General features: G+C 40.2%; 3 protein-coding genes across 3 annotated transcripts; 1 reads left to right on the forward strand and 2 right to left on the reverse strand.

The window, feature by feature from the left end:
* Positions 1-5531: 5531 nt before the first annotated feature.
* Positions 5532-35985, reverse strand: LOC124286098. The gene is made up of 5 exons (XM_046722429.1): positions 35889-35985; positions 32805-33041; positions 10433-10669; positions 8049-8288; positions 5532-6297 (listed from the first exon to the last, which is right to left on the reverse strand). The coding sequence occupies exons 1-5, from the start codon at positions 35983-35985 to the stop codon at positions 6062-6064; spliced, it is 1047 nt and encodes a 348-aa protein (XP_046578385.1). The 3' UTR covers positions 5532-6061.
* Positions 35986-37887: 1902 nt separating this feature from the next.
* LOC124286133 lies at positions 37888-45404 on the forward strand. Its single transcript, XM_046722476.1, has 3 exons — positions 37888-38155; positions 39597-39744; positions 43886-45404. The coding sequence occupies exons 1-3, from the start codon at positions 37907-37909 to the stop codon at positions 45349-45351; spliced, it is 1863 nt and encodes a 620-aa protein (XP_046578432.1). The 5' UTR covers positions 37888-37906; the 3' UTR covers positions 45352-45404.
* Positions 45405-66260: 20856 nt separating this feature from the next.
* LOC124286099 (fucolectin-like) lies at positions 66261-72051 on the reverse strand. Its single transcript, XM_046722430.1, has 4 exons — positions 71946-72051; positions 69428-69664; positions 67293-67440; positions 66261-66336 (listed from the first exon to the last, which is right to left on the reverse strand). Exons 1-4 carry the CDS (start codon positions 72049-72051, stop codon positions 66261-66263), a joined length of 567 nt encoding a protein of 188 aa, XP_046578386.1.
* Positions 72052-72089: the final 38 nt, after the last annotated feature.

Genomic DNA, 72089 nt, shown 5'->3' on the forward strand with positions numbered 1-72089 from the left:
ATGTAAACAACACAATGTGGCACGAAAGTAGTTTCACCTTCATTTGTGTGCAATCCACATGACACACGGCATCACTTAACGATATGAGCCCGTGGTTCACATCAGCGTCACAACCAACCCACCAACTCACTCACTCACATCGGATATCAGGTTCGATTCCAACATGGCTACAATGTAAAAGAAAAATATTGTGTCGCTCCGTCATGATGCCAGACAATGAATCGTAAAACCACGCGCCTAAATATGTAGGTTGATATCATAATGTCTCGTTATTAAGACATTTTACAGTGAAGGGTGGGACATGAATCATTGTGTTAAAGAATAACAGAGTGAGTGAGTGAGTGAGTTAAAATTTAACGTCACCTCGTCAATATTTCAGCCATATAGTGACGAGATAAAGAAAAACAGAACATATAGTATAAACGAAATGACCATTAATCATGGCATCGAGGTTTATCAATTATAATCGTTGTTTAATCATGTCATAAGGGTCGGTGGGGTAGCCTAGTAGTTAAAGCGTCCGCTCCTCACGCTGAAGACCCGGGTTCGATTCCCCACATGGGTATGATGTGTGAAGCCCATTTCTGGTGTCCCCCAAGGTGATATTGATGGAATATTGCTAAAAGGGCGTAAAACTAGACTCACTCACTCACTCATACACATAAAGCTAACATGTGTTGGGTCGTGTTCGCTATGTGAAGGACACCACTTCACCGTTTTTAAAACGGATCGGGCTTATTGTCAAGTGCGGCATACCTGCGTTCCCATGACAACGGTGTCACTGTTTCATGCACGTAATTATTTAGTATAACTACATGTACAATATTCATAATTCACATGTAGTATATGCTTCTGTGATCAGAATATTTCGTTTTGAATTCAAATGGTTCAAAGTAGACCTCAAAAATATGAAATACTCTCAAGGTGTTGTTTTTAACAAAATAGCTTAATTACTTGTGACATCACGATTGAGTACTAAAATATTACATCTAATCTAAAATCTAAAACTTCTAAGAATTTAAGGAATGACATCATGTCTAATGGATTATTTAACTGGACTTCATTACCGACACCTTGAAATAACCAAACATAACCAAATTCATATTAAAACAATAAACTAGGCACAGATAAAACAGAGTTATCATGACCACAATTATTATAATGCATTAACATATGATAAACCTTTGTGCGTTTATAATGTACAGTGGGTAACGTCCTCGTTCACCATAAACAGTTACATTTGGTATTTGAGGACCCACATTCAAAACTGTCTTACATGCAGTTATATGTACATTTCATTATTAAATTTTTTTTATTACTGTACACTTCGGTACTATACTACAGAATTGGTTTCTATTTTTTTCAATCAAAACAAGGTCACTTTTTTCATTTTCCATTCCTTCGTTCTAATAATGATAATGATTGGTGTGGATGAACATTTATTTTGTACAGTATCTATACGGTTTTATTTATTTACTAAACTAAGCAACCATAAGACCTATTTCATCTTGTCCATAATTTTTGTAATGTTTCGTGTCTCTGTGATTAAACACTTACTAGCTGTTACCCTTTAGTCTGAGGTGTACACGTTTTGTTGATGTAGTAATGAGTACATGAATTTGTGAATTCTCATATGTTTCTCCAACTTTTCTTTCTTCCTTCCATCTCAGTTTTACATGTTATTGTAGAACTGGATCACTCGCGGGCTCATTCGTTTGCAGTTGTTAAAAAGGTCATTTGTAGTTTGGTCTTTAACATGAGCTTGGACACCCTCGATCTAAAGGGTAAGCTGGAGCAGTGGATTTGCAGTTATACCTGTTGTTAAATAACTCCACAAGGAAGGCCGTGAGAATGTTAGAGAAACCTGAATCACATCATCAAATATAAATTGCTGTTCAACAAAAATAGCCTGGTCATTAAAACGATATTTCATATCCTCAGTTACATGGGACACATAAACTTGCATACGGATGTGTCTCTTAGAAAGATGTGTGAGCTCTTGGAACGTAGGAGCTCTTATGGATTTTATATGTAACACTAGTGCTTTGCCTATTTGTGGACCTGAAATTTCACTGGAGCGACGGAGAAGTCTGTTCAGGTCACAGCTTCTCACTATTATTGTTTCTATTTATGAATATCGTGGTTTCGTAAAAAAACAATCTGTGCAAGTACCAAAATGTGAGGGCAATACGTGATACAGCTTATATGCATCTCTCCTAGGAGTGAAACCCGTATGCAGTTTGTATGCAACCCTAAATACAACGTGTTAAATGCACCCCGTCACCCATGATCCGTGGATATTGGAGGGAACATACTATTTATTATAAGATGCCTAGCGGTTAGAACAATCGAAAGAAACAAACATTATCAGACAATAAAGGTATAGGTTTTTGATGACGTAACAATTGAATGACGTTATCCCGTCACTGCGCCATTCTAGTGTGCCCCCTCGTAATCGAACCATTTTACATTACGTCACAATGTAAGCGACGTCACGATGCATGTCAGTTGTCATCGCCTCGTACGGTCTCCTACAGTAAACTACTCCGTTGCATCCCGTTTCTTGGTTTGCAGTTGCTTCACGCAGCTAACATCACTGGTGGAAACATTACGTTTATGTTTTACGACGGTTAAAATGTGTCAATTCGAATCACAAGTTTTCAAGGACACGGTAACGTCCGCAATGTTTACGGATAATAGGGTTCCGTTTGCGAGAACTACATATCTCACAATTTTATGAATAAATACGAAAACTAGACTGTTACCTTCAGCTATCTGTCTGCACAGATGGTTAATAGGGTTCCGTTTCCGAGAACTACATATCTCACAAGTTTATAAACAATAACGAAAACTAGACTGTTACCTTCAGCTGTCTGCACAGACGGTTAATAGGGTTCCGTTTGCGAGAACTACATATCTCACAGGTTTATAAACAATAACGAAAACTAGAAAGCCAACTGATTAAATATGAAATCATTTTAATTGAAATGCTTAACAACAATTAAATATTTATCTGTGTATATTTGGATTTTCAGGTTAAAGGTAACATTCGTTGACAAAAAACACCTTCAAGGTAATATAAAAATAGTCATTAGTTAGTTATAACCCCAATATTGTATATTAAATACACAATGCCATTTTAGAAAGTGGTAAAATGTAACATATGTTGTATTTGGGATTACGCTTTCTTAGTAAAGTACAGATTCTAGAACTTTTGGGGTTTAGTCCAATCCGGGATTCGAACCCCCACCCTCAGAGTCGGGCACCTAATCTCTCAGCCACCTGAAACATACTTCCACAAGCTTAGTGGAAGCCGCGGTGGCTGAGCGGTCTAGACGTCTGACTTTGTGTGCTGGCGATTAGGTGCCTGACTCTGAGGGTGGGGGTTCGAATCCCGGATGGGACTCAACCCAAAAAGTACTAGAATCTGTACTTTACTAAGAAAGTGTAATCCTAAATATAACATATGTTATACATGTACTGCATATTGTTTACTAAAGTCTGTTCAGCCAACATATTTCATTCCATCAGTATGACGGCAGTGTGGTCCACTTCAGCAGACGGCATACATGTATGTACAATTCAGTTATGGACAAATACAACCTGAAGCAAAACAAGAAACATACATACTGAGAAATATAAACTTATAGTATCATGATTTGTAAACAGGTGTGAGTGTAATGAATACCTCTTATTCCAGACGTTACATAAATAATTCAGATACTTGGTTCACTAATAACCATGACATCACATAAATATATGCGATACAACTCGTCAAAAGAAATTTCTGCTACAAGTCCATTGTACGTTTCCGATTAAGATGACATATTTAGAAATCATTTTCCAATGGTCATGGTACCATGTGTTCGCGAAAAGGTGAGCATATCATGCCCTCCAGTGGTATCCATCAGAAATACATGCAAGGGCAAGGCAACTGTTCACAAGATAAAAAGTACATCTGGTGCAAGTCTTAACAGAATAGCTTACCTTTGACATAACGGGAACGTTGAACTTTGTAAAGTTGAAGCCTCCTCTCTACCCATAGTGTCTCCAAGAGAAAGTTGGGGATATTGAATACACTTATCTTAATGCCTGAATTCGTGCACCCGTTGACATAACAGAACTGAATTCATATACGCGACTATACTGACAGCTCGAAACACACAAACGATATTCCGATCCGCTGTGACCGATCCGTTAACAACGCCGCACTGTTTAGAAATATATGTTATTTGTTTATTTACATAGAAGATGTTTTCTGAAACAATATCTAATCAAGATTTTTTCTGGGTTACGTCATCTTTTTATTCTTTTTATTTAGAATAAATAGAAGATATAACTCAGAAAAAATCTCTATGTTCATCAAATAGCATCTTCTAAAATGACAATCAACCATATATCAAATCAATTCGGAATGAAGTTACATTATTCAGACTCTATTCTCTCTAATTGAAATGATTTTGTTTTATACACACCTTGCTGTCCTATCGTCAACCCATGTGTGTACAAATACAAGTTTAAAGGAGAATACGAACGAAAACAAAACTTTTGATATATTGTAAATGATATTGTAAAAGTCACATTCCGTGAGTAAAATTGAACAAAAAGTTAGTAAAATAGCAATAAAACACAAAAACGTACTCTTATTTCCGCCTATTACGGAAACACCCGACAGTTAATGAGCAGAGTTGGTATCACGTGACATGACGTCATATGTGCCTGTTGCTGATGGCTTCCTCTTTGATTTTACCTCACAACTTAACAGTGTCCGTGGATTCTGAAGCAGTAAAAGATGTTCCTAATGTCATTTCTGAAATGGATGTTAGACCGTATCAGTACGATCCGATTTTACATCTTGCAAGACAATCTTGCAGTGAAGATGAAGAAGAAGAATCAAGCGAAACGGAGGCACCGCTTGAGGTCAAAATAAATTTAAAAATAGACCATAATATTATTAAGATTACTATTTGTCATCAAAATGTCATACAGGTTCCAGCCAGCAAACTCACCCCTATAGATATATGACTGGGATTTAAAAACAAAATAATTATGCTTCAGACGAGGGAAAATAAAAATTATCAGCTTCAAAAATTACACTGGAACTATTTTGTTGAACTATCCGTCAACCCATGTGTGTACAAATACAAGTTTAATGAGGCACAGTCATTCAATGGTGTGCATGGTTTTACCGCGACAAGAAAGATTAAAATCATCCACAGTTATCAGTCTACCAATGGAGTCGTTTAAAACTTTTGACAGACTGCCCTGTAGAACACTGTCATCCTGATTGAAAAGATCAGGCAAGGTGGAACCCACTCAACTGGAAATTTGTCTGTTGTACAAAATAATGTGATATATAATGAGGCAAAAGGCTTCACAAATCCAAATCGTGTTAATGATGTAAGATGCTGTGCTTCTAGATAGTATCGTAGGCTTTATCAAGATCGAAAATATTTTTTTACTACTTGTTGTCTATTTACAACAGCAGTTCTTGCAAAGAATTCCAGACATACTAAATGATGAATTGCACGTCTATTTTGCCAGAAAATACATTGAGATATTGAGTTATAAATAGTGGAATCTGTATGAGGAATCACGCGTATGTGACCCTGGCACCGTTCGATGCTCCAGATACGGGTTTGGATGGTAGCCAAGAAAAGGTCATTAAAGTCAGGAGGCCCAAGTCATTCCTGCTGTGACGAAAACTCGAGACAAACTAGACGATTATTTTATTTCCAGTCCAAAATCAGTCCGTAATAATTCAAATCACCAAAATAGATACTCAAACTACTACTTATATCAAATCGACTTTCGGTGTAATGTGAATAGGTATAACATATACTATGTATTGAAGTATATTGTACATTTACTCAGAATGTTCTTCTAGATTGTTTAACTCTGTGTGTGTGTGTGTGTGTGTGTGTGTGTGTGTGTGTGTGTGTGTGTGTGTGTGTGTGTGTGTGTGTCTGTGTCTGTGTCTGTGTCTGTGTTTAAAGAATGTAATTCTGCTCAAGTCAGCTGTCGCAGTTTGTCGCTGTCGCCCGCATTTGCAGTAGGGGAGTTACACATCCAGTTGGCTGAACGTTGGGACAAAGAAATTCGAAAGTGTCAGTGCAGTTTCCCTGGCACGGTGGACACTCCTGTAGACGAGCTGACATGCGGGTGTCCCATCGCTGACCACCTTGACCGCCATGCAGAGAGGGTTGGTTGTACAGATGACGCTACAGTGCAGGATCCCGAGGGGCAACGTCGTCACGATGACGTCAGTCAGTGACAGATTTGTCTTACGGAAGTATGCTGTTGATAACAAAGTTACAAATATCTTGTTAGACACTTACCATCCTCAGTACTGTATGGCTTGTATACACCACGCTGTTGCATGTATACACCACGCTTGGTGTCTCTTTCTAACCAAGCAACCAAGACAACGCCTGGTGGGACAGAAACTATGAGTGCTAACCTGACGTTAAAATATGACAATATCTCACAGAACATAAATTGCTTTTGTTTCCTGTTATTACGTGGCAACAAACAGACACAACGTGCTCGATGTATATTGATTTTCTTTCCTGTCATTACTTGGCAACAAACAGACACAACGTGCTCGATGTATATTGATTTTCTTTCCTGTCATTACTTGGCAACAAACAGACACAACGTGCTAGATGTATATTGATTTTCTTTCCTGTCATTACTTGGCAACAAACAGACACAACGTGCTCGATGTATATTGATTTTCTTTCCTGTCATTACTTGGCAACAAACAGACACAACATGCTCGATGTATATTGTTTTTCTTTCCTGTCATTACTTGAAAACCAACAGACACAACGTGTTCGATGTATATTAATTTGCTTTTCTGTCATTACTAGGCAACAAACAGACACAACGTGCTCGATGTATATTGATTTTCTTTCCTGTCATTACTTGGCAATAAACAGACACAACGTGTTCGATGTATATTGATTTTATTTCCTGTCATTACTTGGCAACAAACAGACACACACCAGTATCACACAGCTGATTTAAAGTATGCTGTCTGGAATAATGGCAGAACCCGGTGTTTGTACAACATGAGAACTATTGAATACATGACACGTTTTATGGATACAACTTCTTATTTTATTCTTTACACGACGTTTCAGAGCTAATTCTTGCTCCTTCATCAGGTGAATACTGAGTCAGTACACAGAGTGAATATATATTATATATATACTACCCATCAAAAGTTTAGACTCACTAGTGTAAATGTAGCCACTTACTTGTCCACTGTTCTAAACTAGCTTTTGCAAAATATTCCATACTGTGTAAAGGTACTGTTTAGTTATGAACTGGTGTATTGTAAAACATATTCGTAACATTGAAAAGATTATTGTCATGAGTTCAGTAAATGATTAAAATCTGTGAAAATTGGCGAATTCTTAACAAAACTTTACACCAAAACGAATCTGTTCACATGCACGACATTTGCTCATGCCTTTCGCAATTTGAAGCATCATCCTTGTGCAATTCATCTGCATAAGGTTTTCAGTTGGTTCCCCAAGTTGGTGGAGAAATTCATCTTCGATGTAACCACATACATATACATAACATATAGTGAGTGCTTTAAGTGAGTCTAAACTTTGATGGGTAGTATATATAGATAGATTAAACATGTTTACACAATGCTAGGAGGGAGAATGAGAACTATTACAGTGAGATATGTGTGTATGAGTGCGCAAGCGCGTGTGTCATTGTGTGTGCCTGTGTGTGTGCGCACAAACCAGTATGTATGTTTTCATTCTTCGTTTGAATAAAGAAATTCATTACCTTCGCATAAGAACGTAGAGTAGAACAATATTTGGGATGAAGAACTCCATAGATATTTCCTGGAAGGACTATTTCATAGTTACAAATATCAGAAGCCCACAGGCGCAAACACATACAGATACACGCACATATACACACGTGCACTCGCGCGCGCGCACACACACACACACACATTCGCAAACACAAAATCACACGCCAACACACATACATATATGATGTCCTAAGCGGATCTAACTTACCGTACGTCTCTGGCCCGTACACTGATACCTCGCACAACTGAAGGGTCTTTTCAGGATCTCGTGTGTTGTTCCTTGACAGCCTCACGAATCTCCCAGCAACCACAGAGTCACACTTGATGTCTTGAGTTGTGGGTTTGAAGACGCCCTTGTAGAAGTGACACAACCAGGGCTGGATACTCACACTGACGGCAGGGTCCTCGACGTACATCTCGATGGAGAAGTCGTGCAGCCACTCAGTTGCTGGAATTATCAGACACGATTGTTTTGTACAGTAAATGGGTTATGAGGACTGATACGTTGTATGTTATGCTTTATGTCGTGGCTGGATGCTCGTAATATACTTTATATAGCTCGTAATATAGTTTGATTCTACAGTTGTGACTATGGTATGAGTATTTATTTGTTTTAGCAATATTACAGCTATACGATGTTGTTCTTAAACAATCGAGTCTGTACAATCAGACAATCCAGTGATTGCAAAACCATGACAGAGCATGTGTTTATGAATCACTATCGAATAATGATACCAGGTGTTCGCGAAAAGGTGAGCGTATCCTGCCCCACCGGTGACACCCATCATAAACATAGCTAAGTTTAGTCGACTAAAATAATAAGGGAATTTATTACCCATACGGGTGAGGAGATCCCGTGTAATATATTTTTGATATTTACACAGAGTGCAATGTTGTGATTCTCGACGTTGATTGGTCGATCGTATATTTGTACATTTCCATTGGATGTCGGAACTACTTTCACACCACGACGTTCATTCATAATATTTCATCGATCCATTGACGAATATTGGCCGTGCTGTAATCACACTGATTCGAGATTTTAAAATAAACAGTTTAGAACAAACAAACATTACATGGTTGTGATTTGGATGCTTCTTGAATGCCCCATTTTATACTTCATTAACAATATGGCGTCGTTTACTTAACAACATGTTTTGTAATCAAAAATTGTCTAATCATATTCTGTAAACAAGCATGGCTACCCAGGCAACTGCAATCAACGTCAATGACCTGGTCAAAGTGGACGGATACATTACTGGACGTGTAACGAGAATAATACCACCACTAAATTCCTTTCGCGTGTATGGTAAAAACACTGAACATGGTGAAATGGAAGTCGCAAGCTATACGTATTGACTGAAAGTTTTGCCGGAAACGATAGCGAGCGAGTCGGCATCCCGCCAAAGCCTCCTCTTTTCGTAGAGTGTTATAAATAGCTTAAAGCAAGATGATTTTTTGACCCCTTAATCGACAAAAAACCCAACTTTTGGCAGGTTTATTCCTGTTTTTGACAATGACATTGAAAAGGTTTAGGCTGCGAACGAAAACTGTTGTCGACTCGGACTTTAGAGTTATCGTTCCTGACTAGAACACTGACGCGAGCCAAAACTAGATCACAGTCCGATTCAGCAAAATGTTGACAAACGTTCATACAGTTTTTTACAGTACTATGTTGTGGTTCGTTTGCGATTCCATTAGCTTGAGCAGTTTGGTTTCATCCCCGCATTAATACATATCAGCTGATTTAGTTGCAAACACTTACATTAGAAGATGAGGGTTTTTCGGTTTAATTACAGAATGGGTAATAAATAGAATAACCCAAGAAGTACGAGTGATTACGGGAAATATGTCCCTCGTGAAATTAACGTTAAAGTCTGTCGCTAAAGCTCGGGACAGTGAACATTAATTTCAATCGGGACATATTTCCCGTAATCACTCGTACCTCGAGGGTTATTCTCTTAGTATGGTACAGATCAAAATAATGAATTGTATCGGACATCATTTTTGTTACTGAAGCATAAAATTTGGAAATGGCCTCACATGTCAACCATGACAAGTTTTGAAAGCTTTACTGAGGACCTGGTAGAAAGAGCACGCTCGATTGTACCTCAAAAGTTGTGAAATGTAAACACCAAAGGCTGGAGCAAGTGCTCGACATGAAAGGAACGTTGACTATTGAAACGTTGAAATCATTCCTTCGTCATACAGTTAAACTGTTTTAGGTTAATTACTAGTTTTACATTTATGTCTGTGATAGTCATGTTGTTTTACTGTCCTTCGTTGACAGATGTTTTGATTTACTTTTAATTATCATCAATCTATAACTTGATTTAGTCACGATATGGCTGAAATATTGCTGATGTGACTTAAATTCTTACCTCACTCACTCACTAATGTATGGACACACTCCCCAGCACAGGGACACAACCATCAACATAAATGTTACAACAAACCATTCAAAGGCTCAAACACCACCACAATAAACAAACAAGCACACAGGGAACCATCCACCCAAACATGTCCCTACACAGGATTTTACAATGTAGGGCTTAAAACACAAATATCACAGCAAATCATTTGGGCGCTTACCACAGCAATCTGAACGACCAACGATCTGAACCCTTGATATCCTGTAGACGGCCTGTAGGTCCACCTGCCACCAGGGATTCAGATCACCATTTTCCCCGCTGTGACATGTGAGGTCGTTAAAATTTCCTGAAGGTGACCCGTCAACAACATTTGACGCCCATATTTGATAGGAAGCTGTGTAAGTGGAACTGGCTTTAGCCGGTTTCCTCAAAGCCAAGTTTCGTCCAGTGTCAACTGCTGAAACAAGAGCTCTCTTGTGATTAAGTGTGTTTGGGTGACGGTAAGTTGAAGTGTGTGATTGTGTTGGGATCACCGTGGTCTAAATGAGTAAATCTGCACGGATTACGTAGGCCTGAAGTATGTAAATGTCTTGGGGTTACTTATGTCTGAAGTGTGTAAATGTGTGGGAATTTCGGTTGTCTGAAAGTCGGCCATTTTGTTCACCTAAATAAACACCAGGCTGACCTCATTTCAGCAGGGGTCAATGACCTTGTACTGAGGTGAGGTGAGGTGAAATTGGATTTAACGTTGTGCTTGAGAATATTTCGCTCATATGACGACGTGCATGCATGTGTATGTGTAGGTGCTGCTGATTGTACTAGCCCAGACTGAAGCTGGTTTTATAGTGCTAGCCCACTGAGATACCATGCCGCAGTGAAGCATGAATACCCCACTCAGACACATTATACTGACTCCGAGACGACCAGTTGTTGCCGAGAGCCAGGCAGGGACCAACAAGTTGGTATGACGCGATCGGGGATCGAACCCGCGACCTACCGCTCTCCGGGCGGACGCTCTAACCACTACACCAAGGAGGCGGTCCCTTGTACTGAGCTGACCTAAGAAATGGTGGTCATGGGTGTCCACCGTTGGTCTCGGGGGGCAATGACCTTCGCATAGGAGAAATGTGCATCTCAGCCTGATATCACGCGATCGTTTTGGACCAATCGGCATATACCTAGGTACGTCTTTGCACACCAAACGAGATTCATTCCTGTGTGACGTCATCAAATCAAAAGCATACAATACCACAGGTTGATACACGCTGGATTACTAATTATATCAACCTTGTCAATTGTATATTCTCACTATGCAGCTATTTATATATTCTCCTTGTTACAACTCTTTGTATCACATGCTTGATAACGGTGTTAGTACCTACACCGAAACGTCGCACTCATTGCAATAAAGAAGTTGACTATCCATAGTCCAAAAACTTGGTTTTCCTTCACCTATACAACTTATAAAATGTCTCTTAAAGAAGTTCATATATGTAATACTGAGTGCTGGCTAAGTCGAAGTTACCCTGTCTTCAAGGATAAGGACAAACTTTGTAATTTCTGTGTACATCCAAGACTAACTTTGTCCCCATTGACGATTTTCAGGAAGATGAGGAAAATGAACATCTATATTCTTATGGATTTAAAGCACTGTTTCCTGAACATGATTTGGATGTTGTGTGTTACTACAATTATGAGCAAACACAGAAGAGGGCGTTCAACCAGCGAAGGTACAAAAGAAACACTTTGAATACAGTATTTTATATGAACAGACTGAATTTGAAATTTTATATTCATCAGACATTCAGGTATCCGCCTAAAAACACTATTGACTACACCATCAGGTCCTCACTGGCAAATATCTGTGTGGCTTCCATGAAAAGTATAATGATCTTGGGGCTTGTTTTTGAGTGTGTTATTCATGAGTGAGTCAACATGTTTGTCTGAGGGTATTTAAATGAACTGAGGAGTGCCAACGAAGGAAGAATAAAACAATTACTAGTTTGGTGGTCAAAGAAGAAACAATCATACATTACTCATATTGCCGTGTTTAACCGCACCAATATTGTGAAGAATCTTCCTGTGAACTGGAACCATATTTCAACTCAGGAATCTTTACAAGATGTGACATGTGAAGATGAGGCAGTTCAACGTATCTTTGGGGATACCTACATGATGTATGACTTTGCAATCATTTCCCATGGGGGAATTAAAATTCTACTGATGAGACGATTTGACGGACTTACCTTTGTTGGAAGATTGTTTTGGTGGAAAGAGTCACTCTTGTGCACTGGTGGTCATTCTAAATCATACAGTTGAGCCTTGGCTTTGGGGGCATTTAAGTATTTCACTGGATATTGCATGTATTTAAACACAGCACAACATGGAACGTTATTTAATTATTTAAAGCGTGTGTGAGAACACTGTTTATAACTGGTATAATATATGCTGTGATTGGTGGAGTTGGTCATGTGGTGGAAATGGATGAGAGTAAATGGGGGGAGGAAGAGAAAATACAGCATGGGTTCTGGTCAGGGTATTAAAAACTTTTCGATCTTTGGTCTGATTGACAGACAAAGTAAACAGGTTCTTCTGCTTAATCATTGCCCATATAGAAGTTGGCACAAACATTATTACCGATGAATTCAAATCATATATCTGTCTACAAAATGCAGGGTATGAACATGACACTGTTAAACACAAGGATGGTTATGTGAACCCCAAAACTGGGGCAATGCTAAAGCAAAGTTCAAGACAATGCATGGTGTCACAACCGAGCAATAAGCGGAGATACAGTTCGGCGCAGACTCAGAGCAGTCCACCTCCGTTGTTGTCGTCCAGCTCGACGTCCTATCCTCACACCGGGACATCGTCAGAATCGTCTGCAGTGTTCTAGGTTGCATCGAAACTGGCGTCATCAACAGTGGAGACTGGTATTGTTCTCTGATGATAGTCGGTTTTGCATTTCTCATGCTGACGTCCGAGTTCGAATATGGTGAAGACGAGGTGAACGCTTTGCTGACGAATGTGTAATGGAAATTGATGCATGGGGAGGTCCGAGCGTTATGGTATGAGCAGCGATTGGCCTGAATCAGAGATTAGGGCCAGTATTCTTCCAGAATGTTGGGCCAGGTGGGGGAACTGGAGTCACTGCCCAACGTTATATCGACCAGATCCTCCGACCCCAGGTTGTGCCATCTTTCGTCCGACACCAGCAACATATTTTCCATCGAGATAATGCCAGGCCCCACACTGCTAGAGTCACTCAGGCATTTTTCCAGCAGCACAACATCCAACTACTGCCATGGCCTGCTGTCAGGCCCAATTTAAACCCGATCGCACATTTTTGGGACGAGCTGCAGAGACGACTGAATGAAGTCCGACCACGTCCGACAACTGCAGCAGAACTCCAGGCAGCCATCATCCGGACATGTGCGGCTGCTGACTTGTTGGATCAATTTCGATTTTGTCTTCAATGCAAAGTAAACCAACAATGTTTCCATGCATTGACTGACATGTCCCAATAACCATGCAATAAGTGTTGATTGTTGTTATGTACCTGTTTTCATGCAGTATCTGTCAAAAGTAAAGTTTTTATAAATCTGAATTTTGACTTGCGTTTCTTTTGCGGTTCAGCATACATATTAAATAGGCCGTGAATATAGTACATGTTACTATTAATAATAGTTGCACATATTCATATAGCCACACTATTAAAGTATGTGAAGCATGTGCATTTAATACATCTAATTTTTTGTAGATGTCTGGGATTTCTTGGCAATAACTTTCTCGATGTTGAAAATGTCTTTAATGATTTTCAAAAGTAGCTCTATCTTGTTTAATACTTTTGTACATTTTCTAAAGTTATTAAAAAACATTTTCCAGTCAATATCAGAAGATATTAGACTCTGCCATTTTAGACATACTCGCAAGGTTTTTTGTGTGGTGATCAACTTGTCGTAGTAAAATCTCGAACCTTTTATGTCTACTGGTAAGCTAGAACGCTGTGCGTTAATAGTAAGGTTTTCTTTTGTTTAACTCATTTGTTTGATGATGTCTCTCTGTGTCTTTGGTATGGTTATAATCATTCTGTTGTATTCAAGAATTATTCGATCGCGTTCAAAAGCATGTTTTTAATTCCTCGAAATTCATGAAGCCATCATCATTACAAATATTGTTGATTGAATGAAAACCTTTCCTGAACCAGCTATCGATGCAGAGATAAGAGTCATGAAATTGGTGGTAAAACCTTGGTGGTAAACCCATAGTGGTTCACAAAGTCCCCCATATCAAAATGTGTTTTATGTATTTTATCATATTGTGACCTGATATTAAGAACATCTTCCAGAAAGGGTGTTTTTAAGTGAGTGTGCCCGGCAAAGTTTGCACCCAATATATAAATGTTTTGGAAGGGATGCCGTTTAGGCCCATACAAGTGTTTTTCTTGATATATTTATTCAAATGTGAAAGCTTTAAAGCATTGTAATATCAATCATTCTATTATAGTTTGTAATATCAGTCATTCCTCAATGTTCATGTATCCTCACTGAGTTTTCTCTCTTTTTTTATGCTTCTTGCCATCCCAAATGAAATTGAAAAATATCTTTTTCAGACTATTTATAAATGATCTGGGAAGATGAGGGAGGGCAATAAGAATATGTACTTAAGTAGATAAAGCAAGTGTTTTAAAGACAGTAATTTTACCAATAAGAGTTAATCTTCTTTTGCGCCATGCGGCAATAATTCCTGTTAATGTTTTCCAGTCCTTTCCATCTGTTGATAACCCTAAGGTTTTCTAAATGAGCATTCAGTTCTATTCCTCACATTTCAAAGTCACCTACATACCAGTCAAGTCTAATATCTGTACAAAGTCTAACATTACAAGCTCTCCAATGTAGTCCAGATTGATGAGAGGCGTGCTTATTCAACATGTATCCTTTGGGGTATGCGGATATGGTTCGTGGTAACTGCTCAGCAGCAAGCACTTTGATTTTCATCCCTTAGTAACACTGTCTTTGTTCAAGAGGCATTGCAGTTGTCTTGTATTCATTATATACCTAACAATAGATAATGTTTCCTTGAACAATCAACTGATCCTCACTGTAAATGAGACAGTTGATACATACCAGAAGCGCTGACTTAAAATGTAACTCCAAAGGAAGGTTGCCTTGTATTAAGGTATTCAAACAGTCCTCTTCTATGCGTCTGGGTTCCAGCATATTTTATTATTTATTTTTTTTTTTTTTTATTTTTTATTTTTTATAATTGAATAAAAGCATATAAAGTAAAGCAATGTCTTTGAGTAGAAAAGATTATATGATTTAGCAATCGCTTATCACCCAAAATTGCAAACCAAACCAAAGTCTTTGTTATTTCAAATTTCTGTATGTTTTGGATTATCCAATTTTCAAGTTCTTTCAAGAAGGTTTGGTTTACATTACATTCCTGTGCAAAAAATTTAATTAAAAATCTGAAAGTTTTACATCTTTCAAATTCTTTTTGCAAAATATCAAAAATCATTGGCCAATCAAAATCAATATCATAAAATAAGTTTTCCCATTTTAGGCAAATATGAGGTTTAATATTGGCAGATAAGAGTTTATCATAAAATAATCTTGAACCTTTTTTAAAATCCATAAAATCTTTATGAAGAAAGTTATCATCCAGATCACTGTAATGTATATTCCTTTATTGTTTCATCTCCTTTTCCATGATTCAGGTATGATTATACAAAACATACCAATACCTCTAATATCAAATTTGAGCTTCTGTAATTCAAAAGACATAAAACCATCTTCATGCAAAGGTCCTTAATTGATAAAATTCCATTTTTAGCCCAATGTCTAATAAGTGATTTGGGTTTTTGAAATTATCATTCAACCATATGGGTAGTGATGAGATTCCTTTAATGTCTGCTTCTGTGGTATTTTTATTGCAGTATTATTTCCATGCCAATAAAACATCTTTCCAAAAAGGATTATCAATTTCAACAATATTCTGAAAATTTGCTCCATATTTTAATATATCATTTAATGGAAAATTGCATGAATTACTCAGATTGGTGTTTCTCAGATAGAGTTTGAGCGTAGATAATTCCATGGCATTAATAAAGGTTTTAATATCTGTCATGCGTAAACCCCCTTCTGTATAATCTTTTTTCTAAGTGCTCCGTTTAATTTTGTCATTTTTGTCATTCCAAATGAATCTGTTAAATAGTCTCCCATGGAAAGTGATAAATTCATCAGGTGGTTCAGGTCAAGAATTGAAAATGTGAACCAATTTTGAAATGGTTTTTTCTCCCTGAGCCAGTAATCTATTAATTTCTTCAAGTCTTTGTCTTGTGTTGATTACCCATACGTCATTCAAATCAGGTGTGAATTTAATACCCAAAACTTCAAATTCCTTTCTTCGCCATTCTATATTCACATCTTGACAAATTATATTTCTGCTACCTGCATTTGAGCCTATCCAGATAGCTTTAGTGTAATCTATATTTATCCTTAACCCTGACATATTTTTAGAAAGTATTAATGGTATTAATAGCAGCATACAAACTTTCATCGGAGCCATCCAAACATAATTCAGTATCATCAGCATATAGTCCTAATTTATAGACCGCCTCCGTGGTGTAGTGGTTAGAGCGGAAGGTCGCGGGTTCGATCCCCGGCCGCGACATACCAAAAGACGGTCCCTGCCTGGTGCTCGGCATTAATGGGTACAACAAGGACTGGTCGGCTCGGAGTCAGTATAATGTGTCTGAGTGGGGTATTCATGCTTCACTGCGGAATGGTATCTCAGTGGGCTAGCACTATAAAACCAGCTTAAGTATGGGCTAGTACAAGCAGCCGCACATACACATACACACGCATGCACGTGGTCATATGAGCGAAATATTCTCCAGCACGACGTTAAACCCAATTTCACCTCACCTCACCTAATTTATATTCCTGAACATCAATTACAATACCCTTTATATCATCATTTTGTCTGATCATACATCCACGGATTTCAGACCCATGAAGATCCGGGGTAGAATAGGTCTTCAGCAACCCATGCTTGCCACAAAAGGCGATTATGCTTGTTGTAAGAGGCGACTAACGGGATCGGGTGGTCAGGCTCGCCGACTTGGTTGACACATGTCATCGGTTCCCAATTGCTCAGATCGATGCTCATGCTGTTGATCACTGGATCGTCTGGTCCAGACTCGATTATCTACAGACCGCCGCCACATAGCTGGAATATTGCTGAGTGCGGCGTAAAACTAAACTCACCCACTCACTCCAAGGATTTCAGCTACAAAAAGAAACAAATATGGACCACCCTGCCTGCAACCCCGCTCATTAGGGAAGAAATCAGAGAGGTGTCCATTCTGAATAACACATGACGTTGTATCATAAGTTAATAGATTAATCCAGCAAATAATCAGTGGCCCAAAACCAAGTTTTAGTAAATCAGAGTTGATAAAATCTTTAGAAACTGTCTCCAAAGCTTTTTAGAAGTCAATTAAAATCAACAGACCAGGGATATCTCTTTTCTTTGTTTCAAACATAAGATCATGTTATGACCTTGTATTTTCATTAAGTGTTCTACCTGGTATAAATCAGCCTAGTTATTGGGTATCAAAGAATCTAAGGTGATTTTTAACAGGTTAGAGATACATGTACTAATTCTGTTATACAAAGCATTTAATAAAGTAATTGGTCTCAGTTCATTAATAGGGTCTTATTTGTATTAGCTTTATGTATGCAAGTGATAACTCCTCTCTTTATGGTAAGAGACATCTTGTTTCTTCTTGAAACATCACTGATAAATCTAAAAAATCCAAATCTCAGTCTCTTTCCAGAAGTACTTGATGAATCTATAGGAAATCCATCAATTCCAGGGCTTTTGTTATTCTTCATGCTTTTACTGCCAATGATATTTCATTATATCTATTTCCTTTTCCAATCTGTCTCTAAATTGGTCACTCAAGATTGGAGTTATTAAATTGTCTAGGTGGTCATCATTTCCATAGTTCTTGTCTGAGGAATAGTTTTTTTTATAAAATTCTTTCAGTTATGTCCTCATTCTTATCCGTAATAATTCTATTTATTGATTTGCTGACATAATTTCTATTTTCTAAATGCAAAAGTATTCTGTTGCTTTCTCTCCTTCTTCATACCATAAGATTCTGTTATTGAGTTGAATTCCTCTTATCTTTTCTTCTTTAATGTTTTGCAGTTCCAATTTTAATTGCATAAGTTCAGATAGGAGGGCTTCATTAATATTTTGAAAATCGTTATTAATAGTATCTCCACAATCTTTGATTTTAATTTCCAATTCACTGGTCTTATTTATTGTTTTCTTTTTACGAAAAGATGAAAAATATATTGATTTTCCTCTGACATTCATCATAAAAGTTTCCAAGAATGAGCTATCATCAATCTTCAGTTTTATATCAGAATCATCAATATTTTCACCATTATGTTCAGTGTCTAAGTATTCTTCAATTGTATCCCTCAAGATTGATCTTACTAAATCAGCTTATTCAGGATGATGTAACCGTAAAAGATTCACCCTTACAAATCTTTATGGACCTAATAATGATGATCCAAATTTTTATGTAACCCTTTTTGACAATATCTGTAATTTTGATAATGAATCCATAGCTATTGTTTGGGACTGGAATTTGGTTATTGATCCTTCAATAAATTTAGAACAATATAAAACTCAGGCTAGAAATATTGTGTTAGACAAAATCGAATCCCTTGATCTCATAGATATCAGGAGAGAACTAAATCCTGATTTAAGAAAGTATACCTGGTGGGGAAATAAGCAAGAAGCAAGGTTGGACTTTTTCTTAATTTCACAAGACTTGGGTAATATTTCACTTGATGCTGACGACATACTTGGCTATAAAACAGATCATTCAGCCATTAGCTTTACCTACTCAAACACTATAACCAAGAAAGAATGGAGGGGTTATTGGGTTCCAGCATAAATTGATAGATAGCATATCCCTTATTGAAATATTCTCTGTTACTGGAAAAGTTCCCTTAACATTCTTAACATTATTTTTGTCCCACGGTCACACAGTACAAGGTCATTACTTCCCGGTGAAATGAGGTCAACCAGGTGTTTCATTAGGTTAACCAAATGGCTGACTTTGGGACTATACTCAGTTGTTGATTTAAACTACCAATAATTGAGAGTTTCCAGACATGAGTTAGGCAAGTGCTTCAAGAGCTGATAGTGTATATTATCAGCCTCAGCTGCTGTATCGTGAGCTTGTCCGAGGGCGGTTTCTTGGTCATGTGAAGAAAACAAATTCGTTGTTGTCGCTATTGTCTGGGTATTAAGACAGAAAGGGTTATGTATGATACCCTGCCGTACCTGAATAGAAGCATCTCCAGTTGCTTTATCTCCTGGATGAGAGAATTAGTGATGCTCACTGTACTGTCGTAGATTAAAGGAATCTGGATTTTTAGATACGTCTCATAATGCTGACGGCTGAAAATCCAATATCAATAATGGAATCTCAGCGAAGTTATTCTGCAGTCCTCTGCAGTTCCGCTGCATAAAAGTGGGCAACTGAGTCATTGTGGCTAAATTGGCAATCGTTCACGTGAATATGAGGAATAGAGCAACCTCCGTATCTAGAGGTCCAAATGAGTTTTGTGTTAGAATCTCTGAAAGTCAAGGGTCAGTTGGTGGTTAGTTTCTATTTAAGTTTATTAATTTTGATCAGTGGCTGGTTGTGAAGTAGCCGGTTGTGAAGCAGACTTCTTTGATGTCGCAGACTCAAAATCAGTCTGAGACTAAGACGTAGGCTGAATGACTAGTGAAGCAGGTTTTTGGCTGAAGAGACAATTCTTTCTGACTTGACCCAAGCCAGTCTGACAAACATCGCTACAGAGAGGGTGACTACAGCAGAACAGGTGACATTAAACGAAGTTGAAGACTGAAATGTGAAAAAGCTTTTGGTCTCAAGGTAAGACATGCTTTATGCACATTTGATATATATTATTTCCGATTCCCGTTGATATACAGGGCATGAAAGGGCATGCTGTCAGAATGAGGACCGTTACTGTTTGCGTATTTGGACTCATTCTTACACTTACAGTCTGTACCGCCATGGTGGTCTCCATAGCGATGACACACTGAAAAAGTACGGAATGATTGAGACCCATGACTGAAATGCTGACACTTGTATCATGGGAGTGGCTTGGGAACATACGCATCAACCCCGATAATACGATAGCCTGCCTTGATTGACTGTGGAAGAGATGATCGCAAAAAAAGGTCGAAAGATAGATATTAAGATTGAATTATAGTGCCATTAGTCTCGAAGGAGAAACGTTTCACCGCCGTAACTCCTTGGGTGTCAAGGTCTAGAGCTATATCATCCTCTGACATATCACAGAGACAATGTATGGTACCACGTCAAGAGTTTCGAAATTGCGAAGGGGCTATGTATTGGGAATGCGGTGGTCTGTCCTCTATAAATGTGTTAGGGATATGATCATCTGTTCTGTGTAAGCGTGTTAGGAATACGATGGTATTTAATGTGTAAATGTGTTGGAAATACGGTGATATGTTCTGTGTAAGTATGATGGGAATACGGTGGTCTCTACAGTGTAAATTTGTTGGGAATACTGTGTAAGTGTGGTAGGAATACGGTGGTCTGTACTGTGAACACGTGTAGAGAATACGGTGGTCTGTTCTGAGTAAATGTGTTTGGGAATATGGGAATACGGTGATCTGTTCTGTGTAAATGTGTTAGGGGAATACGGTGGTCTGTTCTGTGTAAATGTGTTTGGGGAATACGGTGGTCTGTTCTGTGTAAATGTGTTTGGAATACGGCTGTCTGTACTGTGAATCGTCCTATAAAGAATAAAAGAAGTTATCTTTAAACAATATTATGTGTAAATGTGTTGGTCTGTACCGTGGTCTGTTCTGTGAAAATGTGTTGGGAATAAGGTGGACTGAACTTTGTAAATGTCCTTGGAATACGGTTGTTTGTTCTGTGTAAATGTGTTGGTAATACAGCTGTTTGTACTGTGTAAATGTGTTGGGAATACAGCTGTTTGTACTGTGTAAATGTGTTGGGAATACAGCTGTTTGTTCTGTGTAAATGTGTTGGGAATACGGTTGTTTGTTCTGTGTAAATGTGTTGGGAATACAGCTGTTTGTACTGTGTAAATGTGTTGGGAATACAGCTGTTTGTACTGTGTAAATGTGTTGGGAATACAGCTGTTTGTACTATGTAAATGTGTTGGGAATACAGCTGTTTGTTCTGTGTAAATGTGTTGGGAATACAGCTGTTTGTTCTGTGTAAATGTGTTGGGAATACAGCTGTTTGTTCTGTGTAAATGTGTTGGGAATACAGCTGTTTGTACTGTGTAAATGTGTTGGGAATACGGTTGTTTGTTCTGTGTAAATGTGTTGGGAATACAGCTGTTTGTACTGTGTAAATGTGTTGGGAATACGGTTGTTTGTTCTGTGTAAATGTGTTGGGAATACAGCTGTTTGTACTGTGTAAATGTGTTGGGAATACGGTTGTTTGTTCTGTGTAAATGTGTTGGGAATACAGCTGTTTGTACTGTGTAAATGTGTTGGGAATACGGTTGTTTGTTCTGTGTAAATGTGTTGGGAATACAGCTGTTTGTACTATGTAAATGTGTTGGGAATACGGTTGTTTGTTCTGTGTAAATGTGTTGGGAATACAGCTGTTTGTTCTGTGTAAATGTGTTGGGAATACAGCTGTTTGTTCTGTGTAAATGTGTTGGGAATACAGCTGTTTGTTCTGTGTAAATGTGTTGGGAATACAGCTGTTTGTACTGTGTAAATGTGTTGGGAATACGGTGGTCTGTAATATGTGAGTATGTTGGGAATGGGTGATTCTACATAAAGTTGCTAATTTGTGTCCCTTAAATTTTATGTTCTCACTCCAAATATGTTATTTTCAAAGCTAACTTATAGTAGAGGAAGTACATGTGATGATGTAAAACTGACTAAAATGAACCATGCACATTGTATGTGTAAAATACAAGCGACAAAACCCTTTCCACATTCATAAGAAATCTCTGCAAAAAACAGAGTCGATTGTACAATTGTGACTACATCATGAGCTGATATTTGTTTCAGCAGTAATACAGCTGTATGATGCTGTTAGTAAACAAATCGGGTCTAAAATAGATAGTGCATTGATTGTCGCCATGTGATACGATGACAGAGCATGTGTTTATGAATCACTATGAAATAGTGATGATACCAGATGTTCGCAAAAAGGAAATTGACAATTGGAATGTTGAAATCATCCCTTTTGTCATACATGCTAGTGGAGATATTTTTGTCACTCTGAATCTTTATGCACAGAAAGAATGAAAAGAAGTTGTTAGCCACAAGGCATAGCATGTATTCATTCTCTTACCTAGCTATTTATAGTCCAATTCTGAAAACCCTTGATCAGAATAAACCATAACACTGCAGTACGGGTAACAATGGTACACAATGGATAACCATTCCAAATAAAAACACGGACACACACACACACAAACACACAAACACACACACACACACACACACAACACACATACACACACAAAACACACACACACACACACACACAAAACACATACACACACACAACACACAAACACAGTACCTACCGTCATAGGTGGTTGTTACCAAGATGAAGGTAAGTGCTTGTATCTTCATCATTGAAACTGGACCAACATGAAACAATGTCCTTGTCAACACAGCGATGCAGACCATATAGGAGTGTCGGGTTAGTCGTTTCTTCTCCAGTATCTACTTAAGACCAGACGCATCACCAATGTTTTCGGTGCTTTCGTGGCTAATGGACGGTGGGCATTTAAACACAAGTATCAGAAACACAAAATACGAATATAAACACACTTAACACGTGCTAAAAAGAAAGCTAACGTTCTTTATCAGACAAGGGATCTTTTTAAAGATTGACCTAGTCTTTGATGTTATTAATTCATAAAGTTTTCCCATGAACTTCAACCATGAAGCACTTCTAAAACACATCGAGATAAGCAAAGTAAGCATTGAGAAGTTATTTCGACAAGAAAAACCCACGATTATGGTATAGCTGAATAAATATATGAGGATGATAAGCATTAGAAAGAGGGGCTTGAGTTAAAAGATACAGTTAATAGATGACAAACAACGATACAATCTGAAACCAACGTTACAGATCACACAGAACCAACGATTGGCAACTTTAGATATATTCTGCCAACAAACTTTGATCGCTTGTAAGTAGCAACTCAGTGTTTACATGAATACAAACACAGATTTCTGTTGTTTAATTATTTACCACCACTCTACATTAATCAGCGAATATATAGGAAACGTGAATATGTTCTTATTTCAAGCAATTTATATAGTCGCGATGGCATCTATTCATTTTCCTGTACATATTTACCACTGTAACATGCACACATTTTGATGGTAATAGGGTGAAACATATGTTTAATGTTATATGCTAGTGTCCTCTCAGCTCCGTACTAACACTAGAGTCCATATGGCTATCTGCAGTCGTAAGCGACTAGGTAGTTGTTTGTATCCGTCATCAATACACTGGAAGTAACAGTATGGACTACACCAACATCACCAGCTATTATTTGCGGGTCAAGCACACCACCGTATCCACATCACTAAATCCTCCAATAGACTTACTGAAAAACTATAGCGTCAAATCGTCGTCGCACTCGGGGCAGCAGGTGGATCGTGGTGGATGTCGGGTACAGTGTTGATGAAACAGTTGGGGCAGCAGGTTGATCGTGGTGGATGTCGAGTACAGTGTTCATGAAACAGTTGGGGCAGCGGGTGGGTCAGGATGGATGTCAGGAAACACAGTGTGTCGGGAACAGTGTTGATGGAAACAGATGGGGCAGCAGGTAGGTCAGGGTGGATGTCGGGTACAGTGTTGATGAAAACAGTTGGGGCAGCATGTGGGTCAGGGTGGATGTCAGGTACAGTGTTGATGAAACAGGGGCAGCATGGGTTAGGGTGGATGTCGGGTACAGTGTTGATGAAACAGCAGCAGGTACGTCATGGTGGATGTCGGGTACAGTGTTGATGAAACAGTTGGGGCAGCATGTGGGTCAGGGTGGATGTCGGGTACAGTGTTGATGAAACAGTTGGGGCAGCATGTGGGTCAGGGTGGATGTCGGGTACAGTGTTGATGAAACAGTTGGGGCAGCAGGTACGTCATGGTGGATGTGGGTACAGTGTTCAGGTGGATGTCGGGATGATGAAACAGTTGGGGCAGCAGGTGGGTCAGGGTGGATGTCGGGTACAGTGTTGATGAAACAGTTGGGGCAGCAGGTGGGTCAGGGTGGATGTCGGATACAGTGTTGATGAAACAGCTAAAGCGCAGGTGGGTCAGGGTGGTTGTCGGGTACAGTGTTGATGAAACAAAGCAGTCAGAGGTGGATGTCAGGTACAGTGTTGATGCAGTTGGGGCAGCATGTGGGTCAGGGTGGATGTCGGGTACAGTGTTGATGAAACAGTTGGGGCAGCAGGTGTGGTCAGGGTGGATGTCGGGTACAGTGTTGATGAAACAGTTGGGGCAGCAAGTGGGTCAACAAGGGTGGATGTCGGGTACAGTGTTGATGATGAAACAGTTGGGGAAACAGTTGGGGTGCATAAGGTGTCAGGGTGGATGTCGGGTACAGTGTTGATGAAACAGTTGGGGCAGCAGGTGGGTCAGGGTGGATGTCAGGTACAGTGTTGATGAAACAGATGGGGAGCAGGTGGGTCAGGGTGGATGTCGGGTACAGTGTTGATGAAACAGTTGGGGCAGCATGTGGGTCAGGGTGGATGTCGGGTACAGTGTTGATGAAACAGTTGGGGCAGCAGGTGGGTCAGGGTGGATGTCGGGTACAGTGTTGATGAAACAGTTGGGGCAGCAGGTGGGTCAGGGTGGATGTCGGGTACAGTGTTGATGAAACAGTTGGGGCAGCATGTGGGTCAGGGTGGATGTCGGGTACAGTGTTGATGAAACAGTTGGGGCAGCAGGTGGGTCAGGGTGGATGTCGGGTACAGTGTTGATGAAACAGTTGGGGAAGCAGGTGGGTCAGGGTGGATGTCGGGTACAGTGTTGATGAAACAGTTGGGGAAGCATGTGGGTCAGGGTGGATGAGGTACAGTGTTGATGAAACAGAAGCAGGTGGGTCAGGGTGGATGTCGGGTACAGATGAAACAGATGGGGCAGTTGATGAAACAGTGTTGATGAAACAGCAGGTGGGTCAGGGTGGATGTCGGGTACAGTGTTGATGAAACAGTTTGGGAAGCAGGTGGGTCATGGTGGATGTCGGGTACAGTGTTGATGAAACAGTTGGGGAAGCAGGTGGGTCAGGGTGGGTGTCGGGTACAGTGTTGATGAAACAGTTTGGGAAGCAGGTGGGTCACCTTACGTTCTGGCGCTACTCTTTCCCTAAACAGGATTCTGGTAAGTGCTTCACGAGTTGATAATGTATGTTATCAGCTCCACTATCAATATGGACCTGATGAATAAAAAATATGTCATTATAATCTTCCCATTATCTAAATTGAAATCTTTTCTTGCTGTTTTTATATTTTTTGGGGAATTTAGGCACAAAATTATAAGAGGAAGAGTGGTTAGTGAGAGTTTCACCCAGTTTATTCGCAATATCTGACTTATCGGTAAGTAATTGATCTCCATGTTTAAGATGATGGACATTAGATTGAGTACCTTTACCTTTATTTTTCTGTACTTTGGACATGGGCGTTCGAGAATATATTTTGGACATCATTTGGCCAAGATTGGCGTTTATTTTGCTTAAATGTACGCCGCACTTCAGCATTAAAAATGTTGAATTTGTCTAGGTTGTGGACCATAGAAGGGCGACGGAAATAATGTTCTGCCTTTTCCCTAGCCTTCATAGCTTGTTTGCGCTCATCGTTGAACCATGGTTTTCGAATACATAGCACTTCGGTGTACACTTAGCTCAGTTCACCAGAAAAAAACAACATTTAACAGCAGGAGATTTCGCCTTACATAAAGATGCATCCTGAACACGTGTTGGCTCTGGAAGTACTTCTGTATTCTGAGTTGATGTTTCGGGTGACAAAATCTGAGGGGTGTCAGTTTGGCCCATGTCAAGTTGGTTTGACAGCTTGCAGATGTTGCTACTGTAATAATTGTATCAGACGCTGTCCTTCTTACGGAAGCATAGGTTACTGTTAGTTCAGATTTTCTGACTAGATTTTTTACCTCTGCAAAACTTAATAATATGTTTTGCGTACATTTTGTTTTGTTGATTTCCGTTTGCTTTTTCCAAATGGGACATTCTTCTGAGAAAGACGAGTGACCACCTTCGCAGTTGGTGCATTTTTTAAAATTATTGTCACAATCATCTGTCGTGTGAGTTTTCTCACCACAGTGAGCACACGTAACAAATAAGATAAGATAAGATAAGATAGATAAGATAATACTTTATTACCCAAGAGGGAATTTGTGTACATCAAAGGTATGTGACGTCTTAAAATAAAGAACACGAGACAAACAGACATAGAAACATAAACTATAATATTTAAGACATTAAAAGCATTAGCACAATCATATCGAATCCCTAAAAGTTAAACATTAAGACATCCAAAGCAATAGCACATCTAGAATCCCTAAAAGTTAAACATTAAGACATCCAAAGCAATAGCACGTGTAGAATCCCTAAAAGTTAAACATAAAAGGTATTACAATAACTACGAGCCTAGCACAACAGATAACAGAATATTTAAGATTGGTTTAAAAGAGATATACTAACAGGAATGAAAGATTGTTTTGCGGTCTTAGATTTAAGACTGGGGATAAGATATCTGCGACCAGAGGATGAAAGCTTATAAAAAGAGTTTAAAACATGAGAAGGGTAATTCGAAATTCTTCAGGTAAGATTAGAAACAGTTGAAATGAATAGAGTTTCTTAAATTCCAAAATCAAAAGATGCTATTTTCCCTGAAACTCTCACAACTCTATTCAGATAATCTACATGTATTGACACCATGGCCGTACCTTTGACATTTAAAGCATCTTAAGGGATTGGCATGGGAATAGAAGTATCCACATTGATGTTACAGTAGCCAGCCTTTTTTGATTTTGGAGCTGTAGGACATGCAAATGAAACCAGGTACGTATTTGTGTGTAGGGTTTCATTGTTTCTACGAGTTGTGAATGGCTTAACATATGTAACACCTTGATCCTTCATCTCTGACACAATTTCGAGTTCTGTCATGTCAGCAAACAAGTGATCATGGTCTCGCACAATTTCTTTACTGGTGTTTATTGTCCTGTGTGCTGAGACCGGCACAGGGATGGTAACAAACGATTCAGTTGCCATCAGGTTTGAAGCTTGCTGCCTTTTTGCTACACTGAACAAGTACAGCACCTGAACGCAAGCGTGTAATGCTTTCAACTTCGCTTGCAATTCCTTGTATTCCCTTACAAACCGAAAAAGGCTTCAATTTCAATGGCGTCTTGACCAGAGTCTCAACCACTGCAAAGTGTGACCAGTAGTCAGTAGGTTTGGTCGGTGTGTGTTCATTATCATCGTGATCAATGTCAGGTGGACGTTCTGGGTTTTTTATTGGGTTTGGTAATCCATGGTTAGTGTTTAATGGTTCAATATCCGTGCTGCCCATCCACCGCGGAGTGTCATAAAGACAGTGCTAATAAGAAGTGGATCTCCCACTTGCAGGTCATGGATACCCGGATGATACGCTCCAGCAGAAAAAAATGGAAATTACTTATTCCATCAGACGGACCCATGAGCCCCCGCCTTTTGGACATTGGACTCTAGGTAAATTTCAAAATAGAAAGTGTATATTTCCAAATTCAGGTGACATATTACTCTGTCAAGACCATATACAAAATATTTAGATAGTTTAATAAAATGAGCAACACAATAATGCCAATTCGGACCAATTCTATCACCCGTCTGGGTGAAGTAAGGGTCCTTCACCGACACATGGGCGCAACCCACGGCAAACAGGTTGCCCAATCTCGTCGCCTCTTGCTGGGTAACGCTAATAGCTCTTATAGATGTAGACATACCAACTCTTAGAATCCACTTACAGAATTTCAACTGTGCTCTTTCTACTTCTTCACTATAGTATATACCCCATAATTCTGAGTCATAACACACAATTGGCACGACCATACTATCAAATGTCTTCAGTAAATCCTTACATGGCACACCTCCATCCCTCTTAGAATACCCGTAAATTGACATCATAGCTTTGTTTGCTTGTGAGCGAAGACAAAATTGTGCCTTGCTCCAAGATAATGGAAAACAAGTCCTAAATATCTATATGAGGAAACAATATCAATTCGTTTTCCTTGAAAATACCATTTTTCCTATGATCGAAGCGGACCACCATTGTGAAATACCATTACTTTACTTTTATCCAAATTCATCTTCATTCCTGTTTGATCACAGATGATTACTGATCATTTGTATGATTAGAATCCTTTGTTAAAGATGCTATAGTACCTAATGAACATAATATCAAAACTGTCAATGACCTGTTTAATGCGGTTTATTATCATTTAATCTTGGATGGTTTAAAAGAAATAGACCCAATGCATAAACTCTGGTGTGCAAAGTGATGTCTTTTATATGCAGGTAGAATATGCATTCGTTATCATTGTCAAATTTGTTCATGTCACGATTTGGCTGTACTATTGCCAACATGTCGTTAAGTATTAAATCACTAACTCATTCACTAATTTGTTACAAACGTTTACAATCGACACACAAGAATGCCTATAAAAAACATACAGCAATACTGTTACATGTTAAATCCCAAGTTGAAACATTATCAGTCCGTTAAAGAACTAAGTGTAAAACCAGCAACCAATGAAGAGATGTGATGTAATTAACAATTGTATTCTAAAGTGAACGGAGTCACTACAGGGGCATTATAGTGGCAGTACTAAACGGAGCGGCAGTATGCCTTCAAGGGCAGTACATACACGAGGAATGATTATAGCAATAAAGACAGATATTGTCAACACGAGGAGTGATTAAAGCAATAATATTGTCAAATGTTGTCACACTCAGCTCGCTGCAACAATGGTCAAGTTTGTAAAACAGGCCGAGTAACCAAGGTGAGAATGATCTCCACACAAAGCTGGTTTTCTTGTAGAGATGTAATGTGAGATGAGAGCAAAGAGTTAACTCCCCTTACAAACCAAAGAAAAGCAGATCTGTCTACAGTGTTCTCTTCGCCACAGGATTGGCAATGGCTCTTCTTAGTTCATTCGTGAACAGTGTCAAGATATAGATCACAACAGGGACAATGTATTACACTTGGAACATTGTTACACAATGAATAACACTGACACGTACAAATACACAAGACTCATTAAGTGTACATATCCTCGGATAAGCCCTGGGGTTGGCCCGACGGCAGGTGCGAGCTAAACGACACGTCTAAGGAACGATTGTGTATTTAACTCAACTTCCCTGACTGTTAAAGATTTGCCATGATGTCATGTTCAATGTACAGATATGTTTTGTCATCATGTTTGTTTAGAAATAGACACTTCTTTGCTTCATGTTTCTTTCTGCCGCCATATCAATTGCTGTTCCTGAAATATGTATAATGTAAATATTCCACTTGTAGCGAAAAGAGAAGCACTTGGATATAAGTGTGTGTGTGTGTGTGTGTGTGTGTGTGTGTCTGCGTGTCTGTGTATCTCTATGTGCGTTTGTGTCTTCAGGGACGGTCAAGTTGACTGCACGGACGAAGACAATAATGACTACCCCACCACATCTGTAGTAGGGGAGTTAAACATCCAGTTTACAGGCTGTCGTTGAGACAAAGAAATTCGAAAGTGTTGTTGTTGTTTCCCTGACACGGTGGACACTCCTGTAGACGAGCTGACAAGTGGGTGTCCGATCGCTGACCACCTTGACCGCCATGCAGAGGGGGTTGGTTGTACAGATGACGCTACAGTGCAGGATCCCGAGGGGCAACGTCATCACGATGACGTCAGTCAGTGACAGATTTGTCTTATGGAAGTCAGCAGCTGTTGATCAAAAAGTTACAAATATTTTGTTAGACACTTAGTACCTTGTATACGCTACGTTCTCGTATCTTCATCACCCTAAAATACATAGGACCTCCTTATGCATCTTTGTAACCTAACAACCAAGAAGTCCTCCGATCACATATCATAGAACATGTTCGACGAATATTGCCTTTGTTTCCTGTCACTACCTGGCAACAGACACACGCCACTACAACATAGCCGATCTATAGTATGCTGTCTGGGGCAATGGTAGAACCTAGCGCCAACACTACCTTTAGTCTATGTTAAGGTATGAGAGCTACCGTCACCTTAGCGCTATGATCGCTTTGTACAACGGCACCTTTCTGTTTATACAGGGGCGGTGGGGTAGCCTAGTGGTTAAAGCGTTGGCTCGTCACGCAGAAGACCCGGGTTCGAATCCCCACATGGGTACAATGTTTGAAGCCCATTCCTGGTGTCCCCCGCCGTGATGTTGCTGGAATATTGCTAAAAGCGGCGTAAAACCAAACTCAGTCAGTCTGTTTATACAACCTGAGTAGTATTGCATTGGGGTATGTGTGCATGAGGGCACGCGTGTGTGTGTGTGCGTGCGTGTGTGAATGTGCGTGTGCGTGTGCTTGCGTACGAACTAGCATGTATATTTTTATTTTTACATCGAATGAAGAGATGCATTACCTTCGCTAAAGAGTGAGTGAGTTTAGTTTTACGCCGCTTTCAGCAATATTCCAGCAATATCACGGCGGGATCACCAGAAATGGGCTTCACACATTGTACCCATGTGGCTTCGCAAAAGAACACAGAGTAGTACATATTGTGGATGAAGACCTCTATATTTACTATTTTACTATTTCACATTTACATGCCAGTCTTTTTAGTTTATTCAACTGCAGTAAATCACGCAATGATTATTGACAACAAACGAATACAGATACTACAGATACAAAATATTTATAATATGAGTCGAAAAGGGAGAAACCCTAAAATTAAAAGCATCCAAAAATAATTATTAAGTTACTATCAAGCATGCAAATTTATTGTCTTTACAAACAACAATAAGTCAATTTTTTTTACAATTTGTTCCTATTTCCACGCGCGATTTTTAGGCTTGTACTTTAATACTTAATTATAAACTTTAAAGAGTACACTTCAATGTAAAAAATATTTATTCCCTGCAGGTGATTAGAAACAGTCAAACATGCAGTAGAAGTTTTCATACACTGTACTATGTATACTTATGTACATGTAACCATCTGTTGGGAAATAATGGGTAATGTTAAATGACTTATACCTTGCATGTTACCAGATGCAGTCAAACATATACAAGCTGTAATTCATATACCATACCAAACAATACTATGTACTTGTGCCTACATATGTATACGAGAGGTGTCCTAAAAGTAGTGGGACTCAGCTAGAAAATGATACAAATGCAGCTATTTTTATGTTTTATTTTTCGACATATTATCTGTCAACCAATGTTCCAGCCTTACGATCCTCATTTTGTTTGACTCTTTTATCTTGGTGCCCTCAAAACGGAAAATCTACAATAAATGCATCACAAACATAGGAAACAAAATATGCAAGAAACATTTTGTGTGTTTGAGAATCAAACGTAGATATTAAAGTGCACAAAAATGCAATTTGAAACTAAAATTGCTTGTTAAAGTGACTCCCCCCATGATGTTTACTGAAAGAGCTTGTTTTGGAGACACTACCCAAACCCCTCTCAGATGACGTAATCATAACGAAATAATTTATTCTAATGCCTTCACTTATTCCTAAATGATGCCAAGGGTTAAAACTAAATACTGAAAGGCCACACAAGTGTCATCTTTCAATATATTGTAAACAGGGCCAGCTTAAATATCTGGACAGTGTTTTTGAAAGATTAAAATGAGGGTGTCCTTTAAAAACAGCCCCGTCTAAACGTAAATAAAGCAATCGAAATATTTGAATGTTGATTATGATGGGAAGTCTTCAACTGGACATATTTTATATGATATTATCTGAGGGCATACCATTATCCAAGAGGTACAAAATGACAGATCGTTTTTCACTCTGCTATTTTTAAAGAAATATTCTACCACAATGTGCTGTGATGACTAATATCTCGTTAACCACGTTACCCTCATATGTGAAATTTTGGATATGACTTTGGTAATGATTCCTTCAAAATAAAATGGAAGCTTTTCCAACATTGGAGATCGAGAATATAGCTAGGCCCACTACTTTTGGGACACCCCTCGTATATAGCATCTGCAGAGAAATAATGGAAGATGGAACATCGTCTTAGGCCCTATGCCTACCAGATGTAGTCAACCTTGTAATCATTATTTATGTATTATGTACTTATACCTACTTATCTTTATGTAACATCTGCAGAGAAAGAATGGTTAATGTAAGACCGACTAAGGCCCTATGCCAAACCTGTAACTACTACCTATTTATGTATGCCTTGTATATGTAGACAATATCACACGCAGGCATAGGTATGTATTTTGTGACCTAAGCGGATCTAACTTACCATACGTGTCTGGCCCGTACACTGATACCTCGCACAATGTAAAGAGTTGTCCAGGATGTCGTATGTTCTTCCTTGACAGCCTCACGAACCTCCCAGACACCACAGAGTCACACTTGATGTCTTGAGTTGTGGGTCTGAAGACGCCCTTGTAGAAGTGACACAACCAGGGCAGGATCCTCACAGTGACAGCAGGGTCTTCGACGTACATCTCGATGGCGAAGTCGTTCAGTCTTTCAGCTGGAATTATCAGACGCCTGTGTTTTCTACAGAAATCGGTTATAGGGACTGATATGTTAGACTTTATGTAGTTGTTAGATGCCCGTAACCTGGTTTGTCTGTTCAGGAGTCGATTACTTGAGGCTGGAGATTTAATAATCGCGGCAATGGCACTTGCACCCTGTTCAAGTCGTGCCTGATATCGGAGTGTTTGGGGGGCAAAGCAACACTTCTAACGAGGTCATCAAAAACTAATTGTATCCATTTTTGTCGCAAATATAAACCTCATAATGATCCTGAATTATATTTAGATACCACACCTGTTAAAGTAGTAAAAGAAGCTAAATTCTTGGGTTGGGTCCTTTCGTACTTCTCCAATTGACAGTCTTTATATCGAGGCCGATGAGCCATCCTTAAAGCACTGCCGTATCAAATTATCTCTGCAGTATGTCACAAAACTTTATTTTAATCAGTCAAACCCTGCTTACAATTGCTTTTTTAACCCTCTTTACGAGGTTTTGTGTAACAACAAAAATCGTCACTTATTCCACCACTTGGGATAAGAATTAAACAATTCATCTCTCCTGCTGGCATTGAACTTAAAAATATATCTCCTTCCCGTCTTCTTTCTTTTCCTCCTTGGCAAATTGTGAGGCCACACGTTGACCTTACATTAACCACATTTAAAAAGTCTGAAACTAATTAATTACAATATAAACAAGAATATAATTAATTAAAAAGTAAATATAATACATACAAACCCTTATTTACAGATGGATCCAAGGATGGTGGTGCGGTGGCTTGTGCCACCGTCATTGGGATCCTGAACACTATCTTCTAGATTACCAGATGACAGTTCTATCTTCACAGCAGAAGCTAACGCAATACTAACAGCCTTAAAATATATTAATAACCACCCCAAATATAAACAATATATAATCTATTCAGATTCTCTTTCGTGCCTTCAGGCCATTTTCTTGTAAACATCCACTTTTAATATAAATTATTCCATTATATAACGATCTTGCTACTGGCCAATACGACATCGTCCTCTGTTGGTTGCCAAGTCACGTTGGCATTTCTGGTAACACAATGGCTGATCTTGCTGCCAAGGCAACACTCAACACATCTGTGACACCACTTCTGATCCCATATTCTGATTGCAAAGCCGTCATTAGATCTTATATCCGTGATCGAATACAGAAAAAGTAGGTATTAACAAATTACATGAAATAACACCCTATATTGGTTACACTTACTTGGGTTGTCAGTCCAGATTTGAGGAGGTCATTATGCGACGATGTCGCATTGGCCATTCACGTTAAGCTCACAAATATCTGTTTTGTATCCCTTGTGATGAGAGAGTCACAGTAAACATTGTCCTGCTTGAGTGTTTTGAATTATCCATCATAATTAATATTTCAATGCTAAAACTATCTTTTTAATACTGTTCAATTTCATTTAATTCTTGGTTTTCAAAACGAAATTGATTTAATTAATAAATTTTGATCAATATGTTCTGTAGATAGATGCATTTCAATGATTGGTAGTTTAGATTAGTAACTTAGATTGTCAGTGGCTGTACCCTCAAAGGGAGTCAAAGTACTGTAAAATTATTGTCCTCCTGAGAGGGTACGAAAGTCATCAAAACATTCAAAGTCAATTTAAACCTACTGCCATTTTAATCGTAGAATATATGTTCGTTTAATTTGAGGCTAGATTATCTAACACTGTTAATAGCTGAAGGGATGGTGTAAATCCAGCTAGGGTCCATGCAGGAAGCAAATGTACTTTAAGTCCCCATGGTCCCTCGTATGGTGATCTCCCTTCAGTTGTTGGCAATATATAGCCTGTTTTTACCTTGTATTGTCATATATATTTAAACTGTTTTAGATTTAATTACTAGTTTTAAATCTCTGATAATCAAGTTATTTTACAGTCCTTCGTTGACATGTTCTTACAATTTACCATTACTTGCTATCTATAAAATGCATTGTTCTCGTCACGATATGGTTGAAATATTGCCGATGTGACGATACATTTCAACTCACTCACTCTAACGTGGTCACAGAATAATACACGAAATGATGGATGCATTTACAAACCATAGTTTTGCACACATCGACCTGGAGACACAATCATCATAGCAGAGACACCATCATGAACACAAGGACACACAGAGACAGACACGCACCCCACTACTGAGAGGTTCAACAAACCTACAGAGACACGGCCACAGGAAGAGCCACAAGCACAGGGATAGAGAAACAAACACAGGGACACGATCGCCGGCACAGAGACATACGAGTAGTAGCCAGTACAAAGACACAGGTCCAAACATAGCAACTGAGCCAACAACACAGGGACACGATCGCCGGCACAGAGACGCACCAACCTATACATGAACAGAGTAACAAACACAAGGACACAAGCACCAACCACTGTCACAATCAAAATATAGTGAATGTTGTAAAATGTGAATCACCAAAGGCTGAAGTTGCTGCTCAACATGAAAGGAAAGTTTACTCTTGTAACGTTGAAATCATCCCTATTGTCATGAAGCCTTGTGGAGAGTGTTTTGCCACAACAAAGGACATCAGCAAGGGTCTCAATATCTAATGTATGGCCACAATGTCTAGCGGAGGACACAACCATCAACACAAGTGTTAGAACCAACCAGACAAAGGCACAAACATCAGAGCACACAACCATCAACACAAGTGTTACAACCAACCATACAAAGACGCAAACATCAAAGTGCACAACCAACCACATAGGGAACAATCCACACAAATATATCCCAACACAGGATATTACATGGCCGGTTTGTTAAACCCCATCATCACAGCAAATAATTTGGGCACTCACCACAGCAGTCTGAACGACCAACGATCTGAACTCTAGATATCCTGTAGACGGCCTGTAGGTCCACCTGCCACCAGGGATTCAGATCATCATGGTCCATGCTATGACATGTCTGGTCGTTAAAAACTCCCGAAGGTGACCCGTCAACAACATTTGACGCCCATATTTCAAACGACACCGTGTAAGTTGAACTGGCATTAGCTGGTTTCCTCAAAGCCAAGTTTCGTGCAGTGTCAACTACTGAAACAAGGGTTCATCAGTGAGTAATTTCGTGCTTTCAAGTTTACACAGATTCCCGAACGTTGGTTGGTTGAAAGAGCGGTCATGTGATCTAAATTTCAAGGTTCATTACTCTTGAACCCCTCTAATCGTTCATACTTGTGTAAACACCGTTCATACGTGTGTGAACGGTTTTCGCTTTCGGTTTCAAGGACCCCAATAATTGGTGATACCAATTTCGCGAACGAATCTGTTTCAAGTCACCCCAAGTTTGGCAATGTCACTACCAAACGGATTGCCGAACATTGTTCCTTTCACAGGAGTTTAATGTCTCGCAGTTTGCGGGTTCATCCGGCGGTTTTCTGCCCCGAGGTCTGTTTAACAACTGCTCAATAAATTTCACAATGAACAATCACAAATAAATAGAATACAACAGGATACGTGTAAATGTGTCGGGGTTACTGTTGTCTGGAGTGTGTAAATATGTCGGGGTGACGGTAGTATGAAGTGTGTAAATGTGTCGGGGTTACTGTTGTCTGGAGTGTGTAAATATGTCGGGGTTACTGTTGTCTGGAGTGTGTAAATGTGTCGGGGTTACTGTTGTCTGGAGTGTGTAAATGTGTCGGGGTTACTGTTGTCTGGAGTGTGTGAATGTGTCGGGGTTACTGTTGTCTGGAGTGTGTAAATATGTCGGGGTTACTGTTGTCTGGAGTGTGTGAATGTGTCGGGGTTACTGTTGTCTGTGAATATGTCGGGGTTACGGAGTCTGAAGTGTGTAAATGTGTCAGGGTTACTATTGTCTGGTCTGGAGTGTGTGAATGTGTAAAATGTGTCGGGGTTACTGTTGTCTGGGTTACTGTTGTCTGGTCTGGGTGTGTGAATGTGTCGGGGTTACTGTTGTCTGGAGTGTGTGAATGTGTCGGGGTTACTGTTGTCTGGAGTGTGTGAATATGTCGGGGTTACTGTTGTCTGGAGTGTGTGAATGTGTCGGGGTTACTGTTGTCTGGAGTGTGTGAATGTGTCGGTTACTGTTGTCTGGAGTGTGTGAATATGTCGGGGTTACTGTTGTCTGGAGTGTGTGAATATGTCGGGGTTACTGTTGTCTGGAGTGTGTGAATGTGTCGGGGTTACTGTTGTCTGGAGTGTGTGAATATGTCGGGAGTACTGTTGTCTGGAGTGTGTGAATGTGTCGGGGTTACTGTTGTCTGGAGTGTGTGAATATGTCGGGGTTACTGTTGTCTGGAGTGTGTGAATGTGTCGGGGTTACTGTTGTCTGGAGTGTGTGAATGTGTCGGGGTTACTGTTGTCTGGAGTGTGTAAATGTTGTTACTGTTGTCTGGAGTGTGTGAATGTGTCGGGGTTACTGTTGTCTGGAGTGTGTGAATATGTCGGGGTTACTGTTGTCTGGAGTGTGTAAATGTGTCGGGGTTACTGTTGTCTGGAGTGTGTGAATGTGTCGGGGTTACTGGAGTGTGTGAATATGTCTGGACTGGAGTGTGTGAATATGTCGGGGTTACTGTTGTCTGGAGTGTGTGAATGTGTCGGGGTTACTGTTGTCTGGAGTGTGTGAATGTGTCGGGGTTACTGTTGTCTGGAGTGTGTGAATGTGTCGGGGTTACTGTTGTCTGGAGTGTGTGAATATGTCGGGGTTACTGTTGTCTGGAGTGTGTAAATGTGTCGGGGTTACTGTTGTCTGGAGTGTGTGAATGTGTGGGGGTTACTGAATGTCTGAAGTGTGTCAGGGTTACTGTTGTCTGGAGTGTGTATAATATTTTATGGACGACTGGCTCACTCCTGAAAACATGTGGCTCTCAACAAGCGGTGTGTTGCTGGATGTGACAGTTCTGGTTCATATGTTATGCCTTATCAATGGTCAATATCAAGTGACCATATTTCCGGACTTCGTCATCAAAGGAGGAAGGAAGATGTTTGATCCTGATCGCTGGAATGGCAAGATGGGGTTTGATAAACCCAGTATCATCCAGTACGTGAAGAAAACCGGTGCAAGGTGTGGCCGCTGGAACAAAGGCGATTCGGATGTCTTTGGGAAGGTACTTGGTGCGATCATATACTCACAGGAACAAATAACACAGGAACATTCAAGTGTTCCTTTAATATATTCCTGTTTTCATCACCAGCCTTGAATAGCATTGTTGGGGGAAATCTGAGAATAAATAAAGGAATACTGCCATGAAGTGGCGTTCCCTTATTTCTTTCCCTCAGTGATTTAAGTGCTATAGATTGAAATACTCATGGTAGGGAGGGACATTCTTACCTTTTTTCAGGACTCCTAAAAATGTAAAATAAATGATGTTCCGTGATCCAGTCTCATAATTGTGACTGGTCTGTTTTTGATCAGTATGGTTACACGTGAAGATCCGGGGTTAGAATTGATCTTCAGTAACCCATGCTTGCCATAAGAGGCGACAAACTGGGTTGACACATGTCATCGTATCCCAATTGCGTATTTCGATGCTAATGGCGTTGATCACTGGGTGTCTGGTCAAGACTCGATTATTTACAGACTGCAGCCATATAGCTGGAATATTGCTGAATGTGGCGTAAACCTAAACTTACTCACGCACTCACTCACTTTAATCAGTATGGTTCTCTGTCACTGATGTGTCTCCAAGGTCTCTTTTATGGCGATCTACGTTCAGTTGCTGGCGATCTATAACCCGTTTTTTTATATTATATTATTCTCTTCAATGATATCTTTTCTATAACACGCTAGTTTTACCTTAAGATTTGTGATACTGTAGTAGTTTTACTGTCCATTGACGACTGGTTTTAATCTTTAAAATGTATTCATCTTTAATTTCTAAATTGTTCTCGTCACGATATTGTTGAAATGTTGCCGATGTGACGTTAAATATTAACTCACTCACTCACACTGTCATTGATGTGTGATATTTGCACAAGCTGCTACTGTTGTACCAAAAGTAGTGGGCCTCAGCTAGAAAATGATACAAATGCAGCTATTTTTATGTTTTATTTTTCGGCATATTATCTGTCAACCTCAAGCAAATTGCCTTTGTCATGTTCCAGCCTCACGATCCTTATTTTGTTTGACTCTTTATCTTGGTACCCTCCAAAAAACGGAAAATCTGCAATAAATGCATCACAAACTGTAGGAAACAAAATATACAAGAAACATTTTGTGTGTTTGAGATAGGCAGAAGTCCTCTAGAATCAAACGTAGATATTAAAGTGCATAAAAATGCAATTTGAAACTAAAATTGCTTGTTAAACCCACCCACCCACCCACTCACTCACTCACTCACTCGCATCAATCCGATGTACGCAGGCTCATTTTGGCATGCCTCTGATGAGCAAAATATACTGGACAAAAAGTAGTTAGGAATATACGTAAAGTTTGAAATTATGAATAATGATCTATTCATTCATTGACACTCTGATAAAATATAAAATCATAAAAATCCCAATATCCCTATCTTACTTTGTCCAGTATAGTTTTGTTTACGTGTCCAGGCACCAGAGGACCCTCACCGGAAGGGCTATGCCGATCCAGCTTACTTCCGGAATGCACAGGTTCAGCAGAGTATAGTTTCTGGGTATACAGACAACAGAGATGGATACGGACGCGCCCCTGGGAGGGAAATCATGATGGATCTTAATGGTAAGACCAGTGTATATGTGAGTGAATTGGTGAGTGAGTGAGTATGGTTTTACCCCGCTTTTAGCAATATCCCAAAGATGGGCTTCACTCATTGTACTCATGTGGGGAATCGAACCCGTGTTTTCGGTATGACGCGCGAACGCTTTACCCACTAGGTTAAACCATCGCCCCTATGTTGAAAAGAGTGAGTCAGCTTTTAACAATACAAAATTAACCTTTATTTCTAAACATGAAGTGGAATTATTAGGCATACTATTTGAAAAATTTAAAATGTGAAATGTCGGTTTGTTGCTGTACGCTTCGGTGATCGAATCCAAACCGAAAGATGTACAGATATTGTTTTTACCTCAATTAAATGTTTTTGGACACCTGTCACACCAGACGGCTATGTGCAATGTCACGTTAGAGTGAGTGGGTTTAGTTTTACAGCTATATGGCGGCGGTCTGTAAATAATCGAGCCTGGACCAGACAAACCAGTGATCATCAACATGAGCATCGATCTACGCATTTTGGATACGATGACATGCGTCAACTAAGTCACCGAATCTGGCCACCAGATCCCGTTAGTCGCTTCTTACGGCAAGTATGGGTTACTGAAGATCAGTTCTAACCGGGATCTTCACTGATCGCCACGCTAGAAGTCGGAACAAAGCAGGACAATGTGGCACGAGCCCTTAACGTTTCACCATCAGTAATCAGCAGATTACAATCACGTTAAGGACAGATGTCAATATGCTCGACCAAGATCGATCTTTGTCGCACTCAAGCTACTGTTTCACCAAGCCGTTGTAAAAGTTCCTCTCAAATTGGAGATGAGCTTCACAGAGCTTCATGTTGGAAGTCGATTCGCAACCGGCTACACAGATGGAACCTGTATGCCCGACGTCCACGTGGTTTCCAACGAATGACAGAATGCCACATTCCTGCAATACGTAGTTCGTGTCAAGAGCGGCAGAGTTGGGCCAATCATCTTTGGGCAAACGTTATGCTTTCAGATGAATTTACGTTTCCTATGGGCTTCCTTTACAGGCGTACAGAGTGTGGCGTAGACAGAAGAATCGTCGGGTGTGGGGAATGGGGATGGGGGTGTTGGGTGGTTCAGTATTATTAACCTGGGCAGTACAACCGTGACAACAACCTGAACAAAAATATAGTTAGGCCGACTACTTTTGGGACACCCCTCGTATAAGAACCAACTCGAGGATGATACAAATAGTAAACCGTAACGGCCCGCAAACCATCAGAAGTTAAACAAAACTCGCCGTTATACACACTGGTGTTCATTTACGTGAGCACTTCGAAGTACAACACACTCACGTCAAAAAACTGTGATGTACAACGTTCTAGCCATAACACCCCCGATGCAGCGTATACTCACGTACATCTACCTGGGTGTATAACAGAGGTAGCATACTTGGGAGTACAACACACTCACGTCAATAAACTGTGATGTACAACGTTCTAGCCATAACACCCCCGATGCAGCGTATACTCACGTACATCTACCTGGGTGTATAACAGAGGTAGCATACTTGGGAGTACAACACACTCACGTCAATAAACTGTGATGTACAACGTTCTAGCTATAACACCCCCGATGCAGCGTATACTCACGTACATCTACCTGGGTGTATAACAGAGGTAGCATACTTGGGAGAACAACACACTCATGTTAGTATACTTAGAATTACACTGCCCTCGGGTCATCATACCCCCGATGCAGCGTATACTCACGTACATCTACCTGGGTGTATAACAGAGGTAGCATACTTGGGAGAACAACACACTCATGTTAGTAGACTTAGAATTACACTGCCCTCGGGTCATCATACCCTCGAGGCAGAACACTCCGAAGTACAGAATGTCTACGTCGTTTGTATTGATGTTCGATTTATGTGGAGTAGGGTGGTGGTTAAAACTCGTCACTCGTCACGCCGAAGACCCGGCTTCGAATTCCCACATGGGTACAATGTATAAAGCCCATTTCTGGTGTCTCCCGTCGTGATATTGCTGGAATATTGCTAAAAGCGGCGTAAAACTAAACTCACTCACTCACTCACTTCAGTTGTGCGTCAAGCCAAGCAGGTGACATCATCAGTACCTTAATATGACATGGAAGATAACTGGGTATGAAAGCAAGCCAGTTCATGAAGACACCCGTGAAGATCCGGGTTAGAATTGGTTTTCAGCAACCCATGCATGTGGTAAGAGGTGACTAACGGGATCGGGTCGCTGACTTGGTTGACAGTCAGGCTCGCTGACATGGATGGCACATGTCATCGTAACCCAGTTGTGAGAATCGGTGCTGATCATGTCAATCAACGGCCTGAGTGTTTTCAGACCGGCGTTATATAGCTGGAATACTGCTGGGTGCGGCGTTAAACAACGAAACGATAAACAAACAAACACTGCCTCTCTCACTAATGTCCTTGTGTTTGCACTCACTCACTCACCGACTCACCCACACACCCACACACCCACCCACTCGCCCACACACACACACACCCAAAACCCACCCACCCACTCACTCACTCACTCACCACTCACTCACTCACCCACCCACCCACCCACTCACTCACTCACTCGCATCAGCCCACTCCGATGTACGCAGGCTCATTTTGGCATGCCTCTGATGAGCAAAATATACTGGACAAAAGTAGTTACGAATATACGTAAAGTTTGAAATTATGAATAATGATCTATTCATTCATTGACACACTGATAAAATATAAAATCATAAAAATACCAATATCCCCATCTTACTTTGTCCAGTATAGTTATGTTTACGTGTCCAGGCACCAGAGGACCCTCACCGGAAGGGCTATGCCGATCCAGCTTACTTCCGGAATGCACAGGTTCAGCAGAGTATAGTTTCTGGGTATACGGACAACAGAGCTGGATACGGGCGCGCCCCTGGGAGGGAAATCATGATGGATCTTAATGGTAAGACCAGTGTATATGTGAGTGAGTTGGTGAGTGAGTGAGTATGATTTTACCCCGCTTTTATCAATATCCCAAAGATGGGCTTCACTCATTGTACTCATGTGGGGAATCGAACCCGTGTCTTCGGTATGACGCGCGAACGCTTTACCCACTAGGTTAAACGACCGCCCCCAAGAGTGATTCAGCTTTTAACAATACAAAATTAACCTTTATTTCTAAACATGAAGTGGAATTATAAGGTATACTATTTGACAAATTTAAAATGTGAAATTATGGTTTGTTGATGTACGCTTAGGTGATCGAATCCAAACCGAAAGATGTACAGATATTGTTTTTACCTCAATTAAATGTTTTTGGACACCTGTCACACTAGGACGGCTATGTGCAATGTCACGTGAGAGTGAGTGAATTTAGTTTTACAGCTATATGGCGGCGGTCTGTAAATAATCGAACCTGGACCAGACAAACCAGTGACCATAAACATCAGCATCGATCTACGCAATTGGGATACGATGACATGCGTCAACCAAGTCACCGAATCTGGCCACCAGATCCCGTTAGTCGCTTCTTACGACAAGTATGGGTTACTGAAGATCAGTTCTAACCGGGATCTTCGCTGATCGCCACGCTAGAAGTCGGAACAAGGCAGGACAATGTGGCACGAGGCCTTAACGTTTCATCATCAGTAATCTGCGGATTACAATCACGTTAAGGACAGATGTCAATATGCTCGACCAAGAGCGATCTTTGTCGCACACAAGCTACTGTTTTACCAAGCCGTTGGAAAAGTTCCTTGGCAAATCATCTAATAAAATTGTTCGCCTAATGCATATATGACTATTCCGTTATTTGTCTCATTAAATATAAAGACCATCAATAGTTGTGACACCTTCTTACTGACTATACCCTACTTTTCAAATAACATATTTCTGCGATAACTTTTAATCTAAAACGTAAGTGGTCAAGATGGGACAGTATTGCTCAAACAGGATATATCTTCAGCATTTTTACCTTTAATCAGGACCATTGGCCTGAACTCGAGATGCAACTCCAGCACATCTTTTGGAAAAATCGCATTTACAAATAGGATGCAGATATCTCGGATATATGAAATGTGTTGATATACTATCAGATGCAGAATTCAGAAAATGTTTCAAAACTACAATTATCTAAAGGCATCACTGCTTCTCCCTATAGCCAGAACCTGGCCACACTGGATGGACACATCTCAACACAAAGGCCACTTCCCTAACAACATAGATGCTGCTGCTGACATGGCTACTATGCTGCTGAAGGCCGTCCATGATGGAACCAAGGGGGACGAGCCACCATATTTTGAACCTATCAACGAAGTCGACGGTATGTGGAAGTACAACGTTAACTGGACACAAATTACTACCTACCACAAGTCCGTCAATGCAAAAGTCAAGGCCATTTTACCACATGTGAAAGTTGGAGGTCCGGCATATTCTGGTGGCATTGCGGGTTTGGACAAACACGACTTCAAGGTCTGGGGAAATCTCATGGAGTTTATGGACATGGCTCTCAAGCACCTTGACTTCATCTCATTTCATCCTTTCAGTCATATGCAAATCACAGGACAATCATATTCCTTCCAGGGTCCTACTGAAGGTCGCTTTGTGGGGATAATAGATCTAATTGAAAGTTATGCCCATTTGAAAACTGGCAAGGATATTCCCATCATGAGCTCAGCCTATGGTTTGGGCGGAATATCAGGAGTAGACATGCAGAAGCCTAACGCACTGATCGATTATGGATATGTCTACCTACAGAATGCAGAAATGTTTACAATGCTGAATCATCGTGGTGTTGTCGACAGAGCTGTGGTTTTCGACACCGGATATAGAGACGTTTTCGGACAAAGCAGCATTGCTCACAGTCTCCTTGACAAAAACAACCACGAGAGGGCCCCAGCTGAGGCGTTCCACTTCTGGCAGGTGCTTTCAAATCGAATGACGTATCTCAGAACAGATAGTCAGTACCATGGAGCTGAGAGAGACGTGGCATCTCACGCTTTGGTGGATCAAACTTCTAAAACTGTGGTACTTCTCCTGCACAACTTTGACAAGCAGCAGACAAAGGTCAAGGTTCAGTTCGGTCATAGATGGATGAATCCGTCCTCTGCAATCATGTCTTGTGTCCACTTGAACGCCCAAAAGGTTACCGTACGAGACAAGGAATCAACGGTTCATCTCAACAACGGTGTCGTCACTCTTCCCACTGAAGCAAGCTGCTATTTCAAGTTCCACTCTGCCTACGACTTTGCTCACAGCAAGACCATCACAGAAACTGTTTACTATGGGCCAGATGTTGCTAAGCCAATACACCAAAACGTTGTCACCACAAACATCAATGTGGGCCATGTGAGCAATGTCCAGTACGCGTATCTACGAGTCTGCATCAGCCTCAGTGACAAGAGCGGTAATCCTAAACCAACATCGGTACAGCTCAACGGCAAATCTCTCACTTCCTATTACTCCCTTCACCAGCAAAACGAGAGCAATTACGAAACAACATGGATGACGACACAATATCTAGTTCCGGGCTCATACCTCAAGCAGAACCAAAATGAAGTTAAGCTCCATTTTGCCAAAACAGGGGGGCGAGTGATAAGTGTCGTTGCTGTTGTTGGAAGTTACTAAATAAGCACTTCTTACTTGTACATTTGCGTCCATAAAGAATGCAATGCACTGAATAGTGTCTTTAGTTTGTTTTTTGTGGAACAGCAATCACCGGCGCAACAAATCCCCCAGGCTTACAATGAGCCTATGATTTGGGTTTCGAATTTCACATTAGACCTGACTGTGTAAACTGAGGTTGAAGGGATGTGAAATACTGAAATAGTGTCGAAGCACCTTACTTTATGATAACTATAGATCATGTTATGCCAGTTATGCGTTACTGAGAAAATGGTAATTACAGTTTTGGACATCACACTATTGTTTCCTTTACAGAATACGTTTATTCGAAACAATCACTAAGCGTGTAAGATTTATAGGAATCAAATTTGAGTGAGTAGTTTAACCTACTCTAATTGATTACCTGTACCCATTCATGACGTTTTTAAATTTCTTGCTTGGGATTGTCAGGTCGACGCCATTCAAAATTGTCTATTCTATTAAGTAGTTTCACTTCTCTTAATTGCTTGGCTTCATCTAACCTTGATCGTTTAATATTTCCTGCTTGGGATTTCCAATCTTGTGTCAATCCCTTTTTGGTGTATTTACCCGACTAACAAAGATCGTTGTAGCAAGAAGGCCATGAAGCTTTACATTCATTCTCCCGCATACACCTGTGCTAGGTGCTCAGTGGCAACTATCGGCATATGCCCATACAGTTCACCAGCCGTGTGGTTGCTTAGTAACGATGAGGAGGGACAACACAGAAAGGGCCACTATGTCTGGCTGCTATTTACAGACCCCTAACAAAGCAAACAGAATACTTGCTCATTTACACTCTTTTACGACGAGTTTTCAAAACTGCTAGAACGTCAGGTCAGTTCCAATGACCATCTAATACTTACTGGTGATTTCAACATTCATGTCAGTGATGTGAACAACAGGAGTGCACCGCAGTTTCTGGATGTACTGTCTTCCTTTGGCCTTGAGCAACATGTTGCTTCCTCTACACTAAAATGGGGGAATATTCTCGATCTTGTGATCACAAAGTCGCCGGATGCCATAATTTCGTCTATATCTGTTATTGATCACCAAATATCAGATCACAGTTCTATTTTCTGTAGTCTGCCTTGTACAAAACCCCAAAGCACGAGTAAAGAAATCACCTACAGGAAAATCAAAGAAATATCCACAACAGTGTTCACTGAGGATGTTACTTGTTTGGACTTAACTGCAAAGTTAGCTGAGCATGAAAGTGTTGACTGTAAAGTTAAACAGCTAAATTACTGTCTGACATCAGTGCTCAGTACCTAACAACACATGGATAACGACGGAAGTTCATAAAGCTAAACATGCCAGAAGACGAGCTGAAAAACGCTGAAGAAGGCGCAAATTAGGAATAGACAGACAAGTGTACAGGAGAGAAATAAGGTCACACAGCTTATACACCATGACATATTGCTTCAGAGATTGGAACAAACAGTTGGTATTGGCGGCTCTGCACTTCAGTGGTTCAGATCGTACCTCACTGACAGATACCTTCAAGTTAAAATTGATGGATCCAGATCACAAGAATGTGATCTGCGTTGTGCTGTCCCACAAGGCTCTGCCCTTGTTCCTCTCCCTTTTATCATTTACATACTGCCTATAAGAAATATCATCCGACAGCACAATGTCAACTTCCATGGATACGCAGACGACAACCAGTTTTCAGTATATAGGAACAAAACCTACCCAAGTAGTTACTTCCAAGTTACAGCTTGAACATTAGTATCAAATTCAACAGTTCCAAAACAGAATTCATGACTATTAGCTCTGGAGCATTACAGTCCAAATCCAAGATGTAACTCTTAAAGAACCACTAAACTTTGTTTTTTGTTACTCTTTTAACCATTACATATGAAAGATTTGTGGTTAGTCTTATGCGGAACACCAAATTTATTCTTTAAAAACTTGTGGTTATTTAATACCGAGCGATTAAAATTTGCCAAAAAGTCGCCTGCTTCCCTCTCGCCCGCCAACGAAACCACAGACAGGTTACGTAACTCTGTCGCCAGAGCACTGCAGTGACGTCATATGAGGAACGATTTTCAGTTAGTTGTATAGAAAATGTGTAGCACGCTCATCATTTTGGTGATTTCTCGACATCAACGACGACATGCTGAATCGTTGCTTTGTCGTCAATTGCTCCTAGGGGTCGGGCGATGGTGTCCCCATGCACAGATTTCCACAGGACCCCGCAGTTCGTGCTAAATGGGTTATGTTTGTGAGTGCGAAGCGAGAGTTGTGGAAGCCTGAAACGATATCTTACTTGTGTTCAGATCGCTTCACGGAAGTTAAAGAATCAAAACTACTTACTAGTTGTAGTAAAATATGCATATGATTGATGACCATAAAGATTTTCTATGACACAACTTGTAACATAACGATTTCTTCCTAGGAAGTGAGGTTGTGGTCGAAGTAACAATAATATTGTAAGTAGTATTATATTGACACCCACCTCGCTGCCACGAGAGAAATTGTTATGTTTTACGCTTTGTCATGCAAAATCCTATTGGCCATCAATAAAATACATATTTTACTACCAGTAGAAAGTAGTTTTGATTTTGTAACTCGGTGGAAACAAACCTAAATACCATTTATCCTCAGACTGGCGGATGTTCCCGACAGGGCGCCGCCATTTTTAAAAATAAAAAAATCTGTGAGAATTAAGGAGATTATAGTTTGTTTTCATCAAGTTAGAAAATCAAGACTACTTTCTACTCGTAGTTAAATATGTATTGGAATCATAACCAAACGGATTTTGCATGACACAACTTATAACATAACGATTTCTTCCACGGAAGCGAGGTGGGGGTCGAAGTCACAATACTACGCGATAAATTTCTTGCTACATTCCCATGGTTAATGTCCACTCACCAGTATGTAGATACTAGTCAATGTGCGTCTTTATATTTGGTCTTATAATCCTAATTAGTTTATTATCATACTTGTATGCATTTTGAAACTAAATAAAAAAGCAGACGATCTGCTGATACTTATAGTGAAGTTATAACAGAACTGTAATATCTAGACATTTTATAGTTTGCCAATGTGAATCATAATTCGCAAACACACCCTAGTGCATGTTGTCTGTCTCATTACACTTCACGGCGAAAACAATGATTCTGTTGAATGCTACGACAAATGAATAAAAACAAAATGCAAATATTAAAATTAAAACAGATTAAAGTTATAGGAACAATATCAGGCCATTACCTTGTTCGAGGAATGTATCCATCAATATCCACAAAACTGTTCCAAATGATGTGTCTTTTAACAGTTTAATATACGAAAAAGTGATAAATCTTTTCAGGTATTGATGTATAGTCTCATTGGTCACCCAAGATAGCACACCTGGCAACTAATTGCATAATGTCCGCCTTTCTTTAAAAACAGTAATTTAGTTAGCCAATAATGGGCAATCAATCAATGTATTGCCGGTTAATCCTTTGAAAGAAGGACGTTGTTTTTACGCAGACACCGACACGACAGAGTGTATTCAGTATAGATTAGTAAATCTACATACATAAACACTACCTTTTGACAATTCCGCTGTGTAAGATAAAAGTAATTAATCAATCAGCGTGTTATCGGTTAATCCTTTGATCGATGTTTATAATGTTGAATATTTACTCCAGACACAAGAAATGCCAAATGGGAACCTTTGTCGGGTAATTTAAGTGTGTTACCACTAATTATACCTGTTATAAATTCATTAACTGACCATCAAGTGAATGATGACAAATAACATGTGTAGGTTTATACCACCTAACACGGGTTACAACAAGGGAGTATTAATTGCTGTATTGCATGTGAAAACTTATGGGCCGACACTGTTTTGAGAATACAAACAGATTTTTACATGACATGATTAAATATCGAGGTAAAAAACCACAGAAATTGGATCAATTTGGATCAGTCATTATACAAATAGGGCCTAACGACACCAATCGATTTTGACAGAATCGTCTATGAAAACAAGTTGTAACTCGGAAACTAGGCAAAGCATGAGACAAAATTAAATGACAGTAGATTGTGAGAACATATAGCTTTCATTTTCCACAACAATTGTCACGATTTCAGGTTTATACAAGCCTGTAAACAAGATAATTTAACCCCTAAAATGTAGATGAATTCTGCACAGGCCCTCCTAGCTATTCCTCATATGACGTCACAGAGTCGCGCCGCTCTGATTGGTTGAAATTTCGTTCGCGGGTGAGAATTGTGCACTGTTGTCAAAAAGGTCGATTTAAGTCAATTAAAGGTCGATATGAGTAGTTTTAATGACGGGGTTTCATTTATAATGATGCGAGTTAGTGATTTACGTATTTTTAACCCCTAGGGTTTATGTGACCTTTAAGATTAGTGGCAGTCATATCAAGCCAAGCAACGACGTGCGAAATCTGGGAATCAAGTTCGACAGAAACATGACGATGAAAACCCATGTCAAGTCAACATGCAGATCTGCCTTCTTCCAGCTATTTACGATCAGCAAGATCAAGAAATACCTTGACAATGACAGTCTGAGGACGGTTATCCAAGCACGTGTCACGTCTTGACTATGGAAATGCCCTCCTCAATGGGACTACTGCCACTGACATCAAACTACTGCAACTGCAACAAGTGCAGAACAGTGCTGCGAGGATGCTGACTGGTACCAAGAGAACTGACCATATCACCCCTGTCCTGAGATCACTGCACTGGCTACCCGTAGAGCACCGCATCACTTTCAAGACGCTTTCTATCACATATTCAGCACTAGATGATGAAAACTCCCTAACCTATATTAAGGACATGTTACATCACTACCAACCCACAACAGCTTTACGATCGGCCGATGATAAACTACCTCATGTTCCTAAAACTAAAACAAAGATGGGCGAAGTGGATCTATGCTTTGCAGTTCCAAAACTGTTGAATGCTCTACCACTGGAAATCAGAAATTGTCAAACAAAAGATTCTTTTCTAACTCATCTGAAGACATATAGTTTTTCCGCTCACTTCAACAAGCGCCGTTGAGCAGTCATGACCAATCTGGAAACCAGGCGCTATACAAATCAATCTGTTAAAATATGCTATAGATTGCCAACAACAGAAAGCAGATCCCCACACTAGAGACCATTGAGATGAGCGATTTTAGGCAATCTTGCTGCAAATAAAAATAACATATACCACGGCCAAAGATAGCATTTGTTTTAAATATACTTGTTTTGGGATCTACGTACCCTCTCAGGAGGACAATAATTTCACTATGCTTTATCCACCTTTGAGGGTACAACCACTAACAATCTCAGTTACTGGTGGATCGGCGTCATAAGGGTTGATAGTTTTAAGTATGGTTGGGAAGTGGACCATCCATCCAAATTCAGTTTATAAGGTTAAATCGGTAAGTGCCAGGTCGATGACAGAATATGTTCCAGTAGCTGGACGTAAATATATGGTTGAATCATCATTGAAAATACATTATTATCGTCAAGGAGTTTACTTTTATTATTAGCATGGACACGTCCCTAGAGCGGGTTGTGTTCACTAATGGCTTTGGAAGCAGTTGATACAGATTTTGAAGATCTGACTGTAGAATACCAGAAGATGGCGGGATACGAACTGCAAAGCGTCAACGTAATGTCCAAAGGTAGACGAACAGCTACAGTTTGGAGATTGGTGTTAAGAGAGACGGGTTATGGATGATACCCTGCCGTACCAGAATAGAAACACCTACTGTTGCTTTATCTCCTAGTGGAGAGAATGAGCGATTATCAATGTACTGTCGTAAATTAAAGTCATCTGTACTTATTAAAATCCTGTGTAAGTAATTGAAGTTTCACCGAAGTTATTCAACAGTCCTCTGCAGTTCCACTGCTTTAGTGTGGACAATTGAGTCATGGTGGCTCAAATGGCGATCGTTCACTGGAATGTGAGGAGATTTTCCTCCGCCTGTCCTGTGAGGACAGGTCGAGCAATTACCAACTAGGCTTAAATGAGTTTTGTGTTGGAACCGTCGAGGTGAAGGGTCAGTAGGTGTTTTTTTCTATTCACCTTTTGTTTGATCAACGGCTGGTTGTGAAGAAACCGGCTGTGAAGCAGACGTCTTTGATGTCGCCGGCGGAGACAAAGACATAAGCTGAGTGACTAGTGAAGTAGTTTTTTTTGCTGAAGCGACAGTTCTTTCTGACTTGACCCAAGCCTGACAAGCAGCAAAGGACATTGCACCAGAGCGGGTGGCTGCAGCCGTATTGGTGATATTTAACGGAGTTTGAAGACTGATTTGTGAAAAGTCTTTTTGCTTCAAGGTAAGAAATGTTGGGTTTATTTTCACATTTGATTTTCATTATCTTCAATTTCATTTTATATACAGGGCATGGCCTGGATGAAGTAGCCGTTACAGTTTGTGCATTTCAAATCATTCTCACAGTCCGTACCGTCATGGCGGTCTTCACAGCGATGACACACTACAGAATTACGGCATGAATGAGACCCATGACCGAAAGACTGACACTTGTAACATAGGAATGGATTGGGGACATACACATCCTCCCCAGTGTTCAAATAACCTGCTTTGATTGACTGTGGAATGGATGATCACGAAAAAGTCAAGAGATAGGTATTAGTTTGAGTAGGAGTGCCATCTTTCTTGAAAGTGAAACGTTTTAACGCCGTAACACCTTGAGCCTCAATCTCTAGATCTATGTCCTCCCCTGGCATAGACAGAGCTCTGTCTCGTATGATACCACGGCAAAAGTTCAACGTTCTGTGCACAGACACATTAACCTCAATATTGGCAATGGTCTTGACAAACAGCAGAGATTGTTGTCTACGTGCACACTCCACAAGAAGCGTACCACTAAAGAGACAGGTAACGCTTTTCACTTCTCCACGAATACCAGAGATAGCTCCCGAAATTGCGAAGGAGTTGTGTTTGATCTGAAGAAAGTCTTTAGCCTCAGTCGCAAGAAATCGAGCCAAAGATTCAACATTTAAGGAAATAGTTGGACGGTCTATTTCGACTAGACGCCTTTTTTCGTCGTTACGAGCTGGATAAACTTGTGGAGATGCCATGATGAAAGGAAAGAAATTCGCAATCCCGGTTCCCCAACCTCCACGGAGCGTGTACAAGTGTTGGAGCGGCGGTGATCTGAAGTGTGTAAAAGTCGTGGAGCGGCGGTGGCCTGAAGTGTGTAAAAGTGTTGGAGTAGCGGTGGGCTGTAGTGTGTTAAAGTGTTGGGATTACGGTGGTCTGCAGTGTGCAAAAGTGTTGGGATTACGGTGGTCTGCAGTGTGTAAAAGTGTTGGGATTACAGTGGTCTGGTCTAGTGTGTAAATATGTTGGGATTACTGTAGTGTGTAAATATGTTGGGATTACGGCAGTCTGTAGTGTATGAACGTGTTGTCATTCCGGTGGTCTGGTGTGTGTAAAAGTGTTGGACCGGCGGTGGTCTGTAGTGTGTGAAAGTGTTGGGATTACGGTGGTCTGTAGTGTGTAAAAGATTTGGGATTACGGCAGTCTGTAGTGTATGAACGTGTTGTCATTCCGATGGTCTGGTGTGTGTAAACATGTTGGAGCGGCGGTAGTCTGTAGTGTGTGAAAGTGTTGGGATTACGGTGGTCTGTAGTGTGTAAAAGAGCTCGGATTACGGTGGTCTGTAGTGTGTAAAAGTGTTGGGATTACGGTGTAAAAGTGTGTGCAAAAGAGTCGGATTACGGTGGTCTGTAGTGTGTAAAAGAGCTGGGATTACGGTGGTCTGTAGTGTATAAACGTTTTGTCATTACGGTGGTCTGGTGTGTGTAAAAGTGTTGGGATTACGGTGGTGTGTAAACGTGTTGCAGCGGCGGTTGACTGTAGTGTGTAAACGTGCTGGGATTACGGCGGTTTGTAATGTGTACGCCTGTTGGGATTACGGCGGTCTGTAATATGAAACTTCCTATAGAGAATGAAAGAAGTTCTTATCCATAAAAAAGGATCATGTATTCATCCCATTATATGGGTAGTTATATTTTAATTCTCAAAACCCTTGGTCAGAATAGCCCGTAGCGTTGCAGTTCCTGGAATGATGCTACATAATGAATAGCATGTGTCTGTGTCGTTCTGCAAGTCCAAAAGGTGGACGCAGTAACGTGATGTGAAATCACAAGTGTGCATAGTACTTGCCTGAATAGTAGCAGCAGTGACGTCAAACAGACAGTAGCGACAGTGTGACGGAAGCCGTACCTACCGTTATGAATGGCTGTTACCAAGATGAAGGTAAATGCTTGTATCTTCATCACTGAAACTGAGCCTACATGAAACATCGCCTTTGTCAACCAGCGATGCAGACCATATAGAAGAGTCGGGTTGGTCGCTTCTTCTCCAGTATCTACTTATGATCAGACGTACCACCGATGCTGTTGGTGCTTTTGTGACTAATGGAAGTTGAACATTTTGATCAAAAGTATCAGAAATACAAAAGACCAATAAAAACATACTTAACATATGTTAAAGGAAATCTTAAGTTCTTTTTTGCAGACAAGAGATCTTTTTGAAGATATTCTTTGACTGTATTGATTCATAAATGTTTCCTATGAACTTCAACAATGACGCACTTCTAAAACACATCGAGATAAGCAAAATTAGCACATAAACGTTTGAGAAGTTATTTCGACAAAGAAATAATACGATTATGATATACCTGAATGTGATATACCTGCATATATAGGTGGATGATAAGGCTGGGAATGAGAGGGTTGAGATAACAGACACAGTTATCAACAGTACGACCAACAACGATGCAATCTGAAACCAATGCCGCAGATCGCACGGAACGAACGATTGGCAACTCTAGATATATTCTGCAAACAAACGTGGGCCTCTTGTAACTGGCATCTCAATCTGTATAATACAAACAGAGTTTTGCTGTTCCACTAATTGTAAACTTTCAACACCACTCAATACAGAGTTGTAATTAAGTACACGTGGTCGACGTTAACCATTGTGGTGCATATCTTACAACATTAACCAGGCGCGAAAGGGGACCTTCAGGGGTTTCTTGCCTGTCTAATGGACATTCCTTTTTCTTGTATATATCAGGTAGTTAAATAAACGCACTAAATGTCAAAAATAGTACAGGTGTTCAGTCAGAAATATCAGATGTGTGTAGGTATACAGAGAGAGAGAGAGAGAGAGAGAGAGAGAGAGAGAGAGAGAGAGAGAGAGAGAGAGAGAGAGAGAGAGAATTTCAACCAAGTGTCTACTTATATCAATTATATCAACTGGTGTTGTTAAAGTTACAAATATACGAAGCTTGCCGAGAATATCGTTACCTTTATCAACGAGAGTTGATATAATTGATATCAGTAGACACGAGGGTGAGATTTTATTTTTCATCAAAAATCACTCTTCATGTAGTTTTCAATGAAAAATGTTCATCTTTCAACACTGTATTACCATTAAACTTGCAGTGCAGCGATGTCATAGCATAGCGACGTCATAAAGTTCATGATGTCATAGCATTGTCAGGGCATTGTACAAAATCTACTGTCATACGATATCTCCTAGGAGATATCATATGATCTCAAAACAAGCAATATCTCCTGTGAACACAGTTTTGGATAACACACACTCACACACACACACACACATTTAGAAACCTAAGATTGTTGTCAATTGTCGATATACGTCAATTTCAATACAGCAAATGTCAAACTTTATAAATAATATTATCGTACGTATTTTTAAAAGAAGTAAATTTGGTTGTTGTATGATTTTTGAGTTACGTTGTTTCATGACAAAAATCGACGGGATGGGCAACGGCCAACGTGGTGATGTTGACATCAAAATTCAATGTGTCCAATTTCTTGTCATGAGCAGAAGAACCAGCCTGACATTCAATTTGGCATACAATTATTGCTTTTTGCGTCCCACTTGCTGGAATAGCCCCATCCTGTATTCCTTGTGTTTGCACTATGGATATTAAATTGAGATAAAACACCCTCCTTATTGACACTCCATGGCGGGTGGGGAGCAGGGTCACCCAGGAATCGCTTCTTCATTCAGAATTCAGTGAGGAGAATGCACCTTGTATTTACTCTGTGCTCCTTGTACGTTCCACCCTCATCTGCTCTTCGACATTCTGATCTTCATAACCTATACTGAACAGCAAAAGAAACGCAAGTTTCGAAAAAATGAAATCTCATAAATGTAAGCGTTCATGTTTATGTCTTCTATTTAAAGACTTGACAAAAAAAAGTTGAGATGCGTTTCTTTTGCTGTTCAGTAAATATGATCAGCTACCTATGCCATGTATCATCATGGGCGATTGGAACGCGTATAATCCTCTATGTGGAAGTGAATGTACGTGTTATTGAATATTTTACTTCTGACAATAATTATTTGTCTCAATGATGTGTTACAGTCTGTAAATTACTGAGATAAAAGTCTTGTGAGTCCCCTATAAATCAGTATAATAGAACACAGACAAGTCTATTGTATTTAATTACATTGAATAGAGAATAAACAAGGTTATAATGATTGACAGTACGGTTTACCAATGCAATGCAATTGAATCACAATTCAAAAATAAACAGATGAACTGACTGAAAGTAGTTGACAGCCTTTGGAAGGTCAAAATAGACGCGGCCAGATGAACGGTTGGACTTGAAACACTGATGGTAGCAGATAGATAACATTAAATCAAATGTAGTATTAGTCCCTCCTACATCTCAATAACTGTTCCTTCTATACCTGTCATGCAGTTCTGGAGAAGTCCAGCAGAAGTCACGCCTCACTACGACCATTTAGATCACACTACGACCGTCTAGAAATTACTGGAATCCCACAGTCTTATACCGGAAACAAAGCAAACAAAGGGCAGGTAACCCCCAATCCCACTCTCATCTAGTGAACTACACAGCCCAAACTCAAGATGCGAGTTCAAATCTACACTTATCGCTTTAAACTTGTGTGACCCAAAATAACCTGAAGTTAATTAATGTGACATTTAAGTACATCCAAATAACAGATTACTCATGCACATATTACAGACTGCGACGGGAACGTATTCTCCACTTGATCTGTCGCTCGCTGATTCAAAAGTCTACAACGAATTTAAAAGGTCTGCTCATGATGACCTTTGTGGAAGTGATCACTTCCCTACTGTCCTAAAAGCTAACAAACCGGATGATGATTTACATTCATTTACTAAATCCACTTGTTTCTTATATGAAACCATATGTGTTCAAAAATCATTTGACAACCTGACAATTTAAATTTTAAAATATATTATCAGATCCAATACAGTTGTTTTCAGCTCAGCCGAATTTCATTGCTGACCAAACAATTTTAAGTCCTCTACAGCTCCTCACATTCGTACACCATATTCCTATAACAAATACAAACAAGCAAAAAAGTGTAGGTAGAAAGCGGAACATATTTTTATTTAAAAAACAGATGATAATATTCTTTTATTCCAACAATGGTGAAGATTATAATGAAGAATTTTGATTGCATTAGCTACAAACCGCATTTGAGCAAGCTCATGACACGGCAGCTGGTGATGATAATGTTCACTACCAGTTACTGAACTATTGTCCGAGTCATGTCCACAGACTCTTTTTGATATTATGGACCATAGTTGGATTTCAGAGAATTTCCCTTCCCCCATGGCACATTGCAATTGTAACCCCCATACCAAAGCCTGGCAGGGATCAGTCGGAATACTCAAATTACCGTCCTAAATCGTTGACTAACTGCGATTTTGACATGATGGTAAAAATGGATTAGTTCGGAATTTGGAAACCAATAATCTATCAATGTTGTTTCCGGAATAAGTACTACTGATCATTTAGTACGTTTAGAATCATTTGTTAAAGATGTATCTAAACAACATGTTTGAGTGTTTATGTATTTGTCTGTGCGTGTAAGTGGGTGTGTGCGTCTGCATGTGTGTGCACGTGTGTCTTCAAGATCAAGTTGACGGCATGGCTGAAGACAATTATGGCAGTCGTGTCCACCTTTGTGGTAGGGCAGTTACACATCTATTTCACTCGCCGATGTCATATAGATATAGAAATTCGAAGGCGTTAGTGTAGTTCCAATGGCACGGTGGACACTCCTGTAGACAATCTGACATGTGGGTGTCCCATCGCTGATCATCTTGACCGCCATGCAGAGAGGGTTGGTTGCACAGATGACGCTACAGTGCAGGATCCCGAGGGGCAGTGTCGTCAAGACGACGTCAGTCAGTGACAGATTTGTCTTACGGAAGTATGCTGTTGAAAAAAGTAACAAATATCTTGTTAGACACTTAGCATCCTCAGTACTGTATGGCTTGTATACACGACCACGCTGTTGCATGTTCATCACCGTTAAAAACATAGGGCCGCTTGGTGTCTCTTTGGATAAGGACAAAACTTTATGGATGAACAACTTCTTTATTCGGATGATGCGACGTTTCGATACAGATTCTTGTATCGTTGTTAAGCAAGTATGAGTCAGACTGAAACAGGTTGAAATATGTAAACAGTAAAATAGTTAACAAAAAACAACAAGACTGATTGATGAACATAGAGATTTTTTCTGGGTTACATCTTCTTTTTATTCTCATAAAAATATATATGAAAAATATATATAATAATATAAATTATATAATTATAATAATATAATATGATAATTATAATACATATTAATAATAATATAAAATTATTTATCATCCAAAACTGTGTTCCACAGGAGATATCGCTTGTGTGAGATCAAACGATATCTCCTAGGAGATATCGTTTTGACAGTAGATTTTGTACAATGCCCTGACAATGCTATGACGTCATGTACTTGATGACGTCACAATGCTATGACATCACTGCACTGCAAGTGTAATGGCAATACCATGTTCAGAGATGTACATTTTTCATTGAAAATTAATGAAGAGTGATTTTGGATGATAAATAGAAACTCACCCTCGTGTCTTCTGATATCAAATATATCAACACTCGTTGATAAAGTAAAAATTTGTAACTTTATCAACTCGTGTTGATATAATTGATATCAGAAGACACTTGGGTGAGATTCTCTATATATTACGAGAACACATCCACACATCCACTTATTGTGAGAATAAAAAGAAGATGTAACCCAGAAAAAATCTCCATGTTCATCAAATATCATCTTCTAAAATGCCAATCAAGCATCTAAGACTGATTGAGTTTGGTTTTACGCCGTTTATAGCAATAGTGCAGCAACATCACGGCGGGGGGACACCAGAAATGGGCTTCACACATTGTACCCATGTGGGGATTCAAACCCGGGTCTCCGGCGTGACGAGCCAACACTTTAACCAATAGGCTACCCCACTGCCCAAAAAACAACAAGAAGTTAATAGGGAAGTTCTCTAATAATGTGGTGACAAGGGATTACATGTAGAAGCCAGTGACAAATGATAACATTAGAAGCCAGTGGGATGTACAGAGGGGTTGGACATGTTCATACAAGTTGCACAAGAAGTTAGGGTTTGTCGCATGCTGAGGGGATGAAATAGCCTTGATCTCTGTTGATCAGGGGTCGGTGTCTTTTAAAGGGGATGGCTTCACTTAATTTCCGTTTGGTGAAGTGGTTGCAGGTCAGTATAGTGTATTCTTTCCAGTTGATTTGGTGATTGGGATTGGTTTGAATGTGTTCAGAGATGGCTGACTTGTTGTCAGATTTGGTTGTTGACGCCTGGTGCTCTTTCACTCTGGTGTTGATTGGCCTGGATGTTTCGCCAATATATGATTGTCCACAGTTAAAGTCAATTTTGTAAATCACGCCCTTGGGTTTGGATTTTTCATTCTTGGGGTGGTTACGCCCGCTGGCCTGTAGAAGGTTGTTTAGAGTTCGTGAGGTGGAGGATGTGGTGTCTATATCGGCTTATTGCTTCAGGTGTCTGCTGATCTGGTATGAGGTCTTGCCAATGTAGGGGATGGAAATTTTTATCGGTGCTGGGTCTGGTCTTGGTAGCTTAGTTAATGGTTAAAGGGTTGAAGCAATTGTCCTGTTGACTAATTGGGGTGGATAATCATTGAGGTTAATGAACGCTACTTTGAGGTGGTTTGTTTCCTCTTGAAGAGTAGTAGAGCAGATGTTCTTGGCTCTCCTGGTGAGTGTGGATATTATTCCAGTCTTTACCTGTGGTGGATGGTTGGACTGGTAGTGCACATATTGGTTGGTGTGCGTTGGCTTTCGGTAAACTATGGTCTGGGGTGTGTTGGTAGGTGTGCGGGTCACAAGGACGTCAAGGAAGGGCAGCTTGTTGTTGGTTTCTGCTTCCATGGTGAATTTGATGTGTTGGTGTTGGCTGTTCAGATGTTGTAGTAGCTGGTCTGGGTTTTGGCCGGGGTGGAGGATGACAAAGGTGTCATCAACTTTACGATGCCAACCCATGAGTTTCACAGGTGAAGACAGGAGGGTGTTCTCTTCGAGGTCAGTCAGGTATATTTCACTGAGGATCGGCGACAGTGGTGAACCCACTGGCAGTCCATGTATTTGTTCGAAGATGTCTTCACCCCAGGTGAAGTAGGTAGATTCAATGCAGGCTGAGGTTAGGCTGATTATGGATCAACACTGAGGCTGGTATCAAGGGGTTTATCAAGGTCGTTGAGTCTTTGTCGCAGGGCAAGGAGGGCTTCTTCTCGTGGTACATCAGTGAACAGGTCTACAACATCATAACTGATGATGGGGCCAGGATCAGATATTTCACAGAGTTTCTTGCAAAATGCACTGAGTCCACACTGAATGATTTAGCAGATTTACCTCATGGGGCAAGCACTCGGGTGAAGTGTTGAGCAGTATTATAGAAGACAGTGTCACGGGACAGTAAGCTGTCTGGAGTAGTGGAAGAACATGGTGTTTATACAACATGAAAACTATTGAATACATGACACGTTTTATGAATAACAACTTTTTTTTTATTCTTTACACGACGTTTCAGAGTTACTGTTAATTCTTGCTCCTTCATCACGTGAATGCTGAGTCAGTACAAAGAGTGAATAAAGTATATATAGATTAAACATGTTTACACAATGCAAGGAGGTAGAGTGAGAACTATTGCAGTGGGGTATGAGTGCGCAAACGCGTGTGTCCGTGTGCGCCTGTGTGTGTGCGCACAAACCAGCATGTATATGTTTTCATTATTCCATCGAATAAAGAGATTCATTACCTTCGCATAAGAACGTAAAGTAGGAAAATATTTGGGGTGAAGAACTCAATAGATATTTCCTGGAAGGACTATTTCATACTTTCAAATATCAAACCAGAAATATCAAAGCCCACTCGCGCAAACTCATACAGATACACGCACATATATTCAAGCGCACTCGCGCACACACACACACACACACACATTCGCACATACACAAAATCACAAGCCAACACACACATGTATATATGATGTCCTAAGCGGATCGAGCTTACCATACGTGTCTGGCCCATACACTGATACCTCGCACAATGCAAAGGGTTGTCCATATCGACTCATGTTCGTTGACAGCCTCACGAATCTCCCAGCAACCACAGAGTCACACTTGATGTCTTGAGTTGTGGGTTTGAAGACGCCCTTGTAGAAGTGACACAACCAGGGCTGGATGCTCACACTGACGGCAGGGTCCTCGACGTACATCTCGATGGAGAAGTCGTGTAGCCACTCACTTGCTGGAATTATCAGACACGTAATAAAAAATTGTTTAATCATATTCTGTAAACAAGCATGGCTACCCAGGCAACTGCAATCAACGTCAATGACCTGGTCAAAGTGGACGGATACATTACTGGACGTGTAACGAGAATAATACCACCACTAAATTCCTTTCGCGTGTATGGGATAACCACTTAACTTGGTGAAATGGAAGTCGCAAGGTATACGTATTGACTGAAAGTGTTGCCGGAAACGATATCGAGCGAGTCGAATTCGGCATCTCGCCAAAGTCCCATCTTTCCGTAGAGTGTTATAAATGACTTAACGCAAGATGATTTTTTTTACCCCAAAATCGAAAAAAAACTTTTGACAGGTTTGTTCCTGTGTTTGACCCTAAAATTGAAATGGTTATGGCTGCGAACGAAAACTGTTGTCGACTCGGACTTTAGAGTTATTGTTTGTGACCAGGACACTGACGCGAGCCAAAACTAGGTCACAGCCCGATTCAGCAAAATGTTGACAAACGTTCATAATTGTGTATCGCCTTCTTAAAAAAAGGTTCACTATTCCTTCGTTTTATTGTTCCCTTGCATATTTTCACTGTTTTATAAGGTAAGCATTGACAGGCTTTTGCTGTTCTGTATCCAACAACTGTTACAGTCACTACCTTCTGACACGAGTAGGCAGGATCGACACATTTGCGATCTGCGACTAAATATTGAATATGTAATTGTACTCGTTGAAATAAACTTAACCTTAACAATGGGGTGTGGTTAATAAAATCGCCATCAACCGAAAATTGGAAACTGTTGAATTGTGTTGTTCTTCTACAGTACTATATTGTGGTTCGAATGCGATTCCATTAGCTCGAGCAGTTTGGTTTCATCCCCGCATTAATACAGATCAGTTGTTAACCCTTACATAAGAAGATGCGTTTTTTTCGGTTTAACTACAGAGTGGGTAATAAATAGAATAACCCATGAGGTACGAGTGATTACGGGAAACATGTCCCTCGTGAAATTAACGTTAAACGTTAACGTGAACATTAATTTCACTTGGGACATATTTCCCGTAATCACTTGTACCTCGAGGGTTATTCTCTTAGTATGGTACAGATCAAAATAATGAATTGTATCGGACATCATTTTTGTTGCAGAATCCTAAAATTTGGAAATGTCCTCCACCTGTCCATCATGACAAATTTTGAAAACTGTACTGAGGACCTGGTAAAAACAGCACGCTCAAAAGTTGTGAAACGCAATCACCAAAGGCTAGAGGTAGTGCTTGACATGAAGGGAACGTTGCCAATTGGAAAGTTGAACTATTTTTTTTAAGTTTTTTAGGTTAATAACAAGTTTTACACTTATGTCTGTGATAGTCAGTTTTAATTATCATCAATCTATAACTTGATTTAGTCACGACATGGCTGAAATATTGCCGATGTGACTTATAATTTTGACCCACTCACTCACTAATGTATGGACACACTCCCCAGCACAGGGACACAACCATCAACACAAATGTTACAACAAACCATTCAAAGACTCAAACACCACCACAATAAACAAACAAGCACACAGGGAACCATCCACCCAAACATGTCCCTACACAGGATTTTACAATGTAAGGCTTAAAACGCAAATATCACAGCAAATCATTTGGGCGCGTACCACAGCAGTCCGAACGACCAACGATCTGAACCCTTGATATCCTGTAGACGGCCTGTAGGTCCACCTGCCACCAGGGATTCAGATCACCATTTTCCCCGCTGTGACATGTGTGGTCGTTAAAATCTCCTGAAGGTGACCCGTCAACAACATTTGACGCCCATATTTGATAGGAGCCTGTGTAAGTTGAGCTGGCATTAGCTGGTTTCTTCAAAGCTAGGTTTCTTCCAGTGTCAACTGCTGAAACAAGAGATCTCTTGTGATTAAGTGTGTTTGGGTGACGGTAAGTTGAAGTGGGTGATTGTGTTGGGATTAGTTGAAATGTCTGTGAGATTGTGTTTGGTTGGAGTTATAGTGCCCTGTAGTGTGAAAATGTCTTGAGATTACGGTGGCCTGTAGTGAATGGGTTGGAGTTATAGTGGTCTGTACTGTGTAAATGTCTTGGGATTGCGGTGGCCTGTAGTGAATGGGTTGGGATTATAGTGGTCTGTACTGTGTAAATGTCTTGAGGTTACGGTGGCCTGTAGTGAATGGGTTGGGGTTAGGGTGGTCTGTACTGTGTACATGTGTTGGGATTACGGTGGCCTGTAGTGAATGGGTTGGGGTTATAGTGGTCTGTACTGTGTAAATGTCTTGAGATTACGGTGGCCTGTAGTGAATGGGTTGGGGTTAGGGTGGTCTGTACTGTGTAAATGTCTTGAGATTACTGTGGCCTGTAGTGAATGGGTTGGGGTTATAGTGGTCTGTACTGTGTAAATGACTTGAGATTACTGTGGCCCGTAGTGAATGGGTTGGGGTTAGGGTGGCCTGTAGTGTGTAAATGTGTTGGGATTACGGTGGTCTGTAGCGTGTAAATGTGTTGGGGTTAAGGTGGCCTGTAGCGTGTAAATGTGTTGGGATTACGGTGGCCTGTAGCGTGTAAATGTGTTGGGGTTACGGTGACCTGTAGTGAATGGGTTGGGGTTAGGGTGGTCTGTACTGTGTAAATGTGTTGGGACTACGGTGGCTTGTAGTGTGTAAATGTATTGGGGTTACTGTTGTCTGAAGTGTGTAAATGTGTTGGGGTTACTGTTGTCTGAAAGTCGGCCATTTTGTTCACATAAATAAACACCTGGCTGACCTCATTTCACCAGTCTTGTTCTGACCAGATAATCCAGCGATCAACACAATGAGCATCGATCTACACAACTGGGATACGATGACACGTGCCAACCAAGTCAGCGAGCCTGACCACCCGAACCCGTTAGTCGCCTCTTACGACAAACATGGGTTACTGAAAATTAATTCCAACCCGGATCTTAACGGGTACAATCAAAGGCAGTACATACAAGAGCGGTGATTATAGCAATAAAGACATATATTGTCACACTCAGCTGACTGCAGCAATGGTCAAGTTTGTAAAACAGTCTTAGTAACCAAGGTGAGAATGATCTCTACACAATGCTGGTCTTCTTGTAACGTGAGATGTTATGCGAGGTGAGAGAGTTAGCTCCCCTTACAAACCAAAGCAAAGCAACCAGATCCTTCTACAATGTTCTCTGCACCACTGTAATACATTCCAGAACTATATACCTGATAATGCGCACAACAGGACAAAAGGGAAAAGTGCATTGCACTTGGAACAATGAATAATTACTGACACACAACAATAAATAATAATAATAAGAGTACTTTTATAGCGCCTCATCCACATCACTCAGGGACATGCTCTAAGCGCATAATATATATACAGGTTCTATGTACAGGAAAGTTGATGTTACAGATATTTCTTGAAGAGGTGAGTTTTGAGCTTGGACTTAACGAGTGGGAGTGATGGAGAGGTTTTGAGATCCGATGGTAGAGAGTTCCAGGGAGTGGCAGCAGCATGAGAAAATGAATTTGCACCAAAGGTTTTGAGTTTGCAAACGGGAACAACTAGCAAGAGTTGATCGCTGGAGCGGACAGATCTTTCAGGTTTGTGGAGTTTTATCAAATCCTGGAGGTATGCTGGACCACTGTTGATAATAGACTGATGAACAAGGGCGAGCAGTTTAAATTCAATCCTCTCGCGGATCCGGAGCCAGTGAAGAGAATTGAGAGCTGGCGTAATATGAGAGCGTAGCTTTCTCCTTGTGACGATACGAGCAGCCTGATTCTGTAATTTTTTAAGACGCTGTAATTGTTCATCAGAGATACCAAATAGTAAACTATTACAGTAGTCCAAGCGTGATAGAACTAGAGATCGAACGAGGGTGGCCGTTGCTTCCATGGTTAAGATGTTGCGTAAGGAACCAATATTTCGGAGATGGAAGTGACATATTTTGGATAGGTGCTTGATATGACTTTTCATAGTCCAAATAAACACCAAGATTTCTTACAGAGGGGGAGAAAGGGATTGAGGATTGTCCAATGGAAATGGAAGAAAGCTGACACTTCTGCTGTCTTTGACGTGGAGCAATAATGATGGCGTCTGTTTTACTATCGTTTAAGACCAGTTTGTTGTTTGTCATCCATGACTTGACATCATTGAGACAGGACTCCATGTTATCCTTGGCCTTCTGCTGACTGTCTGGACTTGGTTGAAGCTGTCCACCAATTGGGAGTCATCAGCATAAAAGTGCTGCCCAATGCAATGATCAGAGATGAGTTGTCCCAGAGGTTTGGTGTACATAGTGTACAGCATAACAGGGAGGCACTTGAGTATAAGTAGTTATTGCCATTCCACATGCAAACTAAACCTGTGTGTATTTGTGTGTGCGTCTTTGCGTGTATGGGGATGTGTGTCTCTTTGAGTGTCTGGTTGTCTTTGTGTGTGTCTGTGTCTTCAAGGAAGGTTAAGTCAACTGCACGGACAAAGACATCTATGATAGGGCAGTTACACATCCATTTCACTCCTCGATGTCGTATAGACATGGCAATTCGAAAGTGTCGGCGCAGTTTCCCTGGCACTGTGGACATTCCTGTAGACAAGCTGACATGCGGGTGTCCCATCGCTGACCACCTTGACCGCAAGGCAGAGAGGGTTGGTTGTACAGAAGACGCTACAGTGCAGGATCCCGAGGGGCAACGTCATCACGATGGCATCAGTCAGTGACAGGTTTGTCTTACAGAAATATGCGTTTGATAAAAGAAGTTACAAATATCTTGTTAGACACATCCTTCGTACTGTATGGCTTGTATATATTACAGTCAGTGTGTAAAATCAGTCAATTTCTTAATTGCCTGATTCACTCAGTCAATTTGTACATTCCCTGACATGTTCAGTCAATTTACAAACTGCCTGAAAAATTAGTCGATTTATTTGACAGACTGACTGAAAGACAGTTTCAATTGTTTTAGGGAGTATGAAGTGAAACATTAGGTGATATTAAGTCATGTTTGTCATCCTCATCCATTGTGATTACAGCTGATTGTTATAGCTCTTCTAAAGGAAGCCAGGTAAGGTGTCTCTCTGCATGGAATATCAGAAGAAACGTAAGAATGCTACAACTAAAGGTGTAGTGGTTATGTGTATACTATCCAAGGACTATGTATCTCGTGGACAAGTAGACCTGGTCGACATGCAGCCAAGAGGTCATGATCGGTGGCTCATGGTATATCAGGACCCTTTGACTTAGTTTTGCATTCTTGGACCTCTGACCTTCATACCCGCAACTGAAGTAGTCTTGATGTTTGGTGCATCCAAGATTCTGTAGAGTGACAACGGAAGTGAGTTGACTGCAAACACTAATAATGATAATACACATTGAAACCTACGTCCAGTCAATCTGTCGAACAAATCGACAAATTTGTCAGGCAATTTGTAAATTAACTGAAAATCTTAGGCAAGTTACAAATTGCCTGATATTACACATTGACTGTAACACATACATTACGTTGTTGTATGTACGTCACCGTTGAATACATAGGACCGTTTTATGCGTCTTTGTAACACAACAACCAAGACAGCGTCAGTTTGGACAGAACCTAAGAGTGCTCTGATCACCTGACGTCAAAATATGACAATATCTCAAAGAATGTGTCCGATGTATATCGCTTTTGTTTCCTGTTTACTTGGCAACAGAGAAACACAACATGTTCGACGTATATTGCACACGCCACTACCACACACCTGATGTATAGTATGTTGTCTGGAGTTATGGAAGAACCTGGTGTTTTTAGAACATGGGAACGTTTGCAGGGGGGGCTATGTGTGTAGGAGGGCACAACAACAACATTACCTGCGAGCGTGCGTACAAACCAGCATGTATGTGTTCATTCTTAGATTGAATAGATAGATGCATTACCTTCGCAAAGGAACGTGTAGTAGTAAAATATTTGGGATTAAGAACTCTCTATATATGTTCTGGAAGGACTATTTCACATGTACAAATATCAGACCAGCCGTTTTAGTTTCTTCATACGCAATATAATCTCATAGTGATTATTCCAAAACAAGAATACAGATACAGTAGCATGATCAAATACTCCCAACTCCACACGCACAAACACACATGCATACAGATACACGCACACATACATACAAGCACATGTATACATATATACATCCAGCTTACCATACGAGTCTGGCCCATACACTGATACCTCGCACAATGTTAAGAGATGTTCCGGATGTCGTATGTTCTTCCTTGACAGCTTCACGAACCTCCCAGACACCACAGAGTCACACTTGATGTCTTGAGTTGTGGGTTTGAAGACGCCCTTGTAGAAGTGACACAACTTAGGCTGGACCCCTACAGTGACAGTAGGGTTCCCGTCGTACATCTCGATGTAGAAGTCGTGCAGCCACTCAGCTGGAATTATCAGACACATGTGTTTTGTACAGTAATCGGTTATGAAGACTGATACGTCGTATGTTAGGCTTTATGTCGTGAGTAGATGCTCGTAATATGGTGTGTCTGTTCCCGAGTCGCGTATTTGAGGCTGGATATTTACTATTAGCGGCAATGGCACTTGTCTGCCAACATTGACGTTTCAATACCGACTACTCAAGTGGCCTCATCTACATTGAACTTTCAACAACTGTCAACAAACTTCAAGATTTAAGACTTTGGTGACGATAGACATTAAGTTAATATTTTAAATGTGTGACCCAATCGTTGCATTAGAAATCTGTACTGTCATTCATTGTAACCTTGTTTATCTTATTTTTTCAATATATAATTCAATATTATAGATTTATGTTTTATTGTTTTAGTTTAAAGGGGGCTCACAAACATTTATCACAGTAATTCTAACCCGTAACTGACTGACTGACTGACTGAGTATGGTTTTACGCCGCTTTTAGCAATATTCCAGCAACATCACGGCGGGGGACACCAGAAATGGGCTTCACACATTGTACCCATGTGGGGATTCGAACCCGGGTCTTCGGCGTGACGAGCCAACGCTTTAACCACTAGGCTACCCCATCGCCCCTCTAACCCGTAACAAAATCTATAGATAGGGACTCAATTCAATTCAATTCAATTCTTTATTGTATGAAAGGCCATAGGCCCATATACAAAAGAGATACATCTTGACAATGGCATATATAATCAACTTTCTAACTAATCAATTCTTTTCTTAACAAAAATGAATTGTAGATAAATAGAGCAACTTTGTATTGTTTTGGAGGTTCTTTGCAGGAAAGTAAGGAAGACAATAGATTAACGTTGATTTGAGATAAAGACAGTTGCGGTAAATACTTATTTCTTAGATTTTCATATACAGGGCAAATAAACATAAAATGGAATTCGTCTTCAATAATGTAACAGAATGGACATAACCTTTGGGTTTTTTCCATAGAAACATATCTTCCACGGTTAATTAATAAATCATCCGCATAACCTGATCGCATAGACAGACACCCAGCATACCCATACATGGGCATAGCAACAAACACAGGGACACAAGCACCAGCCACAGTCACAATCACTAAAGCGGGAACGCAACGTCTAATAGAGGGACACAACCATCAACACAAGTTTTCAACCAGCCATACAAACAGAAGTGGCAAAACCCTTTCCGTATCCACGCGAAATATCTGCTGAAAGCAGAGTCGATTCTACAATTCGGACTATCATCATGAGTATGTATTTGCTTCAGCAATATTCCAGCTATACGATGTTGTTCGTAAACAATCGAGTCTGTACAATCAGACGATCCAGTGATTGCAATACGATGACAGAGCATATGTTTATGAATCACTATCGAATAATGATAATACCAGGTGTTCGCGAAAAAGTAAGCGTATCCTGCCCCACCGGTTGCACCCGTCATAAACATAAGTCTAGTTTACCTGAAACAATATGGGAACGCATCGTACAGGGCAAAATAATTAATTGGATCGGACATCATTTGTGTCACTGATGCATCTAATTTGGAAATGCCCTCTACATGTCTACCATACTTGGGCATTGAATGTTGTGACACTTTGAAATCTGGGTAAAGGGAGGATGCCCGATTGTACCTCAAAGGTACCTAAGGCTGGAACCTGTTGCTCGACATGAAAGGAACGTTGACAGTTGGAAAGTTGAAATCATCCTTTTTTTGGTCATACAGCCTTGTGGATAGCTTTTTTGCCACAACAAGGGACATCAGCAAGGGTCTTAATATCTAATGTATGGACACATTCCATAGCAGAGGACACAACCATCAACACAAGTGTTAGAACCAACCATACAAAGGCACAAACATCATAGTACACACACCAACCACACACAGCAACAAATCCACACAAACATATCCAAACACAGGATATTACATGGCAACATCACAGAAAATATTTTGGGCACTTACTACGGCCATCTGAACGACCAACGATCTGAACCCTTGATATCCTGTAGACGGCCTGTAGGTCCACCTGCCACCAGGGATTCAGATCACCATTTTCCCCGCTGTGACATGTGCGGTCGTTAAAATCTCCTGAAGGTGACCCGTCAACAACATTTGACGCCCATATTTGATAGGAGCCTGTGTAAGTTGAACTGGCATTAGCTGGTTTCCTCAAAGCTAGGTTTCTTCCACTGTCAACTGCTGAAACAAGGGTTCATTAGTGAGTGAATGCGTTGGGGTGACGGTGGTCCGAATTCTGTAAGTGTGGGGTAGCGGTGGTTGAAGTGTGTAAATGTGATTTTACGTCACGTCGCAAATATTTCAGCCATATGGTCACTTAAAACAATTTTTTAATAAAGGTAAATTATAAAGACAAAACTGTCAGCAAAGGGCAGTACAAACAACTATAACATCACAGGTGTGAATGTGAATCCAGTATGTAAGTCTAAAACATTTTAATTATAGAAGACAATGTGCTATAAGAACAGGCTAAGATTGCCAACATTTGCTTCCTGCATGGACCGTAGCTGGATTTACACCATCAATAAATCAATACAGTCAAACAGGATACGCTTGGCTGCGATTCTGTCATCACAAGGGATGCAAAATCGTTTTCAATTGACCTTTTATGAGTTCTATTGAGACAGAGTTGTAACTGCCTCTCTATTGTATGCATATTTTTACCACGAGAAGAAACATTAAAGAAGAAGAAAGGTGATCCATCAACTGAATCAGTTGAAACCTATGTTGAATTATAATAAAACTGCCAAGCAAGGATAAGTTGAGCGCCGACCTGACAATTGACCCGTATTAGCATGTATGAGTGCAGCCCACTGGCGCTTGCCATTGTTAGCGAAGGGGCCCCAGGTTGTCCGTGATCAAGTGTAGTGCGACTTGCTACACCGACGTGAGACTTATGAGCAAGGCGTGTGCAGCTACGCACGGAATCAATTTCATCGTCATGCAATGCACATGCACTAGCCTACATCTGCTCTACCTTTCACAAACCAAATAGGTTTGCTCACTGCCGTGCACCGCCTACTTCTCGTAAACGCGTTCTCTGCGCCGGTCAAACTTATCCTTATTTGCCAGTAAATAATGTTATAAACAAAATACTTCCCTGTGTAAAACCTTGATCCTGACTGGAATGATTAGACTGGGTTGAGCCAACTCTAACCTAAACTTGTCTGCCTGTTACAAACTGTGATAAACTGTATGGAAAGAGGTAAACGACCTCTTAAACCTAAATCATGTTAATCCTATAAAATGCCGTGCTTCCAAGCACTATCGTAAACTTTCTCAAGCTCAAAGGAAATTGAGACTATGAGTTGTTTCGATATTATGGCATTTTAACAAAGGATTCTAATCGTACTGAATGATCAATATTACTACAATTCTTCAAGGAACCAAATTGTATATTTGTTATTAGGTTATTGGTTTCCAGATACCAAATTAATCTATTACTTACTATTCGTTCCATGGTTTTAACAACTCGTTAAAGATATTGGTCTGTAATTAGATAGATCAGTATGATGGCATTATGTAACGAAGCTGGACAATTCCCCGAAGTCCATATTGTATCAGATTTATTTAGCAGTGTTTCCAGACATGAATTCTGTAAATGCTTCAAGAGCTGATAGTGAATAGCATCAGCCCTGTTGAGATATAATGAGCTTGCGCAAGGGCGGTGTGTGGCTCATGTAAAACCATTTATTGTAGTCCTCACCTTTGTCTTAGTTGGAATTTATTCTCTTCTTCTCCTGTCGTTTCTGATATTCTTTTAAACTGTGGGACATCACTGGATTAATTTGCACTGTCGGCTTTATCAGTTAATAAATCGTCACCTTCCCGCAAATGGTAAACATTAGAATATGAACCCAGCACTTTATTCTTTTTTTCATGTTACACGCCTTTGAAATCGGCGTGCGGGATTTTCTTTAGGAAACAGTTTCACCAAGACTGTCGATTATTTTGTTTAAATGCGCGCTGAGCCTTGGTCCATAACATTGCAGTACTTGGAACAATGTTACATAATGAATAACCATGCCAAATGACAACACACATACATACATGTATGTGTCTATGTCTCAAGTATGAATGTGTCTTTGTGTTTTTGTTAGTGTGTGTGTCTGCATCTGTCGTCCCAAGCAGAACTCGTCCAGAAGGTGAACGCTTTAAGGCGATGAGGAAAGTATAACATATGTGCGATGGCATAGCATGTTATAATTACACGGCTGACTGTGTGTTCTGGCGATTAGGGTGCCTGACTCTGAGGGTGTGGGTTCGAATCTCGGATGGGGCTCAACCCCCAAAATACTAGAATCTGTACTTTACAAAGAAAGTGTAACCCCAGATATAACATATGTTACATTTGCAATTAACCACTTTCTAAATGGCATTGTGTATTCGAATCACAAGTACTTGACTGAATAGTAGCTGTAGTGACGTCAAACAATGTCATACAGAATGTAGCAATACCTACCGTTAAAAATGGTTGTTACCAAGATGAAGGTAAATGCTTGTATCTTCATCATTGAATCTGAGCCAACATGAAACAACGTCCTTGTCAACACAGCGATGCAGACCATATAGGAATCTCGGGCTAGTCGCTTCTTCTGCAGTATCT

The sequence above is a fragment of the Haliotis rubra genome, unplaced genomic scaffold, assembly GCF_003918875.1.
Source record: "Haliotis rubra isolate DU_JTF1 unplaced genomic scaffold, ASM391887v1 Scf376, whole genome shotgun sequence".
Classification (NCBI taxonomy): domain Eukaryota; kingdom Metazoa; phylum Mollusca; class Gastropoda; order Lepetellida; family Haliotidae; genus Haliotis; species Haliotis rubra.

Coding starts and splice junctions, on each gene's coding strand:
- LOC124286133 (XM_046722476.1), top strand. CDS start 37,907: ATGTGGCTCTCAACAAGCGGTGTGTTGCTGGATGTGACAGTTCTGGTT. Junction 38,156..39,596: donor ATTCGGATGTCTTTGGGAAG/GTACTTGGTGCG, acceptor TTACGTGTCCAG/GCACCAGAGGACCCTCACCG. Junction 39,745..43,885: donor AATCATGATGGATCTTAATG/GTAAGACCAGTG, acceptor TTCTCCCTATAG/CCAGAACCTGGCCACACTGG.
- LOC124286098 (XM_046722429.1), bottom strand. CDS start 35,985: ATGGACCATGATGATCTGAATCCCTGGTGGCAGGTGGACCTACAGGCC. Junction 10,670..32,804: donor GTACGGGCCAGACACGTATG/GTAAGTTAGATC, acceptor CTCTTGTTTCAG/CAGTTGACACTGGACGAAAC. Junction 6,298..8,048: donor GTACGGGCCAGAGACGTACG/GTAAGTTAGATC, acceptor TGTTATCAACAG/CATACTTCCGTAAGACAAAT.
- LOC124286099 (XM_046722430.1), bottom strand. CDS start 72,051: ATGGTCTGCATCGCTGTGTTGACAAGGACGTTGTTTCATGTTGGCTCA. Junction 69,665..71,945: donor GGTAACAACCATTTTTAACG/GTAGGTATTGCT, acceptor CCCTTGTTTCAG/CAGTTGACAGTGGAAGAAAC. Junction 66,337..67,292: donor GACTCTGTGGTGTCTGGGAG/GTTCGTGAAGCT, acceptor GTCACTCTACAG/AATCTTGGATGCACCAAACA.